We start from the raw sequence: 72,089 nt of genomic DNA on the forward strand, positions 1-72,089 counted from the left end.
CTAAGGGGCCATTTTATGCTTAGGTGATGGACAACGGCATTCCAGATTGGAGGGGAGTGGTATGGTTACTACTGAGCCACTTAATTTCATGTTTAGTATAAATTGTCAGTCTTCAGGCAGAGCAATGAGGTATAAAATTACCAAAGCTGTGCCACAATTAGCTTTTCCTTGTGCTGGTCTGCTTGATATTTAAGAAAGTGTATTTCCTTTTGCCAGTTTTATTCATACTCACAGATACTTACAACACAACAATTTATCAGACCATCTAGTCCTTCACTCTTCCAAGGTGAAATTGTTTCCTACTTTATATTTACCAATGCACTGTCCCAATAGACATATAGTTTAGTCTCATTTTAAATATCCTGAGGGAATTTATTCCATGGCCTAATAGATCTCACTGTCAAGAAGCTTTTACATGAAATTCAGCTTGAGTTTGCCTTTCTTAATCTCATCCCATTACTCAAGAGTGATGCACCCTAAACTAATGTAAATATTTCTTCTCTTACCCAGCAGTTAAACCCCTCCAGGAGTTGTGGGCTGTCATCATGTTTCTTTATTAGTTATTACTCACACACACTATAGAGGTAGCCTCGAAGTCTGACATTTTATCATAGGAGAAGATATTAAAAGTACTAGCCAAGGTTCCTTTCAAACTGTAGACAGTATCTACTGTTATCCATACTGGTAATAAGTGTTCCAAGTGTATACATCCAGTTTTCATCTCTTACTGTACTTACAGTCCTGCAGAATACATTCCTTCAATTTTCCTTTCATACTTTATTATTGCTACATTTTTTCATTCTTTTTTTTTTTTTACATTATGCACAGTGAAACACAAACTAAAAAGCCAAACTCCCAGCTTCACCTCTTGATACATGAATTACTTCTTAGTACAATAATCTTAAAACAATACTTCTCAATTTCATGAGTGAAGTGGAAATTAAACAGTTGGGCAAGAGGAGTCCTAGGGTAAGTCAGGAAAGAATTGCCATATGCTTAGGAATGGCTGTAGAACTGTGACCATGGCCAGTAATACTTATCTTGGCTTTTGTAGTGTGGACCAGGTGTTAAGACACAACAGCAGATTAATAAGGCAGAGTTGGGAATGGCTTTGGAAGTAAGGAGGAGATTACTGACTTTAAGGTGATAAAAATGTAGAAGAGACTGGAAAGGGTGACAGGCTTAGAAAATGGAGCCTCATTTTTCTTATACATTGAAGGAAAGTTTATAGTTGGTTGTATCAAAGATGGGATATTCACAGTAATCAGATAGGAGGTGATGAGGTCTGGTGTAAAGGGTTTTGGCTGAAATAAAATTCTGTGCAGGATGAACTCCAATTCAGAAAGAGAACAACCCTACTGAAGATGACAAAGCAATGCTTGAGAAAGTGAACCAGGGCCCATGAAGGCAGCTTCCTTAAATGTTAATTGAGAATACACATGACAAATAGAGAAAAATGTTTCTCCTTTCTACTAAACAGAGTGACAACATGGTTTTGCTTAAGTGGTTCAAATCTATGATTACCTTTCTTTCTGCAATAAGCTTTTACAGACTCATATCTAGTTCCAGCACACACCTGTTTTCCAATATTACCGTTATGTGCCTTCAGAATGACTGTTTCCCCTTCCTATGAGCATTTTTAAATTAATTTTGCGAAGTGTCTTAAAAAACCTTTTTTTTCTGAGCTAAACCTCTTTCACTGCACGTTTCTAATCATTCTGTAGCATTAGGTTTTCAATGGATACTAGTAAATCCCTCTAATCTAACATAATTTGTGATTGCCATTAAGACGTTGTTTACTCTCTCGTTGAGATCATAAATCAAAATGTTAAGAGATGACTAAAAGTTACATCATTCCAATAGGCTTCTCTTAAGTTGTGGCTATTTATTAAGTTCTTTTTTTGTTTACAGCTTTTTAGTATGCCTGTAATCTACACCAGCTTCAATTTGGTTCACAATAAATGTATGCACCCATCTGTTACGAGTATGCATGGCTGTGCACTGTTGGGGGTTTTTGTGTGTTTTATGTGTTTTCCTCTGTTCTTGTGGTTTTGGTTTTTAGCTGATGGCTTTTTTGTGTGCAAGAGCCTTCAGTTCCCTTTGCTTATTGTAAAAAAGTTACAAGAGTGTAAAGTAGCATCTCAGATTAAGAGAAATATTTAATTTACTCAGTATGTAACAGATTGTGACCAATGTACTTGTAGCTTCTACTGTAAGAAGAAAACCTGCATTAGAGCAAAAGATGTAGATGGGCTTTTAGACCATATGGTGTTGCTGTGCTCATTCCTTTTCTCATTGACTTCCTGCATGCTTCAATCCTCTTTTAATTTATCAGAAAACAGCACTAAGACCTTTAGCTTAAAATGGAAGGAATATACTTTATGTGAACTCTTTGGCCTAAATCTTAGGAGAAACTCGTTTCTTTTATCTGTCTATTGTTGAGCTTAACTGGTATATACTTCCTACTCAGAATGCTAGTAACACTCTGCAAATCATCATTATCTGTATCAAAACTCAGCAATACTTACCTAATGGAAATGAACTAAAAAGAGATGGAGAAGTCTTCAGCACCTTTTCTCTGGAAAATGCTGCAAAGTTCAAGAGTAAAGCTGAATGAATTCTCATAAAACCGTTCTTCCTTTTCTGCAGTAGCAATCACTACTGCCCACAGCTGGGTTAGGTACGGGAACTTACAGGCTTGTTAGGGTTTATTTATTCACAGCTGTCATTTTGCAGCTATCATTAAAACTACCAGTTCTGATGGGTGAAAGAAAATGAAGGAAAAAGAAAATACTCATGACATATCCAAATCCTCCTTTGTGACTTGATCAGAGGTGTAAAGATTGAACTTACAGTGATCTCAAAAGACCATGAAACCTGCACAGAGACACAATACATCCAGTATTTCTGTGTACCAACTCCTTTCCAACCTCTTAGCTTTTGTTCAAGAATTCTCTTATCTCCCTTTTATTTTCTAATTAAAAAAAAAATAAAAAAATTCAAGGCGAGAAGTGCAAAATATAATACTAAGCTGAGTCATACTGTCCCTATAGTCTCTAGACATTTGAATCCACATCCTGTTAATGCCAGACATTGCTATTCAGAACACACAGTCTCTCACTGCAAAGTAGGTGCAACTTCTTCAGTGAGACAATAGAATATTTCTGTTCTGTCCTTAGTATATATAGTGTTGTGGTCTCTCTCTGTGACTGACCTCCAGTTATAACTTAACCATCAATGAAAAAAGCACTTCTGAAATTAAAGTAAACATCCTTTGTGCTCAAAGCAAAGTATGCTGTAGGACTGCCTAAAGCCTTGCCTGGTCCTAGTACCTTCACAGGCTGCTTCACTGTTCACACATTCCATCTCCAGTCTAAACTACAAAACCCAGTAAAGCATTTTTTTTGCAAATATTTTCATGACTTATTTAGTCTAACAAATACAAAGAAAAATTTAAATCATCTATACATGAGATCTGAAGTAGATTGTTATTTATTGTGTAAAAGAACTGGATTTTCAAGAGTTAGTGAGATTGTTGTTAACAAGGGTAACCTCTGAAAAAACCATGCAACATGAACCAACTAAATTGATGTGACATATATAGTATGGGTAAAGTATGATTATTTGCACAGAGTTTGCCTTTTGGGCATCTGAAGAACAGTGAAAATAAAGGATTTTTATCATGGAACTGCCAGTTAAACTAGAAAATTTCACTCCTTCAGTGGGATAACCAGAATTACACAGTTAACACATAGGACCCCTTGCAATCATCTATCATGTCACTCAATAATAGGTCACTTCAGAAAGTAGCGTGTTAACTGATAGACTGTAACAGCGTTAAATGAGTCCTTATCAACTGTATTTTAAATCTTCCTTAGTTCAGAGTTTATAGGCTTGGCAGATCACCATTACTATTTATTTTCTAACCTTCAACATCAGAGTTCAGAGGTTATTGCCTAAAGAAATAATCATAACTTTTTCATTCTAACCTAGGAGTCTATCTGCCACCTAATAAGCAGCCAATCAATCTATGCTAAATCAGAAACTAAAGAAAATGTCTATACATGTGTAATAATGGCATAGTAACAGTAATAGAATATAAAAATTCTTTCACTAAGACAGCAATAACATAATGTCTTAGAGTGAGCGCCCACAAAGAGTTCAGTGGGTCATTACAATAAATAATGTCTGAAAAACAATTATTAATAACAAGTGAATACTACAGAAAATACAGAATTAAATTCCTACCACATGTTAATTTTTTCAAACCACTCTCTGATTTTTCCCATAGCTGTACTTTTTACATTCTCCGCTTGTACATTTTACATTCTGCAGTCTAGCTTTTGCTCCTTCCTTTTAACATGAGCTAAACCCACTGATCCTCCAACACCAAAACAGCTGTCCTCTGTCCTGTTTTCATCCATTGGGCTTTCTTTTCATGGAGGATCTCTGCCATTTCCATCTTCTTTCTATCCTAAAGAGAGATACTGTCCTGTAGCTATGTCCCATACACTGGCCCTAACTATGGACTCCCCAGCTACTGACATAGTTATCCTTTCCTTTGTCCTTTTTCTTCTGTTACCATTTCTGCATGAACAGAGATAGTCATATTTATACTTTTTGTTTGCTGTCACAATACTTAGAACAATGGACAAAGCAGCCACTGTAATGTGACCACTCCTTATCAACCTGATTACAATGATCTCATTGTTACCTTGTGGTCTCCCTTTCTGCTCTGGTTCACTCATCTAAGTCACTGGTCTTGAACTTTTCATTCCAAGCTCTAGGCTTCGTAATTGTCAATGGACAATAAGGCTTTTCCAATTCACTTCCTCATAAAATAGGAAACTTAGGGTAGGTGAAACTTAGGTAGGTTACCTTTTAGAATTATGTCATTCCTCTTACTATAAAAAAGCTTGGATGACTAGCTGGCCAAACAATGATAACATGTAGGCAGCTAAACTACGTGCAGTAAATTCCCTCTTGATCAAAACAGTGATGCATCTTTAAAAAAACCTCTCAAATTGTAGTAGAATCATAGAGTGGTTTGGTTTGGAAGGGACCTTTAAAGATCATCACCTTTAAAGACCAAATCCCCTGTCATGGGAAAGGACATCTTTCATTAAATCAGGTTTCACTGATAGAATTGCCCTTGTGAAAATTTAATATTCCCTGACAGTATACTGCATTTAATATTTTTATAGCCTAGCTTTTTGACTGAATGCAGAAGTTTTAACTTTGTTGTGTCTAACCTATTGTTGATGCTTAGAAGCTGGCAATGAAAATTGATTACTGTCCAAGAAATACTGAGTCACCCTATTGTATAGCATGTGTATGGAGTTTTAGGTAATAAGGTGGAAAGCAATAATTTCCATCATGCTGTTCTAGGATGCATTCTTGCCCTCTCCAAGAAGTTGCTGAAATGGAAAATACCACCATGCATAATGATTTCCACATTTCAAAGTATCATGCTAGTTAGCCCACACTACAATTACAGTCATACAGATTTAAACTATAATTATAAATCTAGAAATTGAGAAAGGACATTTCTTTAAAAAACTTAATTTTTGTTTGATCAGCTATATTATATCAATTAGCCAAAGACATTTTGTACATAAGCACTAAAACCTTCAAAAATACATAGGCAGAACTTCAGCCAGAGTAATATGTACCCTTAAGTTCACTTTGCAACCTACATTATTAGGTATTGAGGTGAAGATTACTTTTGTATAAGAGAACTTATTGTATTCTGGAACATGGACTTAGGTGGACATGAAGTCACATTGCCAGGAACCACAATTAACTTCTCAGCACTCTCATCTGATTCTTACCGCCCTACCAAGAACACAAAACCAAGGAGATTTTGCTTCAGTCTGTGCCAGCCACTGATGTCATGGAGACATGTGAGATACTGTGCAATTTCTATTCTCTCTGGCAGTGAGAGCACAAATATGACTGTAATTTGTCAGACGAGACCAGGAACCTGACTAACTTTCCTCTCAAGAGAATGCCTGAGGAAAGGTAAAAAACAGGACAAGCAGCTGCATTACTTTCCACTGGTACTCCTGAGCCAAGTGTAGCTTTTATCTGTATGGCAACACTGAGTTGGTATGTCTTCCATGAATCTCTCTAGTCTCCCCTTAAATTCATTTAAACTTTTAGCATCCACAGCCTTTGGTAGGGAGCTCCACAGTTGCAGCATGAGACAGTACCTTCTAGCATTTATGTGTGTTGTTTGATACCATTTAATTCTTCTACTGCAAGAGACGGTGTGTGCCTCCTAATCTGAAGCTCATGCTGGTCTACAGCTGGAATATGGATTATTAGTAAGGGAATATGGTCATGTTTGAGTTTAAAACACATTTTGTGTTGTCAGTCATACCACAATACTGGAAAAAAGATGCATGTTACATCTTAGAAAAATCTCACAAAAATGAAATGACCCAATCATATATTGAAACACCATGTTTTAAATGCTTTATTTTTGAAAACCATTTCATTTTGCTTTGTTTCAGGGCAAAACTAAAGTGCAAAATTCATATTCCCATGTGTCAGAAACTATTCAATACACAAGGCAGCTTAAGGGAAACTATCTCATGAGAGAGATATTAATCAAATGGAAGTACTGCTGCATTAAGACAGTATGCTATTCAAATCAAAGAAATAGGCAAGCATGCAAGAAAGGAAATATTTTAGAATTTTGCCATTAATTTCAATGAGAGCACAAGAGAATACTAAAAATCCCATCGGATGTAATTATTAGTCTTGATCTCTAAAACTGTGTTTAGAAAGTATAGGCATCTGACTGTATGACTAAAAATGTCACTCTGGGATATACTCCATGTTCTCTGGTGCTACCAGTGGCTAGAGGGCAGCACATAGAGTATTTTAATTCCAGACCATCTCTCTTGTGAATATTAACAAGAAAATGAAATTCTACAGCTATATGAATCTTTGACATGTCTCAGTAAACTGCTTCAGTATAATTCACCCAGTCAGTAGACCACAGTTGTTTCTGTTTTTCTTCAAAGGCTTTACTGTTTACACCAGTTCTGTGATTCCAAATAAGTGGTCAGTTTGGATCCAGGGTTTTTTTTACTGAAATAAGTAAATCTGCTTCTGAAAATAACGGAACCCAAGTAAAATATGCCTGTTTATGAAGCCTACCTTGTTACCTTGATCTGGTTGTGCAGTCCAGGGCAGACTCTTCAGTACTTAAAAAAATAAACTGGAATAGCATTATGTAGAGAGCTATGGTATGTATGCATAATAGCATTATATACATATCTATATTCTGAAAAGATAAGCTTAATAGTTTAAATATTCTTATATTTATTCTTTTAAAGAATGAATAATGTGTACATATAGAACAACCCAAAATATAATTCAGCAGTTTGTTTTGGATGGTAGACTGACAAAATTATATGCAATATATTGTCCAAGAACTGAATGTGATTAATAACATCAAACACAAAATAGATTTCATCAGTTTTCATGCTTGGAACAGATTTCTTTCTACTTTCATACAAAAAATTGAGACAATGAAATCTTACCCCTAGTCATATATGTCTACACTGTATACTGAATTGTACTGACTGAAAGTTCTTGTCCTTATCTTCTTCCATTAATTTCACACATTCCCACTATTCACTCCTGAATTACAATGATAATGAGGAATGCAAAATTCTGTTGTTTCAGGCTGAGTTAGTTGGTTATTTCAATTACTTCTAATGTGAAATGTGCATGTGTATACTAAAACACTATGATGTACATCATATTAAGAATCTACAAATGTTTATATTGTAAACATGAAAAAAATAATTGACATAAAAAACCAATGTTCTCTGATTTAAAGCTACTTGGAGCATTTTAAGACTTTAAGACTTAAGAGGTAGGGAGAAACTTTTTTCTGAAATTAAGGTGTGATTTTTCTCTTACAACACAATAAATCAAGAAAATATCTGCTGATTGTGTCACCAAGGTTATAAGCAGTGTGAAATAAGATCAACATTGCAGTCTAGCCAAAAGAGGGCTTTGGCACACAGTCAGAGAATAGGTTGTGCAAAGCCAGGGGTGTCTTTTTCCCCTATCCTTAAATTGGCCTTTAAGCAAACAGTAGTGCCAGTCCTAAACTTTTGCCCTAACCAGTTCACTTAAAAATATTGGGTTTTTGTTTTAGAAATTTACATGGGAAAGGGTGGAGCAGTTATTAAATGCAGTTCTTAACTGGAAAATGTTAGGGGGTGCAATTTCAGAACAGCGGTTTTAAGCCCAGACATATGCTTCCACCACAGGAGCCATCCCAGTGTTTGTAACATATGAAGAAAATTCACTGCTTAGCATCCTAAATGTTTCACTGTTCATCTCCAATAAAAACTACACCATGAAGCCCAAGGCTTGCTAAGTGTCCCTTTTCTGTGCAATGCTACTGGGGTGTGTGTGTGGGTGTGTGTGTGCCTCTATCTTTCCAAGATGCTCAGTTGACATACATATATATTTTGAATTAAATTATTTACACTTTTCAAGGCAGCAGAAGTACCAGCCTTTCATATTTGGGATGTAGCTGTTTGTGGTTCACCTTTGTCACTATACAATGACACTGACATGGCTGTTTTAATTAACCTGCTTGGATTTGTTTCCATTTGTTTCAGTCACCTTTTTCCCACGCCTGCTTTTCCAATATTTTTCTTGGTCTTTCTTATTTTTTTCTTAGTTGATTTTTTGTCCCTCCCAAGAGCTTTATTTCTGTTTTTATAATCTTTAGTTCTTCATTCTCATAAATGTGTCATTTCTTATACTGTCCTTTTTTTGGTTTTCTGTGTAATAAACCCTGCTTTTCATCTTTTATCCCTCATTTATGCCATCTTTTTGGCAGATTTCATCCCCTTCTCCTCCATTTGTTTGCTAGTTCCTCCCACTGATAATTAATCTTTTGCTCACATTCCCATGCTTTCTACATTCTTAGTTGTCCTACATGGAGAATTTCAGCCAGAAAAAAAGTCTTTTAGTATAGAGTCTGGCAGCAAAAGAAATTTTGTTGAAGAGCAATATTTTGTCTAGCTGTGCCCTCTCTTCTTCTTGTATCCCTGGGGAATCTGGGAGGGACAAGAAGCGTGCCATGAAGTTGCTATTCCTCATTTTCCCTGTAATTCTGGGCTGATGTTAAAACTGTATTCCTTGTTGGAGTACAATTGGTTAAACCCTGCTCAGAAACCAGCACATCTGTTTGGGAGGGGGTCAGCTCTTATTTCATTCTATGCTTAATGCAGTTCTGACAGCCATGCTCTCTTCTTCATCCAAAGATTTGCACAAGGAAAATCAACCAGAAGGGAATAAGTAAGAGGCGTCCTCAGGCCTGGCAGTATGTTCCTTTTTGTGAAATTCTTTTCTTCACCCTCATGAATATTGATACTGTGTAATTATTCTTTCTGTTGAAATGAAGCATAGCAATGCTGTGCTACATCTTCTATTTGCATTAACACACATTTCTTCAGAAGTTGTTTTTATTATAATTTGATAAAAAGACATACAATTTACCATATCACTGGAGAAAAGAAAGAAATGTCTTGTTTTGGAAATGTTTCTAAACAGAACAAAACACATACAGATCTTTTGATCCATGTGTTGACATTGTAAGGAGGAAAATGCAGACTGTGAGAGAACCTGTAATTAGTAGAAATTATGAAGCTATAAAATAAAACAAACAACAAAAAATGTGTTAAACCTAACAAACTCATGGACTGAAACATCTTCATTTCTGTAAGGTAATCTCTCATTCCTTAAATCTTCCATAATTCTGAATACGTACAGCTCATTCTTCCTACTATCATTATACTCGTTTCTCATCTTTAAAACTTGCAAGAATTTTAAAGTAATCCAAGAGATTTTTCTAAAGTCAGTTAAAAAAGTCCTGGTGTGTTATGAAACATTTCAATTTCACTTACCCAAGCATGTTCAGCTCGCTTCTCTAGCACACCTTAAATCTGTCACCATTTGCTGCTATCACCATAATAGATCCTGTGTCTTCTAAAACATTATAATTACCTATCAAAGCTGGCATGAAATAGCTTGCAATGTTTTTATGTTGATTTTAAAGAATGAGAAGCTTTGGACATAGTATTTATTCACAGTATGTTAAATCCAGTCAATTAAGACAGACTGAACCACTGTGATTATTGGTAATGGCAAGTCTAATTCAATAAAAGTATATTTACCAGCTTCTCATTTCTTTGAAATACAAAATCTGTGACTTACTTGGAATTTTGTTTTGCCAGTGACCAATCTGAATGTGTGTCTTCTCTGTCATTGAATATGGGGAGGAAAGATCAAAATTTTGCATTGCCTAAGGTGCCAGGAGCAAACTTCTTCAATGGGTACATTATTATAATGTACTGCAATTTCACTACACTTGCATTGCATTGCAGTTTCTCAGTATTTGACCACTGCAGAGCATAATGAGACAATAATTCATTATAGAGACTGAGGAAGACATGACCACATTACAGAAAATTATCTTCACTGCAGATGCATCACACACTTGTCACTTTGAGTAGGCCAGTAGAAAAGATGAGGTTTGGATAAGTACAGAACTGAATTGTTTTCATATGAAGTGGTTAATCCTCCAGGCCAATTTTACAGTTTTGTTTCTTCTCAATTTACATCTCATGCTGAAGTTGCTAGTATCATTTTCAAAGCTAGAACCAAGGGAAGATGGTGAAGAAAAATAGCTACATTCTACTTTTTACAAGCTATCTGTGTAAGGAATCTTATGATGTTACTGTCTGATAAATAGTTAGCAGTCCAAAAGACACATGAATTCCCCAAAAAACACTCAAGTTAAAAAATATTCAAGATAATTAGCAATGTAAAAAGATTCACACCAAACACGGCTACTTGGTACTTTCTACTGTTTCTCGTAAAATTTCTTCTTTAGCCACAATTTTCTTTTGTTGCTCCTGGCTTCCACAAGTCAGACAAACACACTTTCTCTTTATGGTGCCAATAGTTTCACTTGCCTCAGCAAAAAACTGCAGAGCGGAGGATTACTAGAAGTTGCTCCCAGTTCTATTCCACTGTAGTGCATCAATGTGATCAGGAACCATCAATTCTGTTGATTTTATTGGGTAATTCATGGTGTTCTTGTAGTAAATTTTTATTTGCTTCCAACTAGTTGAAGAAAGACCTCACAGCTGATTCTTACTGTGGTAGAGAAAAGTAACTTTGTGTTCACAGGACAGGTAGGGGAATTACCTTCTGCCTCTGTTGATGTTCTTCAAACGCAAGAGAAAGTGCAGTGCTAACAACAAGGTGCCACTATTGCTGATCCATTTGCTGCCACAGTTGCTCTGACCCCTACTACTCCTTCATGTACATCTATTGCCTGAACTGAAAACTTGTTAAAATCAATGAAGACTTGGTACATCAGCTACCAAAGGCTTTGAAGTATATACTGTTTCTGCAGTAACAGCAGCAACATATCTGTATTTTTCCCCTCTGGTTTACAGTACTTACTTGACAGAATATTGTGAGTTACTTTCTTTCTTGCTAAATATACCTTTTTTTTCTTTTTTTTTTTTTCCCCCCAACCTTATTCTGTTTCACTGCAAATGTTTCTTTTATACCCCTGAATTTCTTGTTTCAGGGAAATTAATACCCTTCCTCATGATTCCAGCTCCAAACAAAATTATATCAGTTCTCATAATAGTGCTTATATATTCCTTGAAAGACCAAAAGCAAGGAAGAAAATGAACAGTCATGACAAATATTGTTAATTAATAATGGTCTTCTGCAGTGTTTTTCCAACACAGTATTTTTCCAGAGACCTTTGTTTATTTGTATCAGACTAATGGTAATTATTCAGATGCATTTCTGCCAAAGCCATGTTACATCTGCTAGCCTTCTTCCACTGTCTTATTGCATCCAAAACCTACCTACATGATTCAAAAAATGGTTATTTGAAACACTGACAGATCACCTGGTAACTGCAGAAAAGTAGCTCACAGGCTAGCTCATATCCTGCCCGCAAGGATATGATCCTGCCCATAACAGCAAGCGGCTGACAAGGCTTGGGCAGGGCCAGGAGTAATGGCAGCAGACTTAAACAGGGTGTAACTGCCATCAGCAGTCACTTGCCAAGGCAATCAGCTCTGATGCAGGTGTGTTCCCCAGTGGAGCAGGGGATCGGGGCACCCAAGAGAGGTTTCCTGAGCCGGGGAAACCCCAGGGGAGCGCGGAGACCCGCCAGGAGCCGCCTGCTCTTGCGAAGGAGGCTGACGCAGCGTGGGCCTTGCCAGGGGCAACCGCGGGAGACCTAAATGGCCCTGAGGAGCGCGGGCGACCAGGGCGGGCAAACAGGGTGTGATGCGGCAGTTTGCAGAGCTAGGATGCAGCCCCCACCTCTTCCCAGTGCGAGAAGGCTACTCAAGCGGTGGGCGTCGGCCCGGAGGGAGACCCAGGTATGGTCACCGCTCGGGTGAAAACCGCTGTTAGGAAAAGCGTGGCGACGCAGGCAGAGCTCCTGTGTAAACGTGCAGCTGTCCGGGTGTCTGGCTGCAGGGAGCGCTTGAGTCTGTCACTGATGCCGGAGGGCAGCGGGGACACCTCTTGTGTGAGGTGTGACCAGGTGGATGGTCCGCTCGGCCGGGTGGCAGAGCTGAAGGAGGCAGTGGAAAGGTTGAGGAGTATCAGGGAGTGTGAGAGGGAGAGAGATTGGTGGGCCCACACCTACCATCGCCAAGGCAGAGGCAGCAGATGGAGGCTCTGCAAGAGGCGGAGGTTCCCCTGCTCTCCTGCCAGCAGGCAGGAGGGGACCTCAGAGATGGAGGGGAATGGATGCAGGTCCCTGCTCGGGGAGGCAGGTGAATCCCCTCTCAGCCTCCCTCTCCTTCCCATTTGCCCCTACACAACACGTATGGGCCTCTGGAACTTGAGGACCGCCCGTGAAGATCAGGGTGTAGATGAAGTCCTATCTAGGGAGGTGCCTAGGCTCAGTCGGCCAGCCCCACGCATTCTCACAGCCTCTGGAAAAAGAAAAAGGAGGGTAATTGTCGTAGGCGACTCCCTTCTGAGCAGGACAGAGGGCCCAATATGCAGACCTGACCCATCCCACAGGGAAGTCTGCTGCCTACCTGGGGCCCGGGCAAAAGACATTACCAGGGAACTCCCTGGTCTGGTTCGGACCTCTGATTATTACCCATTGCTGGTTGTGCAGGTTGGCAGCGATGAGATTGCAGGGAGAAATCCAAAGGCAATCAAAAGGGACTTCAGGGCACTGGGACGATTAGTGGAAGCATCGGGAGCACAGGTAGTGTTTTCCTCAATCCCTTCAGTGGCAGGGAAATACACTGAAAGGAACAGGAAAACACACCTGGTTAATAGGTGGCTCAGAGGCTGGTGCCATCAGTGGAATTTTGTTTTTTTCGTCATGGGGAGGTTTACACGGCACCAGGCTTGCTTGGTTTCCAGCTATCTCAAAAGGGGAAGAGAATCCTCGCTTATGAGATGGCAGGGCTCATAGAAAGGGCTTTAAACTAGGTTTGAAGGGGGTAAGGGATAAAACTAGGTGCACCAGAGATGAGCCTGGGGGCAGCGTGCCACTGTTAGGGGTGGATTCGATAACCCAGCTCAAATGCATCTATGCCAACACACACAGCATGGACAATAAACAGGAGGAGCTGGAAGCCATCGGGCAGCAGGATAGATATGACTTAGTTGCCATCACGCAAACATAGTGGGACGACTGCCATGACTGGAATGCTGCAATGGATAGCTATAAGCTCTTCAGAAGGGATAGGCAAGGTAGAAGAGGTGGTGGGATGGCTCTCTATGTTAGAGAATGTTTTGACTGTATAGAGCTACAAGATTCTGATGACAAGGTGGAGTGCTTATGGGTAAGGATGAGAAGGAAAGCCAATAAGGCATTTATTGTGCTGGGAGTCTGTTATAGACCACCCAACCAGGTTGAAGAGGTAGATGAAACATTCTACAAGCAGCTGGCAGTAGTCTCAGTATCGTGTGCCTGTGTTCTCATGGGGGCCTTCAGCTTTCCAGATGTCTGCTGGAAATACAACATGGCAGAGAGCAAGCAGTCCAGGAGGTTCCTGGAGTGTGTGGAAGATAATTTCCTGACACAGCTGGTAGGTGAGCCAACCAGGGGAGGAGCCTTGCTAGATCTATTGTTTAGAAACAGGGAAGGACTGGTGGGAGGTGTGATGGTTGGAGGTCATCTTAGGCTTAGCGACCATGAAATGATAGAATTCTCGATTCTTGGTGAGGCAAGGAAGGTGGTCAGCAAAACCACCACTATGGACTTCCAGAGGGCAAACTTTGGCATCTTCAAGGCACTGGTTGAGAGAGGCCCTTGAGAGACGGTTCTGAACGGCAAAGGGGTCCAGGAGGAACGGACATCCTTTAAGAAGGAAATCTTAATGGCTCAGGACCAGGCTATTCCCATGTGCTGCAAGTCAAACCACTGAGGGAAATGACCGTCCTGGCTGAACATGACCAGCATGACTGAACAGGGACCTTTTGCTAGGAGTCAAGGAAAAAAGGAGAGTTTGCCATCTCTGGAAGAAAAGGCGGGCAACTTGGGAGGAGTAAAGGGATCGTGTTAGATCATACAGAGAGAAAATTAGAAAGGCAAAAGCTCAGCCAGAACTAAATCTGGCCACTATTGTAAGGGACAACAAAAAATGTTTTTACAAATATGTTAACAGTAAAAAGAATCCCAAGGAGAATATCTATCCTTTAATGGATACAGAAGGGAATGTAATCACCAGAGGTGAGGAAAAGGCTGAGGTACTGTGATGGGTTGACCCTGGCTGGACACCAGGTGCCCACCAAAGCCGTTCTATCACTCCCCCATCCTCAGCTGGACAGGGGAGAGAAAAATATAACAAAAACTTGCGGGTCGAGATAAGGACAGGAGAGATCATTCACTAATTACTGTCACGGGCAAAACAGACTCAGCTTAGGGAAAATTAGCTCAATTTATTACAAATCAGCCAGAGTAAGGTAATGAGAAATAAAACGAAATCTCAGAACACCTTCTCACCACCCCTCCCTTCTTCCCGGGCACAACTTCACTCCGGATTTCTCCACCAAGCCCCCCCAGCGGCACAAGGGGGACAGGGATGGGGTTTACGGTCATCACACGTTATTTTCTGCTGCTTCACCTCCTCAGGGTGAGGGCTCATCATACTCTTTTCCCCACTCCAGTGTGGGGTCCCACCCACGGGGTCAGTCCTCCACGAAATTCTCCAACGTGGACCATTCCCACGGGCTGCAGCTCTTCACGAACTGCTCCAGCATGGGTCCTTTCCACGGTGTGCAGTCCTTCAGGAGCAGACTGCTCCAGCGTGGGTCCCCCACAGGGTCACAAGTCCTGCCAGAAAACCTGCTCCACGGGCTCCTCTCTCTGCAGATCCGCAGGTCCTGCCAGGAACCTGCTCCAGCGCGGGGTTCCCACGGGGTCACAGCCTCCTTCGGGAACCCATCTGCTCCGGCGTGGGGTCCTTCACGGGCTGCAGGTGGAGATCTGCTCCACCGTGGACCTCCCTGGACTGCAGAGGGACAGCCTGCCTCACCATGGTCTTCACCACGGGCTGCAGGGGAATCTCTGCTCCGGGGCCTGGAGCATCTCCTCCCCCTCCTTCTTCACTGACCTTGGTGTCCGCAGGCTTGTTTCTCTTACATGTTCTCACTCCTCTCTCCGGCGGCTGTTTCTCACTGTCCCAACTTTTTTCCTTCTTAAAAATGTTATCACAGAGGCGTTACCACTATCACTGATTGGCTCGGCCTTGGCCGGCGGCGGGTCCGTCTTAGAGCCGGCTGGTATGGGCTCGTTCTCTCTCGAACACAGGGGAAGCTTCCAGCAGCTTCTTACAGAAGCCACCCCTGTAACCCCTCCCGCTACCAAAACCTTGCCACATAAAACCAATACAGGTACTTAATGCCTTCTTTGCCTCAGTCTTTAATAGGGAGACCAGCTATCCTCAGGGTACTCTACCCCCTGAGCTGGAAGGCAAGGATGAAGAGCAGAATATACCTCCCATAATCCACGAGGAAATAGTTAGTGACCTACTATGCCATCTGGACACTCACAAATCTATGAGACCCGATGGGATCCATCCAAGAGTACTGAGGGAACTGGCAGAGGTCCTTGCCAAGCCACTCTCCATCATCTATCAGCAACCCCGGTCAACAGGGGAGGTCCCAGAGGACTGGAGGCTTGCCAGTGTGACTCTCATTTAAAAGAAGGGTTGGAGGGAGGATCTGGAGAACTACAGGTCTGCCATCCTGACCTCAGTAGTGGGAAGGTTATGGAATGGTTTGTCTTGAGAGAACTCACATGGCAAGTCCAGGACAAGCAGGGGATCAGGCCCCATCAGCATGGCTTCCTGAAAGGCAGGTCCTGCCTGACCAACCTGATCTCCTTCTATGACCAGCTGACCCACCTAGTGGATGAGGGAAAGGCTCTGGATGTTGTCTACCTGGACTTCAGCAAGGCCTTTGACACTGTCTCACATGGCATACTCCTTGAGAAGCTGGCGTCTCATGGCTTAGACAAGTGTACTCTTTGCTGAGTGAAAAACTGGCTGGCTGGATGAGCCCAGAGGCTTGTGGTGAATGGGGTGAAATCCAGGTGGTGGTGGGTCACGAGTGGTGTTCCCCAGGGCTTCGTATTGGGGCCAGTTCTCTTTAATATCTTTATCAATGATTTGGATGAGGGGATTGAGTGCACCCTCAGCAAGTTTGCAGATGACACCAAGTTGGGAGGGAGGGTTGATCTGCTTGAGGGTAGGGAGGCTCTACAGAGAGACCTGGACAGGCTGGATCGATGGGCTGAGGTCAATTGTATGAAGTTCAACAAAGCCAAATGCCGGGTCCTGCACTTTGGTCACAGCAACCCCACGCAGCGCTACAGGCTTGGGGAAGAGTGGCTGGAAAGCTGCCTGGCAGAGAAAGACCTATGTGTGTTGGTTGACATCTGGCTGAATATGAGCCAGCAGTGTGGCCAGGTGGCCAAGAAGGCCAACAGCATCCTGGCTTGTATCAGATATAGTGTGGCCAGCAGGAACAGGGAGGTGATTGTTCCCCTGTACTCGGTACTGATAAGGCTGCACCTCGAGTACTGTGTTCAGTTTTGGGCCCCTCACTACAGGAAAGACATTGAGGTGCTGGAGCTTGTCCAGAGAAGGGCAACCGAAGTTGGTGAGGGGCCTGGAGCACAAGTCTTATGAGGAGCGGCTGAGGGAGCTGGGGTTGTTTAGTCTGGAGAAGAGGAGGCTGAGGGGAGACCTTATAGCTCTCTACAACTCCCTGAAGGGGGGTTGTAGTAAGGTGGGTGCTGGTCTCTTCTGTCAGGTGGCTGGAGATAGGATGAGAGGACATGGCCTCAAGTTGAGGCAAAGGAGATTTAGGTTAGATATTAGGAAAAACTTTTTTACTGAGAGGGTTGTCAGACATTGGAATAGGCTGCCCAGGGAAGTGGTTGAGTCACCATCCCTGGAGGTCTTAAAAAAGCGTGTAGACAAGGCACTTCAGGACATGGTTTAGTGGGTATGGATGATGGTTGGACTCGATGACCTTGAAGGTCTTTTCCAACCTAAATGATTCTATGGTTCTATAAAGGATCTTGACTTTTCTAATAACATTTGCTGCATAGATAATGTCAGTGGTGAGCTATAGTGGGAAAGCCAGAAGAGTGCAACAAAACCCTTTTAATATTTTCCTATAATTTTACTTAGAAGATGTAATTAAAAAAATCAGTATTAAGTGATTTGATTTACAATCAGCTTGGGTAAGCTGTAAGACAAAGTCTCTCTTTCAGCTTAAATACAAGCAATTGTCCTAAATTGAGACCTAGTCATTTCATTGATTTGGCTTATGTGAGATTTCACAAGATGAGTTTGCTTCTCTCAATGACAGAAGAACAGCCTTGCTTGTAATTTTATAGATATATATATATATATTACTGGGGGAGGGAGGAATATTGGAACTTACAAAACCCAAGCTTCTAGCAACAAGTTTGGTTTCAAAACCAAAACAGAATGTCACAGAATAAGTACTTAATAGATCAAAGCTAGATTTATGCTGAGGTATAGAGCACGTTGCTCTATGGTTGAAGGATCAGAGAAATTGTCCGGCTGACCAGTAACACAGCAGAGAAATCTGTGTATGTTAGCTATCTAAAAACAGCCAGACCATTCAGAAAAAATAAAACTGGAAACTATTATAATTATGGTAAGGATTTAAATTTAAACATGTAATGAACATAAAAAAATATTGAAGAAGGATACTTAGAAAGTACAAAATTGTCTGGGGAACAAAAATCTAAAATGTTAATGTACACCAATCTAATATCTTGAGGAAACTTTTTCTTTTAATAAAAACTTAAATATTTTCTTGAACAAGGCAATAACATTCATGTTCATTTTACTGTAGCCTTTCTGCCTAAAATGTGTTCATACTCAATCACAGGAAAGGAAATCAACTGTTGTTCTCCAAAGTAGGGAATTTTATTTATAAATTCTTTTTTATTTGAAATGATCGCAAATCCATCTGCAATGACACTGATAGGGAGTATGGCCCACAGAAGATACAGAAGATTCTGCAATCCCAGAATGAATTGTGCTCCTACGTGGAGATAGAAAACTGTTTGTTGAAGTAACTTAAAGCAATCATCTAGATGGTTTAGAAGTCTGACAGATGATATGGAGATTCATCTTTGTGAAAGAAATGGCTTAATGGGGGACAGTGCAATGCTGTTTCTCAGAAAAGACAGGAAGCAATGGCTGACACTTTTCACCTCTTCACCAAGAAAAATGTCAGCAGCGTCGTTCATCAGAAACTAGCTTATCAGATAGCTTATTGGAAGCAAGTAGGAGGGATTTTTGTATTGCAAAAGATCTTAACAGGGTATAGCAGTTACTGAGATATGCTCTTAACCAGCTTGGTTGTCCCATTTCTTTCAGTGTGATTTCCCACTGTTGACTCCTGATCTTCCTTCTGAAGAATTTGGAGTGGGGGGAGTGGGAAAGGTAGGGAACTCCATTTCATCTAAATGCAGCTTGCAGCACAATTACATTCCTATGAATACTCCTTACCTGGCAGGTTACTTCTGCTAGAGGGCAAATTGGTCATATGACATATGGGGCAGCCCTGGGATAAAAACCCAGTGGAGCATCTGTAGAGAGTGGAAATTTTGCCACATCTTTCCTGGAGAAAACAACAGCTTCAACTTCCTTTCTGAAGCTGTCATGGCATTTGTCTCAATACCTATATTCCAAATTATCATCAGGACCAGGCAGAGTAATGGAGACAGGGTAGACCCTTCATAGTTAAAGGTACGTTTGGCAGCTCACCATGGTGGATTTCAGAGCACCACCTACATTGTTGAATGCACAACTACAATTTAAGCAGGTCTTCCCCACTCCCGCTGCAATAAATCACATGAAGGTTTCTTCATGGCTTGCTTTTAGCAGACCCAAATCAACAGAGCCCTAAAACAGTTGTGTTAGCAACTAAAGAAGTGGCAGCTTTGAAACAGCTCACAATGAAGGGATCATGCATAAAGCTACTCCCTTTACTTAACTTTGTATAAAGGCACAAGTTCCTACCTCCAGACAGCTATCCAGAGTACTGTAGTTGAAATTTGAATGAATGAATACTCCTTCTTCTGTCTAATAAATAATAATTGTGCTTTAATCAAGACATCTGTTTTTTTCAAACTGACATATCACTGCTCCCTAACACCTTTGCAGCGATCTTAGTTTTCTAAGATATCACGGTATCTCTTGTCCCTGTTTGTTAGTCATTGTCTTTGTGATAAATGGCTTAACAGCCCTATTTCACTATTACATTTTAAAGCTTTGGAATGTTGCTGGTACTCTACCAAGGAAGTTTCCTCTTACTTTGTAGAGAACAGAGAAGTGAGAGTGAATAAAGAGCATTATCCACAAGCCTTTTAAAGTTGTAAGTAGAAAAAAAAATTTTTTTCTTTTTCAAGTAATTCTTATTTCTGATCTGTCATTGCTTTAGCAGTTAGGGAGAAATTAGTTATTGTAAAGTTAAAAATCTTCATCTATTAATATAGAAAAGAACTATGAGACCACTAATTTCAGGAACTTGAAGCTAGTAATAAAAAAAAAGAAAGTTATTAGAAACCCAGGAAATTAAATCAATTTCATTTTAATATTCCTACAAATTCACTTATGTGTTTTAGGCAGAAGGATTAACAAAGTATATGATTGTGAATAGATTTTGCAAAGTAAAGAAACTCTGTGGTTAATCCAGAAAATGTATTTCACTCTGTGGCTTTTTCATCTACCTTATTTTCTTCTGTTTATCCTACTGTTGGCCTTCACCTCCAGTCAGAACTACATACAAGTAAATAACTATGTCTTGATTTGATTACAGTGGCCTTCTCCACGAATTAAGAACTGTGATGTTAACTATGTTGCCTGTAATCATTTTTCTGAAACTTATTCAGCTTCCTTCTGCTTTGGAGTTAGGTCTTAAATTTGTTTTGAAATGCATTTCTGTGATGGTGAGGACACATTTCATTGCAGCACCTGACCTCCATCAGTCATGATTAGAAACATAAAGCAGTTAAGTTTTCATTCCTGACATTTCCTACTCCCCTTGTAATTGTCACAGGAATAGACTCAAGCTGTGCTCTTCCCAGTTCTCATTACAGGCTTTGTCATGAGAAGATAAGACATCAGAATATTTAGTTCCTTATTTACAGCTCAGCCTAGTTTTTAAATAATACAGTGATCTGAATAGATATACAATGACAGTCTAAAGAGCTACATAGCCGTGTGCATTACTAACTTCTGAGACTAAGGCACCTGACTCCTCTAGTGACTAACTACAAATAAATAATATTGTAAGTAATATCATACAGATTCTGTAAACTAGTTCCTACGTAAAAGGTAGTTATGTGTTTGTATGTATAAATGAACAGTGGATTAGCTAGAAAGGAAAATAGAAGGAATTACCAGCTAAAACTCACACAGGTAATATAGAGATTAACAGGCTTTATTTCTAGAAACTCTCATCTGCAGGTACTTTGGGGCATGAGTGCATTGCAGGTAAACCCAGAAAGTTAAGTGGAAACTAAATCTAAATTAAATCCTGAATTTATGTTATGTTTAAAGTTCATGTTACAGAAAACCTTCAGAACAAAGCAAATATTTTCATGTCAAGGGAAAAAACATGCTGATTTGGATAATTGTTCTGTACAAGATAGAGGGACCTTTTGTCTTTTGATCACTTTCTTGTGTGAAGTTATGTCTAGACTGCACAACCATGGTGAGAACCACAGTCTTTGTCCACTAATGGGTCATATCAGGGATCTGTTTAAAATATCTATTCTCTGGGTCTACTGTAAACATTCTTTTCTCTTGTAAATCAAGGAGGAGAGAGGAAGGAATTGTGCACAGTAGGGCTGTGGCTGTAGCTTACAACCTGATCCAAGGAAAACATTTTCAGGTCTTTCAAGAGTCTTCTATATTCTGCACATACAAGACCCTTTTCTTACTCACTTCCAATTGGAATCACAACTTTCTTTCAATGTCAGCTGCTTCCAAGCATAATAACTCATCAAACCTCACTGCCTACTGTCAGGTGTCCTGTCATGAACTGTGACTTGTGGTGAGGGAGATCAGACAGTCTCCTTAAACTAGATGTTTTTATTACTAAAAGGATCAACAAAGCTTCAGAAACCAATGAACACCAGTTTATCTACAGTATAATTTATTCAAAACTTAACTATTTCTCCTTATTAATAATTCATGAAAACTACTGAGTCCTGTTTTTTCTGTAGTATCACTTCCTAACTGTTAGAATTCTTTCACTATTTGAGCTTTCAGCCTTGGCAAAACAGCTGGGTAACTTTATCCAAAGCCTGAAATTAGCTTTGCCACAGCTATTAGCTTGGGTGTTGTCCCACTTTACCAGATGCTTCATCTGGATCTATTGTATAGATTCACTTGTTAATTTTCTAACAAACCTGACAGTAAGCTAAATAAATCATGCAAGAGTAAATGTTCGAATACTCCAATATAACTTTACAGTAACCCAATAACTAGTGTATATATATATAGATTAATGAATTCTCATTTATGTGCATCACGTTCCTCAATTCACCCCAATAGGATTCATTGTACATAGTTGACATCCTCAGCATTTTCATTAGCAAGAAAGATGTCTCACTGGATTTGGATTATTTGACATTAAGCATCATGAGATTTCAACTGCCCAACCGTGTCTACTCTTTATAAATTGATATTCTCTCTTTTATCTGAAGAAAATTTTAGTTTCAAAACCCTATTAGCACACTTAAAGCATGCCAGGTTTTTTTTAGCCAGCAATACATGGCATACCTATGCAGTTAGTACCATATACAGATGCCTTGCAGTTCTTAGTCCAGATGAACATGCTTTCAGCAGGGCAGACAGCGACCAGCTTTCAGCATTCCTGCAAAAAAAGCTCAGACTCACTACCTCCAGATTAGCAGCAGAGAATCTTTGCCCTTTTGTCACCATGGACAATATTTCTGGGATCTACAATTAAAAACAAAATGAAGCAGCTATAGAATATATTTCATCATATGAATAAATGGAGCTTCTTTACATATAAACATGTCAATAGTATTTTAGAACGTCACATTGCATTCATATGTTTATTTTTACAGTGAGGTGATTTGAGTATTTGCCAAGGAATCCTTTATCTAATCTAGAAGCATCATCATTCCAGAACCTAATTTCTTCAGTTTCTTCATGTTAATTTATTCAAAACTTACTTAGTTCCACTGTAGATCTAGTATCTTGCTCTTGATGGGCCAGATTTGCCATTCATAAACAGCAAAATGTGGCATTTCTACAGCAGCATTTACTGGTGTTGTTCAGAATATAATCTTCACAAAAATAGAACAGATAGAAGAATCATAATAACCATTCTTGACCTTGGTGTTTTACAGATAAAACTTAATTCTTAAGTTCTGCTATGTACTTCAAACTAATGTAAAGAAGTTAGTAATAATTCATCAGAACTCTTCATCATGGACCTGTCAAAGGTCTTTTTGCAGGCGTAACATTGCCCCCCCCCCCCAACATTTTAGCTATCTTGGCATTTAATTCAAGCATGTTTTGAACTCATTAACTGCAGATCTCATATAGAAGATTTAATTATCTGCATGCAAAACACTAGTTGTCCAAACAAGTAGAGAGATGATCATTTGTTAAACCGTAATAGGCCCAAAATATAAACTCTTCATCTTGAATACCTATTGTGTCAGCTATATCTATCACACTTTTAAATTAATATAGTAACCCTAAGACACATGACCAAAATTCTGCCATTGGAACCTAAGTAAGAAGCATTATTGTTTGAGTCTTCCCTAATATCCCTTAGCAAAAAAATTTTCAATACATAGGGGTTAAAAAAAAGAAAGAGGAAAAAAAAAAAATGTTTCCACAGCTGGCCATAAAAGAAATCATATTAGATTTGTTCCAATTTCTGACAAATTTCTACTCATGACAGGAACATATTTGCATCAGCATCCCTAACTAGTTGTTATAAAATGATGTGCAAAATGTTAGGGTGTTCTTTAGTCTCTAAAGGCTGTTTATCCACACTGATGTTATAAGATGATCCCCTTGGAGCTTCTAAAATTATATTGTTTCTCAGCATGATGCAGTACCTTTGGATAGGCCTCCTCATGTCCCACATGGCAGGTGTGAAAACATAAATCACCTCCTGCAAATACCAAATAGATTCTCTGTATTCCTTCTCAGTTGCAGAGTCCCATTTAATCACCTCAACTAGTTACTCTGCCTTCATCAGCTGTGTTATCTGAGCTCTGAAAGGTTGCTTTAAGCCTTCCATCTTCCTCCTTGAAATAACCCTTTTTTTCTCTAGGTTTCTTTACATTATAAGAGAAAGAAAGTTTCCCATATGGTGTTTTCTAGTGGTTGACTCAAAAGTTTCTCAGATTCATTCTGGCCTTTGGGATTTTCAAATAACAACAAGCTTATCTCAAATGCTCACACACAGAGTGTGCAAACATCCCTGGGCATAATCAATGTCATTTATTAAAAACGATCCCAATCATTTCCAATTATATGTCTCAGGCATCTATCTGACTAGACGATTAGAATTCTTCATTCGCATTTGTTTCTCATCTGTGAGCAGTTTGAAATACCGGATTTTCTATTGAAAACCCAGCAGCGACCAGTGGAAACATCTGTGAGTACTTTAACAAAATCTAATTCTCTTAGGTTGTTTTACTAATACCCAGTCAATTAGGAACTGGTGGATTCTTTAAATTCAACAGAATCATTTACAAGCTGTTATAGTCCCAAATTTTGTTCTTAAAACTAAGTCCAAAGAATATAATTAATATCAGCTCCCTAAAATAATTAATTCAACCTTAAAATAAGTGGCTGAAATCGATCAAACCTCCTCAGCTCTTGGAATTCAATGTTAATTTGGTAAAGGATATTTAGCATGAATTTGTTAGAGAGGGGTCATGTCAACATTTCCTTGCATTGTGAGTGTGTTGCTTTGAAATGGTATTCAAAGGAGAAGCACTAATTCTACATTGCAAAGAAAATGAACTGTTTACTTCCCATCAATTCCTATTGAATTTATTATCCTATTTTAGCAATAAATAACAGTAATTAATATCTTATGTTTACTAGTTATAGAATTCCTTAGAACATTACAAATCTTGGAGCTTCTTAGACTTTTAAAGTCAGAGCTGCACTGGAGGAGGAATTAAATTTCAGTCCATGCAAGAAGAAATAGCAGGAAGTATTACAGCAATGAGACCACATGTTAATCCGTGTTCTTTTAGCAGAAACCACTGTTATGAAGCCATGTTCCTCATGATCAAATCTTTGACTATAAACTTATTCACTAGAGGAGACTGTAAGACCATATATATTGATCCATACAGATGTCCCAAGGACCTCTATCAACCTTTCAAGGTCTATTAGGTTCCTATATGCTTTAAGGAAATACCTGGAGTAAGGTACAGTTGTCTGAAAGACAGCTGGGAAAGCCATGTAGGCGGGGAGGTGAGGAATTTTTTCTTCCTAACAAAAAATCTTTTGTGAGGAGAAGTAGAATAGTGTTGTTCTGAAAAAAATATAATTTAAAACAAACAAACAAAAAAAGACAAAAGCCCAAAATAAACCAACCAAAAGAAAAAAAAAAACCAACAAACCAAAACAAATCCACCAAATGCCCCCAAACAATGTATCTTCCAGAAACATGAAAATTTTGATTCAGGGCAGAATCTCAGAAGATTTTTTGTATGAAGTTTGTATGAAATGTCCAAAATTAAAATTCTCATCTGAGAATTATTCACATTACATTTATCAAGAAATGTGACAATAAGAGAAACAAGTATTACATTTCTTAAACTATCTAAATTGTCAAGAGTATGGTAAGTTTTAAACACATCAGTATTTAAAAAGTAAGTTTTTTGCCTTTGGAATGAGAGAAAACAATGAGAATAACTATTAGGCTGTTAGGGAAGTCAGGGATAAAGTTCATCACCATCAGCTTTAAAATGTATTAGAATGAAAATATGGCTGTGCCAATCAAAAAAAAAAAAAGAAAAAAAGAAAAGACATTCAAAATGCTTTCATGTTTTGAAAGGAAAAATCATAGGTGAAGAATTAAATGGATCTACTGAATTAGTCACTTCTGTAGAAAAAAATAGTGGCAAAGCTTTAAACCTCTAAGTACTACTTCTGTGTTAAATGAACAGTTTTCAAACACAGGATTCCTGTGGGGTTTTTTTCTCCAGCACATCAGAAAAAAAAACCCTGAAACTGATGGACAGGAAACATTAAGGTGGTTATAAAACAAAGACTGTCATCATCTGCACACTGTCTGATATAATTTTTTTTCTAGAGCCATATGAGTTATTGTGAAGCTGTGGCATACAGCTGCATGCATGGTACCTTGCTATGCAGCATGAGAGGCAAATCCTCACTGTAGCAAGAGCTCCCTTTTTATACACATGGCCCAGAAGGAGGGTTAGGGTAAAAGGACCATGACAATGAGACTGAAATCATAAATAACTTTTATTCAAACTGTATGTTGAAGAGTGTCCAGATTGTTCTAGGCACCCAAAGAAATTATTAAGCCAAGTATAATTCTGGATGATGAATAAGGATCTGTAAAGGAAAGATTGTTAACAGTAAGCTCTTTTGGACAGAAAACACTGAAAGCGAGAAGGCTTGAATTGAAGATAAGGTGAAAACAAAGAAGAGAATGACCTAAGTGATTAAGAGGTTGTTACTAAGCAGTAAATTGAAATCCAAATAATCACATGGACAGTATGTGATGTAAAGGGTGCACTCGTTTTGAGACATAGTGATGAACTATTAAAGAGGGTATCAGTGTCCCTAAAGAGGTGTGTATAACTGCTGATTTAATTGATGTGCATCACTGGGCAACTCCAACTTGGGACAAAAACATGTTCCTATCCATCTCCAATCTTTCTTTAAATATAAAACTATGCTTTGATTCTGCCCACCCCCCTTTGGCATTACCTCCTTTACTTATTTATTTTATAACTTACATGTTTAATGTTCTTGTGGTACTGCAAAAGACCTTTGGAAACTATTAGAGAGACAAATATGCATAATAAGGCTTAAGCTTCATTAATTTTCCTTCTCTTGCCTCAGTCCTTGCAGAGATTGATATGACTGACTAAACAAATTGCTCTGGTAGTTTCATAAATTCTACAATCAAATTACCTCAATTACTACTTTAAAAAATTCCTCTGTTCACTGGGATTGTTTAATCTAAAGCCCAAAGAAATAAAAGAGGTACATAGGAGTGCTGCTCACAAGTGCATCTGCAACTTTTATTTTCATCTGAATCAGACCCAGGCTTGCTCTGTGCATCAGGTGTCTACATCAGCAGCCCAAATAAAAAGGTGTCCCTGGACTGAGTTTTAGCCACCAGCAAAGATGGAGCTAGGTTGTGGTGCTGGGAACATAGGAGAGGTGGGGGGTCCACTGGGGCAGGGCAGGGCAGGACCTCCCAAGCCAGGCAGCAGGGCAGGCTGTGGCCACATGGTGTTTCTCATGGTTGTATTAATGTCACATTCCTGTCTGAGGGTGGTTTGACGATTCACATCTCACAAAACTGCTCAGAAAAAATGTGATATTTACAGCAGTCGGTCAACACATTTTTAAAAGTTTGCCCTAAAAGTCTGGTACTTAGAAGTAGGGTGGAAACATTTACAAAATGTAAGATGAGAGGAATCTAACCTTTGCTTCCAAGTCAACCAACATTTATTTTACAGCTATAACCAAAACACCATGCATTTACTTTCAGCTATCTAATGCATTCCAAAATTTTAAACTCATTTTCTTCTGAGTGGCTACAGGGAAGGGCTAAGAACTGTTATTCCTAAAGCTAAAAATTTCATCACAGACTGGAAAATCCATTTAAGCTATCCTTTCAATTTAGCAGTAATATCTGAATATGAACTTTCACAAACTATTGCATTAAGTTAGAGGACACTCACATTTTTAATTTTCATTTAAAGACAGAGTGAATTAATCAACATATAAAGCTTTCTCTGCTTTATTACAGCAAGCTCAATCAGTTATGTATAGATGCATATTGTAATGTAAGCATATTCCTAGCTAGGAGTAAACCATGACTTTTGATCCCAGATGGGTTTTCAAAATCTTTCTCATCTTTTGCCTTTGAAAATCTTGCCTCATATACCCCTTGGAAGCATTCTTTCAGATTTGACTCTAAGCACAAAGAGAGGCTCTTCATTTTCACTTTGTGAAGAAAACAAACCTACCTGCCAAGATACAGACAAGGAAATTAAAAAAATACCTGTATTTTTTATCCCCATACTACTAAACAGTAGTTATTTTTTGTTTGTCATGTTTGAAGACAAACTTCAGGCTGCAAGACCTACTGGCAAATCTAGTGGTGTTAATTATGTATGATTTAATATGGTATTGTAAAATCACAGATTGTTTTCAAATAGTGAATATGGAAGGTGCTTGGACCGTGTTAAAAGTGGCAAAGAGAAGTATAATAGATCATAATTTTGCAGGAAAAAAGAAATCCTGCACATAGGTAACAAAGGCGTTACCTATTTGACTTTACTGTAAAAAGCCTGTATCATTTTATCGGTATTAATTTTTCTTCTCATCCCTTAAACTAATAGGTATAAAACAGAACTAAGAAAAATCATCAGAAATACTAGAGATGGATATGTAAAAAATCCCAGCTACCTAATGCTGTTTAGAAAGAAATAGGTGTTCTTCCCCCTAGAAAATAATTTTTAAATGGTAAAAAAGCAAACATAAACCTGACTTCTTTTAAAGATTATTTTTTTGGGGAAAAAAAAAATCAAATACTTGTTGCAGAAATTCTTGTTGACTGTTTCTAAAAAGCAGTTCAATGGATCCTTGTAGCTGTCACCTGTACAATATTTACACTACTAACAAATTGTTTGATTTATTTACTTTTTTTTTCCCCAGTGGTGAGAAAAATCCCAGGAGGACGTAATGCCAAATTGGAAAACTGCATTCAATTTTCTCCATAATAAAGTTCAAATTTGGATCTGAACACAAACTCCAGTATTCTCTTTGCAAGAAATGATGCAGTCCTGATTATCAGACTCCTTCATTTACATTATGCCCTGAGATTTGACCTTTTGAATTAAAACTGGTGAATTTTTCTGGCTGTTCTTTACTTCATAAGCACATAAAAATAAATAATTCTGTAATAATGTTTCCAAAAATGCACAGTACATTTGCTGATTAGCAAGTGAACCAGTATTCAGAAACTGAGCCAGTTTCAATTTTTGATTCAATCTTTTAACACCCTTCCTCCCAAGCTGTAACTCTATAAACCCCTAAATTCTAGGTAATAGGATGATCTGTCACCTGCTGTTGAAGGGGGATAAAAGGCTGGTTGCACATTTGTGTCACCTCTAACCAGCAACTCTGTGAAAGCTATAAACCAGAGGCAGAGAATCACCTGCCAGCATCTGCTGCTTCTTTTTCCTAAAAACAGACATCACCTCAGCAATAGGCAGGTAATGGATGACAGTTGAGAGATTGTGAGGTTAGACAATAAACTGCAAAGCTGTTTAGCCAAAATGGTAGGGACAAGAACTGGACAGTAGGATATAGTCTACATATTTTAATACAGACCTGTTATCATGAGCAGTTGTATTTCAACAGTTCTTATCACCACTATTTTGTCAAAAGTTGCCTTGAAATAACCTTGGTGTTGCCTCCATTTCTCCTGTGAAAGACTGAATTTTTAATTAATTTGATATCTGGTCTTCAGTGTCCATTTTTTTTTAACTTAAGAAGCCCTTCTTTCTTTCTTTCTTTTTTTTTTTTTTTTTTTTAATCTTTCTGAATAAGAAAAGGAAAAAATTCCTGTCTTTCTGGCAGAAGTTGCATATAGTATTCTAAATAAGATATATCAGTAGGCAAAATTCCTGATTTGACTTCTGTTTTCTGGACTTTTTATGTTTTCATTATGCTCCATCTACATTTATTGTTGTAGTGGTCACCATTATCAATACAGCTTTGTTTTGAAGTTTCTGTTGTACAGCAGGGTGGGAGTACAATTTTCAGTCCTTAAGATATGTTTTTCATAATATCCCTATCTTCTTCATCATGGAACTGTCAAAATACAGTTGTTCAGTTGTTTTTTGTTTTGTTTTGCTTTTCCAAACTTATTTTAAACGAGTAAGTCACTGAAACTCTATGTCTCTTACCAGGTGCTGTTTTGATTCTCTTTTTAAAGTATGCTGTCTACCTTTTGATTGTTCTATTTATTTTTTTAAAAAAGGTTATTCTCCTCTTTTGTCATCTGTTAAATGTTTTTTGATCACTGCTTTGTATTAATTTGCAATTCCAGGATTAATATATTCCCCAAAGACAATGTGCTTTCCAGTTCTCTGTGATATTCTCTTGGTATGTGAGAGATTTTCATTGCAGGTTTTAGCAGTTTGAAGACTTGACATCATGGATTCTCTTCTTTTTTTTTTTTTTTTCTCTCCCCCTCATGCCCCCTGTCTCACCCCACCTTGTGTCGTCCCCCCCTGCCCTTCCCTTCTAACAATGAATAAACTGCTTTGTTACTTTTCCTTTCTTTAATCCCAATATGTTTCATTACCTGGTGTCATGTCCCAATTTTTCAGGATGATGACTCAGGTTTGCTGATTCCCAGGTCAGGACTAAAGTGAAATGACACCAGGGATCCTTTAACTCACAAAACTCAACTTTTATTCACTCACAACAAGAATTGGCATGCTCAGAACAAAAATTGGCATGAAACTATGACAGTAAACTGTGTAACGTGTGCTAACCATACATCACCAAACATATACTACAGGCCTTGCTTATTTGGGGATCAGTTCAGGGAAGAAAATAAGGAAAGCTCTCCTGTTGAGTCACGAGGTTCAGAGTGGACGCTGTTGTTTTCTAGACTCCCTCTCAGAGAGGAGCCCAGGGGTGGCTGAATCCACTCCTAGTCCCAGACTTGGTCAAGGGTTCATGTCTAGAGGGATGAGGTGTAGCGATTACGGAAAAGGAAAGAGAAAAACAGCAGAGGGGAGAGAGAAAGGGGAGAGGGGAGAGAGAAACGGGAGAGGGGAGATTTCACCAGTCCTGGGTCCAGCATTGGTCCAGTAAACTGAGGGGCCCAGTTCCAGTGGGCATGTGGGGCTTCAGTTTGTGTCCTTTTATCATCCTTGCCTCTGCTTTGGGTGGGCACTTGAACTCATTAGGCTAACTAGGTGTCACCTTCAGGAAATGGGTTGGTGAGTTTGGGGTCATTTGGGGAGTAACTTCAGACACCATCTTGGGCCATGCATGGTGAGCTGTCTTGCTCAGCACATCAGAACAGCATTATCAGAGCAGGGAGCTATGAACCTTCTGGCATGCCTTCCCCATCCTGCTGCTGATGGGTGCTGACTGGCTTCTTCTCACCTGTGGTTCCTTGCTGGGCAGGGTTCCTTGTTATGCAGAGTTAGTTGTTAAGCAGAACTTGCCCCACCAAAATGTTTGAGACATTAACTCTTCCAGTATTTCACACCTGGTAAAACATTTGTGATTTATGTATATATTTATATATAAAGCCAGAACTTGGATTCTATTTTAACTATGCAATAAATAGTCAACACTTCAGGAACAGTGAAAACTCAAGTTTTTATCTGGGATCTAAATTTTAAGTACTCTGGTTTTAGTATCAGTTTCTTCCATCTATTTTTTTAAATCTTCCTCAGGTACAATAGTCACCTACTTTTTTATCAATAACAAGTTACTTTTTCAAGAAAGAAGCAGTCTGTGTTTGATTAAGAGCATGTAGTAACTACATCCAGATGACAGCAAGTGCTAAGATTTCATTTTTTTATCCTTTGAGAAATTTAACTGATTTCTCAGGTTGCTTTTGTTTTGTGGGGAGAAATGCATTTAGATATTGTATTAGCAATTGATTATGTAAATTCATGTTATTAAGAATATCTATTTTCTCTCTTTTTTCTAACCTTGGTTAGTAATTTTTATGTGATCTGCTGAGATTTGGTTGAGAGATTCTGTTTTATTTCATCAAAATTAGTTGGTACAAGTTCAGGTGTTAAAATTTGCTGTTTAAAACTAAGTGAAAACAGGAATCCTGTCTTATCGAATTCCACATTGACTCACACTAGTATATATTCTTGACTTTAACAGAAAGCTCTGGCAATGTCAAGTAACTGCACTGAAGTCAAGTGAAAGTCTTTCATGAAATATTATAATGATGTTGCCCATGGATACACATCAGAACAGTGTTTTATGAAACTATCATTCTGTGCTATTTAGAAATTTAGATGAGAAATTCAGGAGAGAGTACAATTGCAGTTTTCTCAGGTTTTGGGACTACTTTTAGGTATTGGGGTTTCTTCACCTGTTGAATTTGGTAAGTTCTTTGTCAGAGCATCCCATTTTCTACATGTATTCCTTCAGGAAGATGTATGAAACAAAAGTGTTCTCAGAACTTTGTAGTTGAATGATTAGCTTAATCCTTAAGGAGCAGATTATCTAAGAATTTTATTTTGATGGAGACTTTTTTCACATAATTCTAATTTTGTGCCCACTTTTCCTGTTTTTCATAAAATAAATAAAACTGCATGAATTATTCCTTTCAAAGCTGTGACTTCTGGGGTTTAGTTTATTGGGGTTTTTTTGGAAAGGTTTTTGTTTTGGTTTGATTTGGGTTTTTTTGTTTGTTTGTTTTTTTTTTGTTTTGTTTTAATATTACTGTTGTTCCAGAAATGAAACAAACAAACCAAAAAAAATCAAATGGAAGATAAGGCTAAACTTAGTTATTTGTTTTTTTTGCTTAGGATACACATTATGTGCCTAATGTAGTTAATCAAAGCTCTCAATGGTATTTTTTCATTCATAATAACATGAGCAATGTTCAATACTTTAAATGCGATTTCACTAGATTTCAAAATTAACTACTACTAATTCAGCTTTATTCTTATGACTTGAAATATTGCTTCCTTCGTTTCTGCGTAATACTATGCATACTTTACAGATTTGCTAAATAATCTTCAGTAGTTTAAAGAGCCATTACCAATTGCCTTTCTCTATTTTTCTATTTTAAATTGCTCTGCATGTCAAACTACCAGCTTTTCTTAATACCAAATTAATTCTCACAATTGTTTTAAATTTCATATAATCTTGAAGTGAGAGATACATGACAGAAAAGTGTCTTGCCAGTACTTTAGTCCACATCACATTCCACTTGTTAACAAAGCAATCATTTAATTCAAAATTAATTTAAGTTGATCACTGATAATATTCTTAATCCCAGTCTTTTGCCTTTTGGTGGTCATTGTGTCATGTGGTAATCTGCAAACTGCTAAAATCGGAGAATTATGATAAGCATCTGAATCTTGGGCTACCTGTATTAAATAATACACTTTTAAATGTTTCAGGCCTTTCTCATGGTCATTCATACCACTGACAAAAGTCTCATAAATGCCTCGATCCATTTCTTAAATGGAGACGCTCTCATGATACACCTCACAGCATTCATACCCTGTGGATACATTTCACTGCCTCTGTTTAAAACAACTCCAGCATGCTCTTTTATTTCTTCTCACTATTTCCTTTAGGATCTGGGAATGTAATTAATCTGGGCATGGTACTTCATCAACTTTTCATAGTTCTCATTTCCTGATTATCTGCTCTTGTGCAATTATGGGGCCTCCATACTGTGTTGACAGGAGCATCTATAACTAATATACCTCTTGAATATCAAGAAGTTTTGTATGTGAGGCATGTGATACCGTGAATGAAGAAAACAAGACAGAAGTCAATAGTGGTTCCCACATTTCATTGCAAAATATAGTTTAGAAGGTAGAAACCCAGTAGGAATAGACCAGTCATGGTTAGTATCATAAAGATTTCATTGAAATCCATTTTCTAAGATCTTTCATTTATTTTTTATTTTTAAGAACTTGAGAACTTTTTGAGAACTTCTCAGCATCCGTCCCCAAGTCATTTGTATACAGTTTCATCTTACCCATAATGACTAGGTGAAACCAGAGCCAAAAATACACACTTGAAATTTCATGTTCTAATAAAGTGACACTAGCAGCTGATATTTGTCTTAATTGAAGAGATACTGAATATTCTTTTTCATATCAAACTGCCCTCAAATGTCACTAAGGATATGGCTACTTTAGTTCTGATGTATCAATATGACGTTAGAATCAGCCAGGTAGGTTGGATTTCAAAAATCTACACTGCGAAATGTCTAATGAGTCAGACCTTACTACACTTTTAAACTCAGTTTCCATCTGACCTGTGCATTTCATTATACATAAGATAAAAAATAAGGGTTATACTACAGAGCTGTAGTCTGTGCCATTTTATTTACCAATTCAATATAAATGTTATTCCCTGAAAAAAAGCAAAGAAGCAGAAGGGCTGCCTATGGTGCTGAAATATTCTCATTTTCATTTCCCATCATCACTGATCAATATGTGGTATTATTATATGAAAACATGAAAAGAAATTTAAATTTTGGCAAGAAAATAAAACTATATACCCTAGAGGTAAAAGAACATGTAGGAAATCCTGGAATTTTCAGAATAAAACAAAGTGTACAAGGTATAATGTAGTTGATGAAAATCATACAATAGAAAAGAAAGATACAAAAAAAATTTAACATCCTGTTCCATGAGTGCAAATCTAAAAAGTTAAAAATAAAGGCTTTCACTGAAGGCAGAATTAGACCTTTCCTTTATTCATTGTGTGAGCCAATTTCTACCTAACTAGATGGCTTGTTTCTGTGGCTTGTCTGAGTGTTACTGTCTTTACATTTAATTGTATATTAGAAAAAAGCCTCTCCTCTCTCCGGTCACGATTTAGCTTGACATACACAATACAGTAAATTTCTGGGTACTTATAGCTGCCCCTCAAGTATTTATGAGTTAAACATTTACTAAATATGGAACAGAATTGTTAGCACCCTTTGCCTTAATTTATTTTTTCAATGTCACACAGCTTGTAATTGTGAATAACTGCTTTTATGTGCTGTGAAGAACAGTAACCATTGAGTATTGTGGTTTTGTTCAAAACCTATTTGTTGTTATGGAAACAGCATCCCTATTAAGCTTCCTGCTGTAGATCTGCTCTATAAGACATTTAATATGTTTAGCAGCAAAGGTAGAAGGATAACATAAATTCAAAAAATACTCCGTTAGTCTATTACCACTTTATACTCTTAAGATGGTTTAAGTAGAGAATACACATAACAGTTACCAGACATACCTTCAGTCTTTTAAAATTGAGTTCTTTTGTAACATTTGACCAGTAATGGATTTTCTTTTTTTTTAATTGGAGTCAAGTTTTTAAAAAATGCTGTCTATAGTTCCACATGATTTCATGTGGTCCAGATTGTTTCAAACTGTATAAAGGAACAGTACCAGTGGGATGCATGACTGTGTAAAGATGCCAGTTAAAGTAGGAAGACTTCTTCTTAGATACTGTTGACACTACTATTTCTTTGTGGAAATTACTAATTTTCCATATGTATTTAGTATATTTAGGATAGAAGTGAAATAATCAAGTACTCTTCTTTTTATTTTTTAATTTAAAAAGTAAAATCTGACAGCTGCTGTCTGGGTACTGTATGAGCACATATCAGTATCTAGGTCCCCATCTGGAAGAGTTTGCACTCTGAGCATACAAGAGAAACATGAATGAGGGGATAATTACAGTGCACAAGTGATAGCAGTGAACAATGGTTTGAAAGATTTTCTGTGTGTGTGTCCGGGGTGAGAATCAGTTTGGAATGAGAACCTAAATGCAACCAGTGAGGAAGGAATACATTAAATAAAAGAAATTAGAATGGAAACAAGGGAAGGAAGTGTAGCAGGCCAGGGAGTAAATCAGAATGGAAACTGTTTAGAAATAATGAGTTTGGCCCACAACTGGTTACCTGTAAACCCAGAGCAGCACTTCAGAGAGGATCTGAGGGCAGGGGTCTTAAAAGGTAACAGAGAAAGGCTTGAGCAAATAGTAAATAAGTACAGGAAAATTTTTAAAAAAATGCTAAAGTTTATGGATCGCTACAGTCCAATTTTTTGCTGCTCAGGAACGGGTTGAACAAACTGCAATAAGTGCATGATGGAAAAAAAGCCTTCACTAAATGCTAGGGGTTTTCTGAATATCCAAGCTCCATACTTTTTGTCCTCTGCTCTTGCCAGATGATTTCTGTGCCTAGCTGTTTTCTGCAGTCTTCCTTTTGTCTGCGTCCCTCATGCATATACTGTTCTGAGTTCAGAATTTATTAACTGTGGGCCAAGTACTGACTTCCATTGCATGCAGTCATTTATTATGTGGATTCATTTACTGAAATCCTAATTTAGATTTTTTTTATCAGCCTTGCAAATGAACATCAAGAGACGACACAGGAGTAAAGTGAACCCCATCAGGAGGAGGTAAATCATTTTAATATTCCCTTTAATATCATGGCAGAATTTTAGCCAGAGGCTCCCATGAACCTTGAATAGTCTTATCTTCTGTATCAACACATCATACATTTTGTGCCTGTCTGCAAAAGAATTGAACAGAGAAATGTATACTATGAATTTCAATATTAAAATATGTTTCTCTTGCTTACTAAATAAAATAATGCAGCCTGAAAGAAAAAATAATTAATTACTTGTAAGGTACAATTTTGGGTCAGAGACTATACGAGCATGTGCGTTTTTTCTATATACACTAAAATGTATGTATTTATTATTGCTTCATTTTACCACATTGAAAAATATGACTATACAAAACAGTGTCAAATAACAAACACAGCACGTTCTTTTCAGGTTTGAGCCAAAGGACGCTGAATCAAGCAGAATTACTCACTTAGTAAAGAATAATTTAAATTAGGTGCTAAACAGAGTTATATTTCATGATTAATTTTATTGTGTTCACTCTTTCATTTGGCATAAAAAAGTCTGGATGAAATTTTACAAGATTACATTCTGGCTTTTGAACATTTAAAAAACTTCATTAAAATAAAATAATAATTACACAGACAACATATTAGAAAAGGAAAATTAACAGAAATAACTAGTTAAGCTAATTTCAATATTAATGATCTTGTATACTTTCATGTCCAAAAGTTGCTAACAGGAGACAAATATCTTGTTGAAATATAAGGAAGGCATGTAGTATAATTTGGCATAGTGCCACTGAAGTCCCACAGGAATGATTATACGAAACTTGGTTTCTTCTTGTAGGTTATGTTTCCCAGATAGTTACGCTGAGATTGTGAGCAGATTACTTAGGGGCAACGACTAATTGTAGTATCCTGCTTCTTTGGGGTCTAAACTAAATTGCAGTTTCATACTCATTCCACAGGCTGGATATGAACGATTCATTTAAGAATAAACACAGTATCAAAACAAGAAAAAAATAGTATCAAGGAGAAAGAGTACTCTATGTATGTTTTTATGGCCTTCAGTTCTGACCCATAACACAATTCGGAGATTAGCAAGGCTCTTACAAATTTAAAAGAACAAAATGCTGAAAGTAAATCCATTTATAGTATGTGTTTACTGAAAAGGTATGTGCTTTTCCCAGGCTTAAAACCACAGTTAAGTTCACTTTCATTCTTGTTACTGAATTAAGTAACAAAGTAATATTATAATAGAGGTAAAGCTTTTGTGTAAGTAATGAATGTAAATTAGGATTGAGTGGGGTGAGCTTGATTGAGCTTCATTGATAGACCACTAATCTAGCTCTATTTACATTTTAGATTAAGATGGGTAGTTCCAGGTTGAAAATTATACAGGTTTTTTGAAATGAAGACACATCAAATACTATTTTGTAGTACACAGTTTAAAACTAAATACAATGACCGGATTTTCTCATAATTGAGCTCTTCTAAAAAAGACTATTTTCCTTTGTGAGATTTAAAGAGAAGCTCAGTACGGATTGCGGTATTGTAATTCAGTACTGTGCAGTTCAACCTCTCATACTACATTGTTTTGACACTGACAGTGTTATTCTTGTCAATTGCTTTTGAGGTTTACGCTACATCAGATGTTCCAAACTCTTCAACAGAGAAATGTGATTCAGAAAAAAAATCATGTGCAATGAAGGGAAAATGGGCTACAATATGTATTCTAGCTATTTATTAATGTTGACTCTTAAAGTCTACACAACTGATTTTAAAAGAGTAGCTAAAGGAAACAGCTGCCTGTTCTGTCTTTATTCTGATGGACCTAGGTGTTTTCTTTGGAGATGCCAAGATACTGACTTCGTAAGATTTGTATGGAATACTCTAACAATGGTAATTTGATATTTAAATCATGTCACATTCATCTACTGAGCAAAATGTGATGGCTGACAGTCTGAAAAGTAAGTCTCTAAACAGAAAAGGTATATTTGTCCTCTGGTATTGTGGCAGGTACCCCGCCCCGATAAAGACCGAAACTTCTCGACTGCTGGGAGGAAAGAGTTAAACCAGAAACCGCCGTTTGGGGCTCCAGCCACCCAGCCCGAGGGGTGACTGTGCAGGGTGCCCACCTCAGGTCTCCCAGTGACCGCAGCCCACCAGAAACACCTCAGCCAAGGAAACACCTCGCTTCAGAGAAGTTTCTAGATGCCCGACTATATATAAGCCCCGATGCAACCTGGGGTATAAATGGAGCCGCTGGCAGACCCCTTTGAGCCAGTCCTCCTCAGAGTCCTCCTCAGAGCAGTGGGTCTGCGGTAAGAGGCCAGCCCCTTCAATTGGGAAGCACGCCTGAGAATCTCCCCGGGGCGGAGTGCCTCGCTTTATCGGTGAGTAGTGTGCTCATTCTGAGTCCTCATTCTACACTTAGATTTCGTTACAGTTCCTGTAGCCATAGTTCCCAGCTGACATCCTGAACCTGTAAATAAATTGTGTTGGTGGCAGTGTTTACAACCTAATATTCCTGTTCAATCTGGCTGTTATATCTCAATAGCACATAACATTCCTGTTCAATTTCACCATTGCATTTTGATATCATTAAAGAAAATTGGGATTTGAAACTTATCACTGCTGGCCTAGTCTTTCTGTCACAAGTATATATGCAGACATCATGACCTTCAGGGAAGTCCTACACACAGCCACATCAAGATGTACACATCAAGCTGCAGTTTGGCCCATTGTGTTAAACGTTATCCTAGAAAGCAAAAATAAAACATCATGGGGAAATCATTGGTGTAATAAATAATGCACAAAATATCTCAAGTCCCAGAGTCCATGCTGAGTTTTAGTATAAGTTAAACTAGATTTTATATCCCTGCATTAAAGCCATATAGTATTCTGTTTCACACTACGTTTCTTTGATATTTGTAAGGAAATGAAGGCATTCTTTCTCTTTCTATTTCAGTAGAACTAATTGGATTAAATCAAGCTAATGAGCTTAATACAGACTAATTAGTGTAGACAAAGCACTAAAGAAAGCAGGAATCTTTTCATTTAAATGATCACAGTGGCCACAGAACTACTCCTTCAAAGGATCCTTTTCTTTTCGATGTTGGATTCTAGCCAGAGATACAATATAAGTTAATACCAAGAGAGATCGTTTAAGTGCTGTTATTAAGGAGACTATGATTGATGGAGTTTGTAGCTGTTAATGTGCTTCCCCTTTGGCTGCTCTGTGAACATCAGCAACAGTTCAATATTGCATCTGCATGAGATTACAGGCACTCCTGACAATAGCTATGTGGAAAAAAAAAATACACTTACCTGTAAATTAATGTGGTTGCTCAGTTACTGTTGTTTACTGAATTCCCTGATCCTCCCCTCTCTCTGCACCCCCCCCCCCCAAAGTGACCATATTTCCTGTAAAACAGTGAGCTGGTGTGTCACTTTCTCTCCTGTGGCTTCAGTCCAGTTGGAGTTTGCCTGCTCTTGTCACTTCTTACATTGCAGAGGGAAGACTTTTGATTTCACTGCAGCAAAGGTAACATTGTGATTGTGCTGGAAAAATTCAAAAAGCATGACCTCTTAAAATTGCTTTCAGTACATATACTTTTCTGGTTTAGCCTGCGGTAACAGTCAGTTAGATGCGTTGAAGACGTGTCAGATTATGAAAACATAGTACTGTTGCTGCTGGTCTGAATTGGTGAATCCAAATACAATGAACCAGAGAACATCTTCTTGTTTTCCATTCTCTGTGAAGGCTTGATGTATACTGTTTTGCATAGGAAGTATTTCAGCAACTCAGTTTGCAAAGACACATTGAAATCATCAAGCATGTGTACATAGGTACACCACTTTATTCAGCTGGGTAAACAGCACATATATTTTCCTTTTGAGGATAAGATTAAGTATGCTCCAGATCTGCCTGTTTGAACAGTATTGCATGAAGAGATATGAAGACATGAATAAGCACCATGAAAAAGGATTTCTTTTTCATGTGTTGTGTCTCAAAAGGATATAGCATCACTTCCTAATGTGATAAATTACTCTTCTTCATGTGGCAACATGGCTGGTTTAGGACCCACCCTTTAGCATTATACTCCCTTAAACTGGCTCAAACTTTTGCTCTGTTACTTTGATCTCTGTGGGATATTTATTTTGGTCTGGTAAGCTCCTCAATTCCTAGCAAAACAATTAGAATTAAAAAGAAGGGATTATGAAGGTATAAAGCTTAGCAGGAATCAGATTCTAAATATGATCTGGAAGGACATTTCTGGTGTAAGGTTTACTTATTAAATTTGAATAATTTTAAAACTGAGCTTCTTAACATAATAAGCTCATAAGTAAAATTCTTATTCAAATAGTCAGATTTTGTACATTCTTTGAAAGTTTATTAAAAATGCATCTGAGTTCATTTATAAGGATTTAGTGACCCAGTGCTAAATGGGGTCTCATAAAATGTGCTGTACCCTCTGGAAATGTTAGCCCCAGACTGTGATTTGCAAATTGTGATTTGGGAGAACTTGCTAAAGTGTCTGTCCCTGAATTTTAAAAATCTCTGTGCAATGCTACTTTTATGAAGATCCATCAATTGGCTAAAGCTGTTTATTGTGTCTCTCCTGGCTAGAATGTTACAGGAAAAAATACATTTTCAGCATTAAATATTTTGCATTTAGAAAGTATCTGACACATGTCATGTCTTACTAAACTTCATTAAGTTAGCCTCATTTTTAAGTTCATTTTTAAAAGAAAACACATGGAAAAATACTCCTTTAAAAGGTTTGTTTTCACCTACCAATGTATTACAGAAATGAGCACATTTTGTTCATCAAATCAGAAGACATTTATAGTTATTTAAAACTTCGGTAAGAAAGGAAGGCAGCTATGTATGTGATTCTGTACAGAACATTCATGAACTGCTTTTATTTCCTGAATATTTTACTTTGTAGGTTCACTAGCTATACATCTATTAGCGGGTTGTTGCACTCTGGTGGAAATGGCACTTTTATTCCTATCCCTACTAAATATTTAAGGTTTCTTATGTGGAAGGATATCTCAGGTAGCAGGTATTTATTCACTAAATTTTGGCCAGAAATCAGAGATTTCACTTCTAGCCTTTTAAAAGTTACCTTAGAAATGTGCTTTTGTTCTTTCTGGAAAGCCTTTCATGTAACAGAGTGATTCATGTTGCATTATGCAAGTGACTAGATGTTCCATTTGAGTAGGAAATTTGTATTGCACAAATACTTCTTTATTTTTGTTGCAGTTTTAAACCAATCTATTTTCTTCTATTCTAATGGTGCTATACACATTATCAAAAATTGACTTATATTAATAGTACTTTGTATTTCTCAAGTACTTTGAACTATTTGGACAAAATGGACTCTTTAATCCTCACAATAGTTTCAGAGGTAGGTAAACCAGCATAGTCAATGTTTAAATGAAGAAATGAAATACAAAACATTTAATGGTATTCTTTTCAGAGGTTACAGACTAACCTGTTGAGACAGGATTTTTTTTTTTTCAAAGTTGGGGTGAGCAGCCCAGTGTAATTAAAGTTCAATTTCTTTTCCCTCCTTTCTTCCTAAGGATTTTTGAACTTTCGTAAGTGGTTTTTAGTACTTGGACATTATTCTATTCCACAATATTACTGTTTCTGTAGTACCACATGTAGGCTGGTTTAGGATGCTAGTACTATGCTGGAAATCATGATACACTACAGATGCAAGCAACCTGCAGTGAGAAAAATGCATGGATGGTTAAAATAGGTATCTCATCAAATTTACGAGACTTGCTGTTAGAGAGATATTGCAGTTGAGTGTGTGACTGCAGATTGTATTCACCCACTGTGGTTCAGTCAGTGTCTCTGACTCATACATCCTCCAGAAGACACCTAAGATTATCTGTACTCTCTTTCTTTATAGTGTTAGCTTTAGCATTTTAAATGGTACTTTACAGAGTCTGAGTGCTTTTCTTCCCAAGATCGTAATGGAACAGCACCTCCTGGTGCAAAACAACACCTATGCTAGAACCTTTGATGTGTCCATGGATCCATCATTCTTGTGCTAACCTGTGCATGTGCCAGCATCCTGAAAAATCTGCAGAGGCTGAACCATCCAGTCTACCTGGAATTTTCAGCAATAGAATAAAAAAAACGACACTGACATTTCCTCTAGGCAGCCTCACTCTGCCACTGGCTTTATTTCCATAAGCAATGCATTAATTAGCATGATGATTAGCAGAGCTGGTCAGGATTCAATTTGTGGTTTTATTAGAAGAATTCATCTTGTTGAAAGGAAACTTTACATGGCAACTTCTCACCTGAATAAATTTTTTAATAAAGGAAATTGAAAGCTTTTAAATATTTTCAGAATGAAATGGCTCATTTAAAAATAAACAAACAGGTAAAACCCATATCAGATTTTCATCTTCATTATTGCTAATAATAAAGTGTATTCAAAATGGAAGTAAAACATTTTAAATACATAATTAAGATTAATGACTGGAATTATTCTTTTCAGCATGAAAAAGATTCCCAACCTCAAAATGAAAAATAGGGGGAATAAACCTCACAATTTTTTGCATGTCAATGGCCCTGACATTTACTTTATTCATAAACATATCAGTTTATTCCTTTAGGTCTTCACAAATTCAGACAGAACCAAAAGGGAAAAAAACATTTTTTTCAAGCATGGGGTCACCTAATGACCTGTTTAGTATTTATCTACCTTATTCATATACAAATGTTGATTCTGTTTTCCAAAGTATATAAAAGCATTTCTCATGCTGGTGGTCATCATAAACAGTGAGACGTAATTCTATAGAAAATTTCTGTTCTCTGTTAACTTATATTTGGGGTAAAATGGCAAACAGAATATGTCTTAATCCTTCACAAGTCTTGTATTGCTTTTGTCACATTATAGCATCAGCAAACAAAGGTATTACTAATTGTACTCTAAGAAACCTCACAATGCCTTTTCAGTGTTGTTTCAACTCACACATTTTGTTGCTTTATTTTTGTGGCTGCTTACCTTGCATCTTCCTCTTAGTTCTTTTGATAAACGGGGCTATGCAGTTTGGTGATATGACCTTCTAAAGTTTAGGGAGTAACTCAGGAACTGTGCACACTGAGTTAAGAGCAATGCAACTGTAGCCAAGGTTCTGACTTTGAAAATGGGAGCCCAACTAATGACTAGATTTACAATAACATGACATTGTGGTTGCTGAATTTTCAGCAACCTGTATATTATGCAAACAGCCTTCTGTCAGCTCAGGAAACAAGAGGTCTCAGCAAGCAAGAATATGTTGATGCAACCAAAGCTAGAATTAACATTTCAAGGTCTTCCAGAGACAGTATTAGCCTCAGCAGCACAGAATCTGAGAAATAACAAATGAAACTTTCAGAATATTGCAAAAGTGGCTCTCAGAGGACAGCTCAAGTCAAATACAAAAAAGAAGATTCCTAGCAAACAGGGAAAGGATGAATGTGTTGCCTTCAATCAAGACAGATAACAAGGGTACAGCTGGTGGTTTGCTTACTACAGTAGAAACTCTTGCCTCCTTTCTAGAAAGTTAAGAGATTTAGGGAAAAAACAACCTGTAAATGAGAGAGAATATTAAAAATGCTACTTATTACTCAGTTTTTATTACAATTCCTAAGCACAATGGAAATGTTCCAAAAAATATCTGAGACACATGTGTGTGTTGTGACAAGGACACCAACTCTTTCACAGGAGAGGAGGACAGTTATTAATTTAATGACTTAAAAGAAAAAATGTCACACAGGTCTGTCCTCCATGCTCCTTGGACCAACCACATTTTTTACTTCAGTAAGCAGTGCTAAAGGCACACATACACAGAGCAGACCAGAATACTCAAAACATTCAGAATTTCTGTCAAGGCTTTTTGCACTTTTGTCCCAGGAATTACCAATGTTCAACCAATCTGTAAACATTAGTAGGGAAAGCATACCTGATGATCTTGTTACAACATTATCAACTTCTGCAACAAGCCTCTGGCAATATTTAGAAATTCATACTATCCATCACTGCTGTCACTGTGAGTAATCTGAAAGTTAGTGGTAATACAATATGGGTAATACAAATTATTAATATTTTTGTGTATGTTTTAGACATATGACTGTTAATTTACCTGACTGACATAATGGTTTAGGTAATGAAGCATTTCTGAATTTCCAAAAACCTAACTATTCCTTATACTTTGATAATTTATGCTATTGGAAACCAAAAGATTAAGACTGATTTTTTTCAATTGGTGGTGTTGTTTGGGTTGCTATCTCAACCATGGTGTCCTCAGACGCAGTTTGGGTACCTATCTCTACTATCATGTTCTCAGATGTAGTTTGCAGCCCAGTCTCAGTCAAAGTATTCTCAGAGGTGGTTTAGGTCCCTGCCTTAACAACACTCCTCCGATAGTATTGAACTGTAGCTTGGTAAGCACAGGCGAAGCCTTAATACAATGTGAGAAGCTGCTGGTTTTCATTGGGGCAGGCAAGGCACCCTTCTATTAGGTGGTGTGTCAGTTTGCCATGACTACTTGCCTGTTCAGGTGCAAAGTCCCATGCTATGGGAGGTGGTAACAGCCCTAAGCACCTGCCCAAATCCTTCCACACATGCTGCCACCCAGGGACCAGCTGCTACAGGGCACATTTCAGTATTGCCTCATCCAAAAGTTGTCTTCACCCAGAAGTTGAGGACACCAGATTCCACAAAACACATAATATGCTAACAGTATTAATTAGTAGTATTAAACAGCTCTTGTAAGAGTGAACAAGGACCTTGGGAACCTGCATAATAAAACCACCCACACCACTCCCAAGTAAGAAAAAGGAGATATATTCCCTCACCCTCTCCACAAGATGGCCCCCCCAGCACAGCAAGGCCTTCAATGCCGGGGCAAAGCACAGTCATTGTTTGTACTAGCATGTTCCCAAGCTCAGCAAAATAAAGAGATAAACAGTGCAGCCAACAAACTCTGTGACCCACAGAGAAGTTTGCCACTTAATAACTACTATAGCTATAACACACTTAATACAAAACTGCTGTTGTCTTGTGCACCATGTTGAGTACCAAAAAGGACAGTAGTGGTTTGACCTTGGCTGGTTGCCAGGTGCCCACCAAGCTGTTCTATCACTTCCCTCCTCAGCAGGACAGGAAGGGTGAGAAAATAAGATGGAAAAACTCATGTGTCAAGATAAAGGCAGTTCAATAAAGCAAAAGCAAAGGGTACACACAGAAGCAAAGGAAAACAAAAGTTTTATTCTCTAATTCCCACCAGCAGGTGATGTCCAGCAACTTCCCAGAAAGTAGGGCTGCAGTACACATAGCAGTAGCTCTGCAAGACACAATAATAACTGTAATAACAAATTCCCTCCTCTCCTCCTCCTTTCTCTTGGCTTTTATTGCTGAGCAGACATGGTATAGAATGGTATATATGGTATATGGAATGTCCTGGCTATGTCGCCTCCAAAGGCCTTGCCCACCCCAAGCCTACTGGCCTTTGAGGGTAAGGGGAGGAATGTTGGAGGGATGGCCTTGATGCCGTGTGAGCACAGCAGTAGTAGCCAAAACATTAGTATATTATCAACACCTTTCTAGCTACCACTACAAAGCCTAGCACTATGAGAGCTGCTATGCGGAAAATTAATTTCATTTCAGCCAGACCCAATACAGTTGGTGGGTTTTTTTCTTTGTTTTCCCCCAGATGCAGCCTTAGTATTACTAGCATAGCATTATACTATCAGCTTGCTAGAAATGAGTAGAGAGATGTGGTAACTGAATTTGACAAAGTCATAGACTGAGATAGCAATCAGAGATCAATATTATACATTCCATGATTGGTGAATTAATTTTTGGCATAGAAAATGTATATTAATTTTAACCTTAACATCTCTAATAAGAGTAAAATTCATTCAAAATCCCACAATCTAAAATTTCAGCATCATGTTACAGATGAACGTGTCTTCGGATGTACTATTTTCAGTGGCTAGAATACACTATTATTAAAATATCTGAATAAAATAAAGGAGTAAAACACTTCTAAAAAGATGTTTTCTGAGCTGAGAGAAGTACTTAACGAATAGACTTCAGTCAGCAAAAGGAAGCGTCCATACGACCTTATGGACGTTGCTTTTATTCTAATGGCTACATTCTTCCAGCAACCTTGTGCAAAATAAGTGATTTCTCAGCAGTTATGCAGACAGTCTCAGATGGCACAGTGTGTCATCCAAAGGAAGCACTCATTCCAAAGTATTAATTTATCCATGCTTGAGGCTGCCAGGTCTTGTCTACATACATATGTGAATTCAATGTGACCTGACAATGTAATAGTTAAACCAGTCTTATAACATGATAAAACTACTGATTTTAGGGGAATTACTGTGTATTCACAATGCAAATGAAAAGAGAATTCGAACAAAATTCATAATAAAAATAATAAGCAACCTCTTTTTTTTTCATAAAAGCTTCATTCCATTTGTTCTATAATGCAAATAAACCTTGGGATTAAAAGAAAAAACAACACAACATTTTTGGTTTTGAGTCCAGTTTCCTATGTTTTGTCATCTTAAATGGTGCTTTTAACATGTTTATAAAGCGAGCAACTCTTTTTTCTTTTTCTTTTTTTTTTTTTCCTTTTTTTTTCCCTGTGAGTTCGGGATTATAGGTAATTATTTTAAAAGCGTAGCTAGTATTTTTTTTTTAAAAATCTGCTATAGCAGTAATACACTGAACAAAGTGTTCTTTGCCTCTACACGTAATATAATACTTAATTCACTGATTCACAGTATTCCACTGATCTGATGCAGTTGACTAATACACTTTAAGTCACAAATAACTACATTACTTTTCTTTTAGACATATTCTCTGATAATTGTGGTTTCTTACAAGCATTGATTCTTGAGAGTACATCTTTTTTCTTTTGTTCAACATACCTTGTAGCTTAGCAAAGTTGCAAAATGAGTAGTGAGAACCAAATATCTTAAGTATCCTTTAATCATTGAATGAGACCCATTTGCATTGTCAATAGAATAGTGCAGGATCCATGTAGAGAAGGATATTTAACTACAGTAAGGTTTATAGATTAGACTTGGAATACAGACCTTTTTTTTTTTCATAAGAATTTGTCAAAGCTCACTAAATGGAATTAAGCTCTGTTGGACAGCCACTAAATGCAAATCTATATTCCACCCTCAAGGACAAATTTATCCTGTTGTTGTCCTATTGACTGTGATCCATAGTATCTTACAAAAGAATTACATAGTCATGTAAAGAGGTTTTTTTCCCTCAGAATCAAGCTGAAAGGCCTCTCATGTTTTCAGATACAATTGTTACATTACTCACAATCTCATTTGAATTACATTGGCCTTTAATCCTATGTCAGACTGCAGCTCATGGATTAGAGGGCTACTGCAAGCCATTAACTGCTGTCCTTAAACATCTTTTGAATTATGGATGAGTGACATTTTGAATTCTGCAGTATGAAATTTAAAACACTGATAGCTATTTAAGTATTAATGATGTATTTGGTCTTTACCAGTCATGTAATGACTGACTAGAGGAGTTAAAGACTGTTAAATGTTATAGAGCTTAGTGATTTAATGGCAGTATCTGATGACTAGAAACCCATGAATGACTCCTTCATGTCATTTCAGCTTGAAGAAAGGTTGCTTTCCTCAAAAACATCTTGGCACTCAATACTGAAACTGAAAAAGCACAGGTAAAAATGAAGATGGAAAATTTTTATCTTGTCTTTTTTTTCTTCCAGTAAGACATTGCCTCTACTCTACAGCATATCCTCATGCTGTGCCCACATATTTTGAATTGTCTCCAAAAATAATTCCTTAACCTTTTTCCTTAAGAAACAATTTCACAGGCTAGTGGTTCTCAGTGTTAGATTTTCCTGTTATTTAACTTAAACATTCCTTTCTTAATTCCATCTCATTACTCCTTTACCTACCCTAGGCAATATACTAATTGATTCTTCTCTTTCTTTGGTGTTTGTATCCTTCAAATATTCAAGGAGGAAACATTAATTAAGCTTCCAAATGTTCTTAAGACCATTCCTCTGCTTTAAACAGTACTGTGTACTTATAACAGTGTACTCAGAGTTTAAAGGATAAATATCTAAGAAAGACCAAATAAAATGTAATTCCCCAGAGTGTGCTACAAAAAAAAATGTTAGCTGCTTCTGTGACAGTTAATGTGCAGGTCTTCATGACAGCTCAGTTATTTGGAATATGTCCTACGAAGAAAGAAAATGTTTGCTTAAAACCTGAGATTATACAATGCTCCTCTTTCAAATGTCCCCCTAACTCCTGGAGTCTCAGAATGAATAGCAATTCATGACTGATCAGGAGAATTCATTCATGGTAAAGTAAAAATAATGAGAAAACCAAAACAACAACAAGAATATGTTAGTAATTTTCAAGGTTAATGCAAGAGTTAATAGCAGAAAAAAAGTGTGATCTGTTGACTGGTATTAAAATGTTAAAACTCTAGAAACTGAAGGACTTATTGAAAAATGGCCATGCAGAATAGTGAAACCAGGAACAGTAACAGAAAAGATATGGTGACTTACAAAATAAAACACATATATGGAATATGTTCATCACATATAAAGCACAGCAAATGTGCTTTTTAAGGGGAATTAAACTAGTAAAAGAATACTGCTGAACCAGGTGACTAAAAAGAATAAAAATCAAGGGAAAGGCTTGTGTGGCATGTACAATGTACAGACACAGAATATAATATTTAAAAATATTACTGGATGAAAGAAAGATAAAAGATATATATAGGCCTGATTAGGGAATATAAATTGATGATGCCTGAAACAACCTTAAAAATTAAAAAAAAAAATCACTTAAATTTTAAAATAAGGAAGTCTGTAGGGAACAATGGTTTTTAGCTGTATTTGCTATGGTATTGAGGAAACTAGATACCACTGTTTTTCTCAGTATTCACCAAAAGATAAAACCACAAATATAAGAACAATATTTGTTGTGAAGAACACGTAAAACATAATCATAGCTTTGGGAATATACAATCAACAAACTGATTACTTGAAGGTTGGTGTTAGTCCTGATACATTCTCTACAGATGAGCTTCCCAGTGAACAGGACATATCCCTAGGAGAAAATGAAAGACTGGGTGAAATATACAAATGTGGGGGAGTATACATTTATGATGGCTAAACTTGAAATACTATCTTTCAAGATGACCGAGATGGGTAAGTATAATTAATTTAATGAATGTGGTTTCCTGAAATTTTTGCATCTCTGCTAATAGATACCATAAAGACATGAAAATTAATAATACAGTAGAAAAGAAATCTTTATTAGAAGTTCATTAGATAACTGACAAGTAAAGGCATACAAGTTGTAAAATTTGCTGCCTCCCATTAACTCATTTAAAACCTAGAAACTCTTACTCCTCCAAAATTACTTATGCAATTGATAGGTTGTTATTATTTTCTTTTTTTTTCTTAATGTAAACTACACATACATGCTGAGTAAGAAAAAAGAACACTAGTCATTTCTCATCTTGAGGAAGGCAGAGAAAGTTATGAAGACAAACTTAATGCTTTGTTGAATAAGTATGTGTTTGAGTGTGTTGTGTCTGAGAGTCAGAATTTGAATGTTGGGTTTTTTTGTTTTTTTGGTTTTTTTTGTCTGGTGGACTGGTATTGCTTTAAATATTGTTTGTTAACAGCCTGTGACAGTATCTGTGAACCGCAGAGCTGTCAAATATGATTAAATTACACTAACAAGCAGAAAAGTAAGGATAAATTGAAAAAAATTAAATATATTCCTTATATGCTAAAGAAGAAAATATTATATAATTAGTCAGCTGTTGTATCAAGTAACTAGGCAGGGGTATCTTCCTTCAGATGACTTCTGACCATCAGAAACTGAAAAAGAGTAAACAGAAGGGGTGTTCTTTTCTTCTCTCTTCATAATACAGAAAGAAAAAAAATTAAAAGCCAACAGCTGTACCAGGAGCAGGAGGTTAAAACTGAAGTTTGGCCGGATGAACTAGGAGAGCTAATTGAGCATAAGCATATGGAACCCTTAGTAGAAGATGTGGTTATTACCATAGTCCTCTAATTTTAACAATTTTTATTTTTTTTTGATCCTAGGTTTTTTTTCCAGACTAGTAGCCTATGGCATTAGGTTAAGGAACTGACACTCACATTCACTGAGATATAGAAAAAGAAAATGTGTGACAAATTGAAAAGAGACAATTGTGTTGGTAGCCTGTCATGTAGTAAAACGGAATCCGTTTCTACTTATGCCCAGACAGTATAGGTCTGAACTTCAAGGTGTCAATATTGCTAACCCAACTTCTGACGACCCTGCAAAGTGCAAAACCATGCTACTATATTCTAAGAGGGCTTGAAGAATATTTGTTGGAAAATATTTAGACTAAAGCTTAGAAGTCCTAAACAGCAGCTGATATATTTTAAGTGCACTGTAGATTATTTTTTTTATTGTTAAAGGAAAATAAAAACCACTTACAAAATCTTATACTGCACTAATGTTTCTGTTGTTAGATAATATAGCACTTGATGACTGTGAATAAACCATGTGACAAATGGGAAAGACAAATTTTTGCTAATATATTTGAAAGCAGAGAATTACTATTTAGTACATTTAGACTATTTGGCAGTACCAGGGGCACATATCTAAGTCTGTACATCTACAATATGTTGGACTTTTATGAAAGAAGTTTCTCAGGACAGATGCTATACATATTTCATGACAAGAGAATTAAAAAAAGATTAGTTAGAGCAGGAGTGGTGCCCTTAACTTCCTTATAAGTGCCTGCTATTTGATCAGTTCCATTATTTAACTATTTGGAAAAAAAAAAGTCACCCTAAACATCCTAACTCCCAACAACTATTTCATGAGAAGGACTACTCAAGCTGACAGCTTTAACTCAAATTGGAGTTTATTGCAGGATGCTGTTCACTTTGAAAAAGATGAACTTAATCCATTTCAAGGAAGAGAGAAAGGTATGCTAAAATAGCATTAATCACATACTGGTGAAACACGGCTCATTGTAGTAATTACAAGCATCTGTCTAATCTGTCTCTCTGTCTGCCTATTTCCTTTCAAGTTTTGCTATAATGATGTCAGACTGTCCTGTAACTAAAAATATGCCTGCTTTGTAAAAATGGAAAAAGAAAAATAATTTTTAATCCTGTTTTCACATCTTTTTGACTGCAGAAATGACAAGCTATGAACAAAAGTGAAGTCTTATATGTAATTCCTTAAGAATGCAATGTGTAAGAGCTGCAGGGGCTGACCACTGGATGGTGTTACCTTGTCGTGTTTTATGCTTGCTTTAGACAATTCTGTTTTCCCTGTTTCTATATTGATCAAATATTATTTCTTCTCTTTTTGTCTCTTCCAGGTTTTATAATCACAGTTTGACTAGAAAACATTGCAATTGTTATAGCCTAATTAATTTTTATAATTGCACAATCACTACACAAACAGGCTTGCAAACAGTAGAAGTTACTTCTCAGGTTTAACAACAAGAGTAGGTACTGAATAAACTAATTTTCTGATAAGCACCATTCTTATTCCACTAGATCTTTGAGCAATTCAGATAGATATACAACATTTCAAAACAAACAAACACAAAACCTTGTCATTCATTGCATGAGATAAAACCCAACATTCTTCCGGGAACTTCACTGTGACTGTTGATGACATGTAGTACACAGTGCTGCAAATGTAGGTGAGCTGGTTAATTCATGTCATCTGTACAACACCTCTGGGACTCTAGAGAGATAAATTTAGGTCCATGTTCACCACACAGAAGATATTGGACACCAAGCCAATTAATGTTGGTTGTACCTCTGATTCCCTGAGCGTGGTGAGTATTTCCCCTAGTGTGATGGTAATGACACCAAACTACTACAGTACTTGACAGGCTGCTGATGATAAGTATGGCAGAACTACATAATTTTAATGCTCTTTTATCTGCCTGCCTTTTGGGTTATTTCTGTGAGCCAACAGGAAACACCACCACAATTTCCCCTTTTTCTGGAACTACTATTTGTCCCTTTTTATTTGCTGGTTTCTTCCATCTGAAAGAAAAGGCACACATACTGAAAGTGTATGATTTGTGCTCTCCATTAGAAAATCCATCACCATAATTTAAGCAGAAGGTATGTATACATACACTTGAGGGCAGATTTCACGACATCTAGTCATATACTAAAGCATCTTTGCAGTTCTGATTCTGATTTTGTTTCATATTCACCTTTTTTGTTTTATGCACCATTTAGTGCATTGGAATCAGTTAATGTTATAGAGGTAGATTTTTAGGGAGAATACATTTTACATTACAGAAGTCAAAATAACCTAACATAAAACAATAACTGTTACCCATGATTTGTTTCCACTCCTAATCCACAGGAGCTACTCTAACAAACGATCAGTTCCTACTGAGCTCTTAATTTAGGGAGAAATCTTCCATTCAATTAAGCCATGTGTTCTGAGGGGATTATTATTCTACATATAAATCCGTTAATTCATGATAACTGCTAGAACAGAGCATTAAATGATATATATCATCTTGTCTTTGTCAAAACAAAGCACAATGGGTTTCCTTCTTTTCCTCTGGAAATAAAAAAGACAAAATAAAATCTTTAAGTTTTACAGCTATTTTTGAGGGAAAGTTAGCCTGAATTACAAGTAACACAAGATCCATATCACTGAATGTTTAATTTTAGAGAGTATCATCAGAAACATCCAAGAAAAAATACAAAAGTACATTTGTGACTTGTTATGATAGCACAGGCCTTTAAGGCAGACATTTAGAGTCTGAGCTACTAGAATTAGCAGAAAACTTCTTTTTCACTGTAGCAGATTTAGAGCCTCCGCTGTTTTCCTCTGTGAGTTCTGGACTTGTGGATGCCACATCTCTGGGAAAGCTTGTTCATTGTCAACAGGTTAAGGCCCTTAAATCTTTTATTCATGGTCTTTTCTGAGAGATTGAAAGGTTTTTTATTGTGTTTTATTCAAACAATTTTTATGAATTTGTTGGTTACTTGAATAATTTTCTTGCATCTTCTCCAGTTCTTAAAAAAAAAAACACCCAAATTTCCAAAGATGTAACCTGCTCAGAGGTTTGAATATTCCTAAATGTGTTTCAGATGTCCATTTAAGTTTGCATTCCTCACTTTGGTGAGGAAAGACTGGTGCCTTTTCAAACCTGTGACAGTTTTGCAATCTAAAATATCCTCCCATAGCTGTGCATGTACAGCCATTGTTTCATACTCATTTTGAATACTATTCTTCTTCCCCTTCATACTTGCTAAAATTTCTGGGTTCAGAAATTCAAAGAACTCTTTTTTCAAAGACTTCTTTGTTCATTGCTTATTTTTTTTCCCTGAATATTTTGGACATCCACTAAATTACAGGACAGTTTTGGGTTTGTGTGGCAGCGTTTTGGTAGTGGGGGAAGGGCTGCAGTGGTGGCTCCTGTGAGAAGCTGCTCCAGCTCCAAGTTGGACCCTCCTCTGGCCAAGGCCAAGCCCATCAGTGACTGTCATAGTGCCTCTGGGAGAACAGATTTAAGAGGAGAAACTTACAGTGGGGGAGGAGATTGGAATGTGAGAGTAACCCCTGTGCAGACACCGTGGTCAGTGAAGAAGGAGGGGGAGGAGGTGTGCCAGAGGAGGGGATGCCGCTACAGCCCGTGGTGAGATGGCAGGCTGTCCCCCTGCAGCCCACGAAGGTGAGCAGGGGAGCAGATGCCCACCTGCAGCCCATGGAGGACCCCACACTGAAGCAGGACGATGCCCCTGAAGATGGCTGTGACTCCATGGGAAAGCCCCCGTTGGAGCAGTCTGTGACTGAAGGACTGCAGCCTGTGGAAGGGACCCACGCTGGAGCAGTTCATGAAGAACTGCAGCCTGTGGGAAAGACCCACGCTGGAGAAGTTCATGGAGGACTGTATCCCATGGGAGGGACCCCACGCTGGAGCAGGGGAAGAGCGAGGAGTCCTCCCCCTAAGGAGGAAGAAGCGGCAGAGACAGTGTGTGATGAACTGACCCCAAACCCCATTCCCCATCCCTCTGCACTGCTGGAGGAGAGGAGGTGAAGAAAATTGGGAGTGGAGTTGAGCTGGGAAGGAGTGAGGGGTGGGGGGAAGGTGTTTTAAGATTTGGTTTTAATTGTCATTATCTTGCTCTTGTAACCTCCTTGGTAACAAATTGACTTTGCTTTTTTCCCCTAGTTCAGTCTGGTTTTTGCCTGTGACGATAACTGGTGAATGATCCCTCCTCCCTCTCCTTGGCTCAACCCATGAGCTCTTTGATATATTTTGTCCTCCCCATCCCACCATCAGGGAGGAGTAAGTGGCCATGTGGTGCTTTGTTGCTGGCTGGGGTTAAACTGCAAGGACCTATGAAAGAACAGAAGTTTACACATTTTCTTGCTGCTTTAGACATCAAAGGCTGCACAGGAAAAGGACAGTGTTTGGCTCCAGGATAAATCAGGGTAAATTGTGAACAAAGTCTTCAAGTATACAGATACTGGGATGCTGCTAATTAGAAAATGTTTTTCTACTGACTTTATAACATATACATAACAGCATTATATCCAGTAAGATAAATAAACCTCTCCACCTCTGAGCATGTTCTCTAAATGCATACATTCCTCATCACCTATGGCCTAATTCACACTCCTTTCTTGTATCTCCAAGGAAGTAATCATACTTTGGATACTCACTTCAAAGTATATTAAAAATGAGATAGTAGATCCTATCCTAAAATAATGTCCCCATTTGTGACATGAATGACTTGACTTAAGAGTAGGAGAACTTCAACTGTACAGTAGAAAACTGTACTAAGAGTTACAGAGAAAGTGAGCTATGTCTACAGCATGTTTTCATAAATTATGGTAATGTACACAGGACTAGCAGAAGCATGGGAAAAGGAGCTTGTTTGCTGTTTATGGTCAAAAAGGAAAAAAGGAACTTTTTTTCCTACAGAGTAATGGGGCACAAAGTCCTGTGCAAGATCTTATGTCCTGATGTAAAATCTTGTGAGAACTATCATCCATATTTATCTGTACAGTCTTGGGCAGTATGACTTGGAAATATTAGTTAGTCATCCTCCCCTGCAGCTCATAAACCTGACAACTTTATGTAATACTATGGCTTTTCATTTACTGATACATCTTGCTCATTTTTTTCATGCATGTAACTGCAAACATCTGATACCTACACAAGCAGGGAAAAAGAAATGAAAAAAGCACTTCTGAAGCATAGATATTCCCCTATATATCAACAGAATCACTTCTGTGTGTTTGAAGATGATATTTTTGCTGTGTTTATTATAAAGTACTATTTTCTTCAACCTTAGGGGTTATTCTCAAATAAATGAGTGAGTTCCATGAGAAAAAAAGGCCCCCTGGGAAGCCCTGAAATAAAGAATAGAAGATTAAGGAAAACTTCTGCTTTTAGAAACATCTCTTGCCAGGGCTAAGCAAACAGAAGGACAGTCCAGTTTCCCCTTTTCAAACTTACCTATGAGTTTTGAAAGGCCTTGTACATTGCATCAGAATTAAAACTTATCTCCAACACAAAAAATCATTTTATCATATGACTGAATCCAAGTGAAAGTTATTTACTTACCTGGAACTAGGTAACTAAGCTACATTGTACTGTATTTTAATTGGGAATACAACACAGAAAACTTTGAAAAGCAAATGTTTATCATTATTATCCATGATTATCCAAGTAATTTATCACACTCAGTGGCTATGAAGGTGATACAAAGCATACAAAGGCTATGTCTGTAGTTGGAAACAAGGAATTTACTGTGGGCTGCCACCTGATGTGGGAAAAGCAGTTTGTTCATATGCAAGCCATTGCATGCCTGGTGGCCTAGTTCCCTGGGGATGATCCCAATCATATTTGATTTACTAGCTGTAAGTCAGCTCAGGGTTAATTAAAGGATCCTGAACTATTCATAGTGAAATAGTTTGCTATGGGATAAGGGCATATTTTCTTACTACATATGAAGGTAGAAAATGGCCACGTAAAGTCAGAGATGAGCTTTGCTTTCCTGCCTCTCTTGTATCATCTGCTGTGACATGGATGCTGTCCCACAGAGAGGAACAGTGATGTGTGCATTTTGGATGGATTTGTCAGATAGATTGGTCTCCTTAATTCATTGTCTAATTTATCACTGAAATAATTTTCTGGCCCATGCATAGGCTTTATAGAAAAGATGGAACTTAAGCTCAGTTGTACTATTTCTTATTGTCAGAGATCATAATTCTTAGAAACAAGAGAAACCTTGCAAACGTTTTATGTATGAGTATTTTGCTCAAATGTCTTATGTTGCTTTTTGAAGCAAGACTTTCAGAGTTAGAGCTATCATATTTCCACTTGTTAAAGGATGATCATGCAAGTAATCTCCAGGATGCATAGGGAATTAAAATGGTATCAGCCTGCTCTCAAATACAGGTAGTAGTTGTTTTCCTAGCATGCTGTTTAATGCCCTTTTAATTACTGGGTCTTAAAGCCCAACGTGCTTTCGAGTGGACATATTCCACAGTTGCTCAAGAAATATATTGCTACCAATTGCTTTTCTTATGATTCATAAGGAAACTGCCTATTAACTTTGCTACATTAGCACATGCCTTAAGCTGGTAAAAGGCTAGAGCTTATGGAATTCCAGACTAGCAAAGAGTTGGCAGAACAGGTTTTCCCAAAGCTCAGTTTTCTTTGTTTCACTGGTTATCTTGCTGGCATAGTTTTTGGAATGGGATAAAATCACCTGAGAAAGCAGTTTTGCTCTAAGCTCTACTTTCCCCTTTTCTCATCTCTTCTGATTATCAAGACTGCTATAGCACTGCTTAAATTATGCAGAAAAGAGAATGCCACATAGCATGGCTACTTTCTCTGTAACTGTATTAAGAGACATATATTACTTAGAAACTTCCTTTACTGTATTTGGGTTTTGAGTAGTTACAGAGCATACACAAATAGCTGAAAGACTTTGTCTGATGCTTTGATGTCTGGTGTATTAAAAGTAAACTTGTACACAATTTTGTCCAATGTAGTATAAATATTTTTGCCTTTGCTGTAGGTCAATATTTGTTTTACAGTATGTCTATTCACATCTGAGCTGTTTGTCAATTAATGTAGGCCCACCAGTCAAACTCTTGATTGGAAATAAGCAGGGACTCTATGAAATCTATGTATTAATGGAAGGAAAAAAAGAGAGAAAAAGAGATAAATCAGCTTGTGATTATGAGATCTAATTGTCTGCATTACACTGAAAAGGGATATTCAGAACTTCAAGCACAGTGTATTTTAGCTTGTAGTTTAAAATGACTAAACTGCTGTCTTTCTTTACTTTTTCTGCCAAATTCTATAAACTGCTAAGTGTTATGAAGTAAGTATGTTTAGAGCTATTGCAACACTTGTGTTTGAAAATGCAATTTTCTCTTAATGTTTAAAGATTACTTTGTGGTTGTTTCTTTTAATTGAGACAATACATTTTAATGTTACAAAGCTGCCACTAGTTTATTAAAAAAGGTAATTTTAGCCTGTAACAGGGAGCAGCTACTTTGTGCGCTATGATTCTTCCTGGAATATACAAAAAGAAATACCCAATAGCAAGAGAAAACAGGAGCTGGAAGTCACATTTTCCTTGTTGTGTTTACAGATTGCATGATTCTGCTTGAAAATGTACAATAGCTGTTAGGTTTTTACAGTCTGCGTTTTCATGAGAGTTAGATCATTACATTTAGCTTAAACCAATTTACGTTTGTATTAGTGAGAATTGGTGATCATCTCTTACCTCTGACCTTTAGGTTAATGAAAAGTTCCTCTGTGTAATTGCTATATCTTAAGATGGCACTGTGCTGTGTAATTTTTATTGCTGTAAAATGACATTTAAAGTTTGTTTTACATGAGCAAGTAGAATAACATTGTTTCTGCAGTGAGCAATAATTATCTGCCTCCTAGCTGAAAATACATGCTGTGGATAAATTGTGTTCATCTGGTAGCCTTTGTTTGTAAGACAAGTTAATTAAAAGAGCAATGTTGAAAAATATGTCTGCCCACTGAGTGCTGATAGAATAATATTATTACTCTGAACAACAACAACAACAAATTGTTTTTGCTCTGAAGATATGGATAAAAATGAAGTAAACATAATGCTTTTACACTGTGATCACAATAAAAAATGCAGCCATGAAAGGAAATACCTATTTGTTCCAATAGAATAAGAAATCCCTAAACCACTGTGTACTCAGCTAGCACCTATATGGGTTAATACAGGCATGAAGTACTGACCCTCACAAATACATTTTTCAGCTTGCAATTTTCTGTATATGATAGTGAATTACACATTAGGTATTATATATGTGTTCTTCCTCTCCTGCTTTAATTAATTCAGCTATAAAAAAGATACTGCAGTCACACCATGAATATTTTACCATTTAGAAAAGTTTTTATTCAATATTTATTTACGAGGACAACATTCACTGTGTGACAATTACTTTACATTTCAAAGACTGCATATATAGCATAGGACCCACTGACCTTGATCTGCTATGAATTGTCTTTTCAATTCTACATAAGGTTGAAAGAAAGATGTTGCATGAGCCAGCAGTCTTGATTTTGTTTTCCTTGTCTTATAGAAACTTTACAGCGTATCTGTTGTCTGTTCTGCCATTAAGAAGAAAAGTTAGATTAAGAATTTTGTTTGGGTAAGTTCTTTTTTATATCTTTCTATTCAGGAAAAGTGCACAATTCCAATAGAGAAGAACTCATTTTTCACTAACATTGCTTTATCAATCTCAACAGTCACAAAGTGAATTTAAAACAGGGTATGGAGCAAGGCCTTTCATTGAACTGATCTAGTGCTTCCTCCAAATTTGCAAACAAACTGACAAGAGCACATTTAAAAAAAAGACTATTTGTCTTACATTTCCCACATACATTTAATTGTGCAATTGTTTAAAAGCATCTCTTTTTAGATTACTTAGTTTATTTTGTTATGATTTTTCCAGTAACTAATAAAAATTACACAGTTTGTCATTGACCTTTTGGGCATAATTTTACTTTTCAAATAAAAAATGCAGCACAGATACATAATCTATATAACTAGCATTTCTTTACATGAGGTGAAATTCACAGTAACAATATAATTGATTGATCTGTAGTAACTTTAGATTTACTTTAAAAAAATTAAAACCTAGTCCTGTTATACCTAAGACATAATTTCTTTATATTTCTGAAAAGAAATAGGTTTGCAATAAACATATTTGGTGATGTAAGGTATTTTTGTAAGTTGTTAACTGCATTCATTTACTCTATAATAAGTCAACCTTTGTATCAATTTCACCCAGTAGGAGGAAGAACGTTACAAACAGATTCTCATGGTAAAAATATCTATAACTGCTTAGAGAATAGATGACAACACTCATGTATGCATGCTTTACGAGGTCAAGTGTATTATGAGTGGTGTGTCAGAAAGAAGGATGCATATAATAGGATTGAATACAGTGTGGATGGGAAGGAAACTGAAAATTACAAATAGTTCACTTACATAGAGAAATAAATCTAGACTGTTATTGTCAATGCAGTTTACAATAGTGGTTTAAGGGTTGTCCTGGTTTCAGCTGGGATAGAGTTAACTGTCTTCCTGGTAGCTGGTACAGTGCTATGTTTTGAGTTCAGTCTGAGAAGAATGTTGATAACACTGATGTTTTCCGTTGTTGCTAAGTAGTGTTTAGACTAAAGTCAAGGATTTTTCAGCTTCTCATGCCCAGCCAGCGAGAAAGCTGGAGGGGCACAAGAAGTTGGCACAGGACACAGCCAGGGCACCTGACCCAAACTGGCCAACGGTGTATTCCATGCCATGTGATGTCCCATCTAGTATAGGAACTGGGGAGTTGTCTGGGGAATTGCTGCTCAGGGACTAGCTGGGTGTTGGTCGGTGTGTGGTGAGCAATTGCACTGCGCATCATATGTACATTCCAATTCTTTTATTATTGCTGTTGTCATTTCATTAGTGTTATCATTATTAGTTTCTTCTTTTCTGTTCTGTTAAACTGTTCTTATCTCAACCCACGAGTTTTACTTCTTTTCCTGATTTTCTCCCCCATCCCACTGGATGAGGGGGAGTGAGTGAGCGGCTGCATGGTGCTTAGCTGCTGGCTGGGGTTAAACCACAACAAGGGTTCAGTATAACACTTTTATTTCAACAAAATGCTTTAGATTTTTTTTCTTCTCTGAAATTCTCAAGACACATATATCAAAGATGGAAATAGTTCCCTAAAGATACTTTCTATATCAATAGTTTTTTCTGGTTCTTTAGCTGTCATCTTACTAGCCTAGGTATAATTAAAATAATCATTCCAATTCACTCTGTTTCAGCCCTAAGTGCAAAAACAAAAACAGAAAAAAAAGCCTGCCCATTTATTAGACTGGGCAGCTTCTTTCTAATTTACTGAATAGCAGATGCACTGCATCACCAAACATTATTAAAGTTGCTGAGCCATTAGGGTATGCATTAAATCCTTGATTGCCTGAGAGGTGCTGCACAGTGCATTTCCTAACCAAGGGCCTCAAAAAAGGAAATTGTCCATCACAGTCCTCAAATTAATATTATGGAGAAAAGCTATGATATATTGTATGCTTGGTAAGTGCAGGAAACTGTAATTCTTAGAACACTTTTAGATTGCCATCTCTCTCATGTATGCACACAAAGTATCCCATGAAATCCTAGGGCTTTCGATTGAAAGATTTGAGTATATTTGCAAAGATACATGGAAAAAAATTATAAACATTATTTACAAATATATTAGCAGATAGGATTTTTATTCAGATTAAAATGCAGTTGTACATTTGAAATAGCAGAAGGCACACTAATAGTTATCCTTGGAAACACCTGTTCAAGTGATAATTGCCTTAATATTACTTGCTATTTACTGAAGTACAACAACAGCATTATCTTTGGGTAATGGAGTTATAAACTAATTTTCAGATCTCAGTTTATGTCCTTTTTTAAAAAATTGCAGGGTTAAGCAGTACATTCAAGATTCACGAGAAGGCAAGAAAGAGGTCTGGTTCAGGATTAAGTTTAGGCAGACATTTGAGATTCAGAGCCAAAAGTCTTAGTTTATGTTAATAATAAAAAAAATAGGAATACATCCATGTTGTAGGTAATGTCCTATAGTACTCCTTTTTAATATTCGAGTAACTGTGGTGTCAGCTACACTGTCAGCCTATAGACTATGATGCCATGAAAGCAACTTCCTCTAACCAATTGAAGTAGCTCATTCACAAAAAAACCCAAAACAAACCAAACCAAAAACCTCTATTATCTGTACCAGCTATATCTGCATATAATTATCTATGAATATGAATGAAAACATAGAATAGTCCTTGAGGTTCGCCCTCAAAAGAGGTAGGAGATTTGGACATTAATTTGGGTGGGAGGATTTAGTGTCCTGGCTGGGAACTATATCTTTGATCTTCTTCCCAGGACCAAATTCCCAACAATCAGTTCCAGCTAGGCTTTAAAGGAAAACACATTCCTCCATTCTTGCTACTACTTGTCTATTATAAAATGTGTAAGCTTCCCCAGAAATGATGGGGTTGTAATGCAAAGCTCTGGATTTTAACATGGGAGGCAGAAATCCACATTTCTTTTCAGCCTGGTTACCTAGTTTTTCCCTCTCAGAGTAAGCATGGAGCCTTATCCGAGAATGGTTTATGGATTCTTTCCTCCTGGATAATATTGGAGGTTCAGGTGAGTCCCTCAAATGATCTCTACTGTGGCAGGGTAACAGCTGTAATGGGATATTCTGCAGAAACACTGTAATCAGAGCACAAACCCTGAGCATGTTGCTAAGCATGTACTATAGGAATAGACAGAACTCTTTATAATAAAGATATATTTTATTAATCACAAAAAGGCTCAAAAAGAGAATATTTTTACTAGCTATGAAAGTATTTTAAGAGCTATAAATGTGGCAAAATCAGCATCCATTAACTCCATTTATTTTACTGATTTTATGGGGCTGTCTGCATAAAAAGCTTTTCTTCATGTTCAGTGACAATATTCTTGCACAAGAAACAGCAGCAGAAATCCCTGGAAACAAAAGAAAAACAGAGAAACAAAAGGAACAAAAATCTCCACTTAGGCTAAGCTATAAGATGAAAATTCAAAGATTGCATGTCATTGCTGATGGGAACAAATAGTTGTTTCACATTGGTAGCCCAACTTAATACATAGATAATAACAATGGTAAGTAAGGTATTGTCTTTTGGTAGGTTCTAGCTGTCAGTGCTTGGTGTACCAAGCTTAGTCTTCTCAGAGGAGAACAAACAAACTCTAGGAATAATTTTTATGGACAGTAGTAGATGATCTGAAAATCAAGCAAATCTTGGCTACACTTTCTAAAGCTTATCTGTGTGCAAGGAAAACATCAACTACAATGACTTTCAATCACAGCTCAATTATGGTAGATACCAGGAAAAGCCAGGTAAGGGCTGAAAAAAAAATACAGCAAGTTCAGGTATAGTTTCAAGGAGTCAATTGATGCCTCTGACAAGCAATTACAACTCCACATAGATATCCAAAATCAAATAAAGCGGAGTCAGTAATAGATAATAAAGGCTTAGCTATCCATGGAGCAGCTAATTTGCCAGATGTATCCCAAAATAAGGTAATCTTCTGCTTGCATCTAAGAAGTAGATAAAACTGTTAAACCATTTGGGTAAGAATAACAAGATAGCAGAAAATTAAATTTGCCAAAACTGTATTGGAATTTCAGTGGCTGATGAGATGTTGAGATACCTAAAGAACTCAGAAGGAAAAAAAAAAAAGGTACATATAGAGATTTAGGTAAAGATTGTCCTTCCAAACAGCTAGAAATTCTCACTTGAAAGAAGTGGGAGACAGGCAGTTCACAGCAAGTAGCACTAAACCATTGTGCCTGCACTACAGTACTTACATACAAGCCATAAATCTAGACTATGGAGGAAAAAAAACAGAACCAAATAAACCCTGCATGTTTTCCTTTCCTCTTTTTCTCAGATCAATGTTTTGCTGATGTAAAGCATTTATAGCACTAGAACCGCAGACTAGCCAGGTACTGTAAAATCCTCAGTCATACAGTGAAGCGCAGCTGGATTATTTTTAATCAGGAACTAAATTAATACTTTTTTTGTTACAAAAGTGTTCTTTTTGAAAGAAATTTAATATAACTTCTGCTAAGCTGAACTGAGTAAGTGAACTATTGCTATACTAGAGGGAAGTTGATAGCAAAAAAAAAAGAAAAAAGCAGTCTTCATTTTCTATGTTTCAGTCATGATTCATTATATTTACTGAATTGATTAATTGATTCTCAGGTTTTATGACTGCTGTATTTTTACCACTTTTTGTGTACATAACCAGATTTTGTGGCCTGTGAGCACTCAACAGATCTAAATTTTCTTCATGTATTTAAAAAATAGCTAATTGGATTACAAGTTGTTTTTCTTATTTTCCCACCAGCATCCTTGGTTCATCCTTTAATTGTTATTTGTATGCAAACTTTTATTCAACTTTCAAAACAAGAGTTTTTAATGGCATGTGTATACAAATAAGATGTGAAGACTATAAAGTTACAGACATACTGAGTAACCCTCTTTCCTCCCTTCTGAACCTCCCCGCATTTTCACTTCTTGCCACTCAGTGAACACACTTTTGTCAAATAGTTATTTCAGTTTTGTTTCACTGTCTTCAGCACCACAGGACCATTTAATGCCCTCTGCTACTCCAGGGTCCTAACTTGCTCTTTTTGCTGTCTACTTTTCCTGTCCACTGGACGAGAAAATGTTGTTTCTACCCATTTAGTTTAGCAGAAGATAGGAGAGTTGAGGGTCTCTGAGTGACTGAGTTCAAGAGCAGCAACAATGGAGAAAAATAAGGGGGGTAACATCAGAAAAAATTGATACAGCAAGAAATGCCCCCTCTCTAATACCACAAGAACCTACAATAGCTTTGTTAATTTCAAAAAGGCAACTGAAGCACGGAGGCAGCTTCTGTTGATACCATTCTACAATGGAAAAGCAACATTGATAGCTATGATACTTGAGCTTTTTTTTCCCCTTTGTTTTTCCCCTTTGTTCAGCTGGCAGCAGTGGGAAGTCAGAATCTGATCTAACCAGCTACTGGGCCGTATTCTCCTCTTAGTTACACAGCTTCAGTTAGCATGGTGGAAGCCAACTGGAGCTAACTCAGGAGCATTGGTGTACCTAAGTGGGGAATTTGGACTACACCATTGGTATGAACTTTGGATTATGGCAGACACAGGAACAGCAAGGTAGAGTAAGGGGTGGGAATGCAGCTGTAGCTGAAAACATGTCCTCTTCCTTTCTCCCTGCTAATCACTGCTTCTCAACAACCATGCATTCAATGGCGTGCCCTGCTTTCTCTCCCAAGACTAATGGTAGTGCTATTAGAGTTGCATTGCAAACATGCACAAATTATCTATTCCATTAAGTGACTTTGGTCACATTTGCTTACTTAAAGGCTGAGCAGTTAATTACTCACATCCCCTAGTTGCTGTTGGTGTGAGCTCTGAGAAAATTCAATGCTAATGCCAAAGGCACTGACTGGGTAAACTTCAGTTCTGAAAGCCAAGGGGTCAAAGCCAAAACAATCAAGCAGCTGTTCCTACTGGAACAACAGAAAGAAAATATGAATCACAATGACTTGAAATGTCTTTCTTCATTAAAATCATGCCTGTGTGGTGTGTTTTCTTTATTGAAGACTCTGAATCATTAAAAGATACACTTACTTTATGTAATAAAGTCTTTTGAGCATTTCAGAGGTTCTCTATCCTCATATCAGTTGATCTCTCTGTTTAGAGTAATGAAGCTAACAGAAAAAAATGTAACTTTCTATCCAGATGAAGGATAGGCAAACTCTTATTGGGGACACTAATGTACTTGTAGTTATAGCCAAAAAAGAATTTATTTAATTTATGTGAGAGCTCACGCTTACTCCTGGTACCTAAATATGATATCAGACTGCATGTGATATCATTGTAAATGTGTACCACAAAGTCAGTCATAAAGTGAAAAAAACTTTCCTGAAGAAAACTGTTCTTTCAGTTCATGGACACATGAATAGTTAGGGGTCTTCTCAGATTTCCTTGAATGAAATGGGGATTTAGAATTTAAGTTGCTTTCAGTATCCTGTAACACCTGAAACTACTACAAAGTATTAGAGAGTGAAGGAAGGGAGGAGCAAGAAGATAGGAAGAAGGAAACCAAATTCTTATACATGCATAATTTTATGAGGCTTATTTCATTCCAGCAGGCTTTGTGAAACAATTCTGTTTTTTCAATAGCTAACCCAGACTAATACATCAGGTTTGTTTCATATTTTTAATCTACAGGTATTAATGTATAATTACAGTGGATTCCAACTTTAAATTATAATTTGATGACTTAGAATCTTCCTTCCTCCTCTCGCTTAATAGCTTTGAGTAAAATTTGCATGTGGTTGGATTACACTTCTCTGAAGAGACCTTTTCAGTTTAGTAACTGAAGTGGCTGCAAAGTAGCATGCCTAGATAAATCTTTGCTGCACTCAGCAGCAAAACTCTTGATGGCTTCAAAAGTGTTGAGGTTCATCCCCTGGTGAGAGGTCAGTGCCTGATAGTTTTTTTGTGATATACTTGAAAATACTTAGGAAGCTACTACTCAGTACATTTGGTTCCTTTCCAGAACTGCTCACAACTTACTTTCCATACCTATCCTGGAGTGCAGCATTGGCAGTGTGAGCACAACTGGTCTGCTTCAGCATGACAGAGGTCAGTTTAAATCACGTGAGAAATAGCACTCACTTCCAGCGGAGGGAAGAGAAACTAACAGCAGTGGAGCAAATCAATTGCAACCATTTGTTTGACTGTAACCAGCTCACACTGTTGATTACAATGCCTCCACTGAGAAGGCAGCAACTCACAGCTCAGGGACAGTAATTTCTTAAAAAAAATCTTAATTTCTTAAAACACTAAGAATGTAAGTAGTCTATGTGATCTTCTAAAAGGCTGCAAATGAGGTTAGGCAGACAGTCAATTCTTATGGTTCAAGTAATGCATTCAAATAGAGCAATACATGAATGTCCTCTATCTCAGCTGGATCCTCAGATGATGAATTTTGGCATATTCACTAGTAATACACAATCCTTCTCCTGAGGATTTTCTTGCTTATTTCCTAATAATAAATAAATAAATAAATGACTAAATAAATAAATAAATAAATAAATAAAGGTGTCTACTTCCTGGTCAGCTTTACATCTTACCATCTCTTCTAAGTTTCTTAAGCAGCTACTTCATTGAGCTGGTTCAGCTAAGTATGATCTGAAGCTATGAACTGGCTCAGGCACAGAGATTCAGCAGAGAAGGGAAACATGCCTGGTAATTTGTTCCAGATGGTTTGCATTTTCTGAAGCAATAATTCACTGAGAGGTGACTTATACTAATAGAGAGGTGTCATGAAATCTTGAGGGCATCATTCTTTCTTAATCAATACTAAAATTTTACCAGGATTATGCTTGGTTTCAAACTCCAATAATTACTTCTTGTTTCCACCACCTTCTTGCTCCAGTCACTCACTGTTTCTCAGCCATTTCCTCAGCTTTGATCCACTCATCTTTGAGCAAATCCTGTTCTCTCTTCACATACAAAATTTGAAAATAAAATGCAGTCCTTAAAATCTGAGGCAACCCTACCGTGAGTCCAGATCTCAAGACAGTTTAAATAATGGTCTTACTCACTGAAGATTTCACAACTTTGCTGGCTTGAGACACCTTTATTCTCACAGGATATAATATTTCAACAGTAAATTTCAGTTTCCCAGATTTTAGAGTTTATGACCATTATGATAATTTTGGTTGTAATACCAATTACTAGCATGCACAAATGACTGCAAGTATGTAAGAAGCATAGTGGTTTTGTCTCAGAAATAGTGGAAGATAGATGCTGATCTGCACTTTAAATATCTCTCTTAATGAGAACTGCCATTGCTTAATACAGATTCAATAGTATTTTATTATATAAACAGTTGCATTAAGAGAACTGATACTGTTCATGTGTAGAGTTATTCATAAGCAACATGGTTGAAGATAGCAGAGTCTGATTCTGATTTATCTTCTTGAACAGTTGCTTGAATTTAGAAAAGCAAATTAAGGCTACTGATTTCTTTTAGAATTAAATCAAAATAACCTACCACTTGGGCAACGTTTCCCATTAAGTTTCCAACAGATTAGGTGCCAAATGTCAATATTTTTTTCTCTTGCTGAATATTATGACCAAAACCTAAACCTAGCATTGATTCATATGATAATGAATTAATTTTAAAGTCCAGTATGTGGTTCATTTGTTTTATGTGGGTGAAATAACCCGTCACATGATTAACATGAAAATTACATTTCTGTTTGTTGGACACATAAGTATGAATCAATAAGTCCTGAATACTGTCAATACTACACAATGCTAAAAAAAAAAAAAAAAAATTAAAAACTAACAGTTCAATCTCTTCTTGTCCTTTATGTGTCCTAATTTCTGAGGTGAACTATTTTTCCATGCTTAAAATGCAAAATCAAACTCTGCCTGATTATTAAAAATTGGTTTTATATAAGGTCAACATTAATTAAGAACGGATTTCTTTTTTTTTAGTTGTTTAAAAATATTTCATCAAATAAATAGGATTCAGGCCCTGGGCATTTTTATACTGTAAACTTTCTTATGTCTACTTTACTACAGTCAGACATCAGTTAGAAGTTATATGAATTCTACTTAAACTTGCTGGTAGTTCAGATCATCCACTTCCTAATTATTTTTTGTGTATTTCTCTGTGAGGTGAGCTATGCCTATGCAGGACAAAAAGCCACTGGCACAGAATATGGATGTGTGAAGTGTGCAGTTGCAAAATGGCATGTAAAAGAGAAAGTGCTGGATTTCCAGCAACTTCAGAGGCACCTGCTTCAGTCTCCTGATTCTCCAGGTGCAAAATTAACCTTGTGATATATAAACCTCTTGCAATTTCTACTAAATGTATAATCTACATTACAACTCTATTATCATTTTTTCAGGGATTGTAAATTGAGATCAATCTTAAGACATTTTAAAAGTTTGCTTAAATTCTAAGCTAGCAAAGCAACAACAAGTCTTTTTTATTAGTCTAACAGGTAGAAGAAAAAAAATCCCAATCTTTCTCATCGTGGAAAACACCGAACATTTGAACCTTAAATATCATTCTTCTAAAACAAATACATCTTTTGCAAGAAGCTATCTCAACAGGACAAAGTACATATTTCCCTTGCTAGGACTAGCGGAGACAAACTCTTACAAATGAATTTATCTGTTACTATTATCTCCTCCTCCTGCTTAACTGCAGAACAAAGCAGTCAAAACAGAGATAAAAGGCAGGCTATTCTTTTTACTTTTTTAACACCAGAGTCAGGCTAAAGATATTTAATCACAACAGCTTCCACTGATCAAGTTTGCAGAAATGAATGCGAAGTCTTGCACTGCCGGACTCTGTCAACAGAGCAGACAATCAGACATAAGTCTTCTCTGGCTCGTCTTTTTCATCTGGGCCCTTTGGGCAACAAAGTACATTCAAGCATGTATGTTTCATTCTTTCCCATATTCATTACTGCTCTGTTCTCTTTTAACTTTGTTATTATATTTTTCTGTTTTTTGGTCTAATAATATCCTCACTTTGTCCTTTGCTGCTTCTATAACTGCACACATTAGATAAAACAAGTCATGAATGCATTTTTTTGCCAGTCTTCATCACAGAGAGATGTTAGAGCTGTCAAATCATTTTCTGTCTTGTGGTCATACCTCTTCCTGAAACACCTTAAGCTATTGTTTCCATATATCTTTTGTAGCTAAGCTAACATATTGACAATGGAGTAAGTCTTTGATCTGAAAGCTTTAGGAGTATCTCAGCCTCTAATTGTGATTGAGAAAGCATTATGTAAGCAAAACAACTGGCATTATTTATTGCTATGTTGAATAATAAATATAGCTTTCCAAGTTTTTTTTTTCATGAGAATGACCAAGATTTGTGCCTGACGTTGTACCAAACTAGACTCGCACTTTATTTTCAGCTTTCTTGTTTAACTTTGGCCTCCATTTCAAAGATTCGGCTTTATTTGCTGGTTTCCACTGCTTCTATTGACCTGGGCTTTTTTTGTGCCAGCACATATTCTGAGGAATTCAGATCTCTTGATCTTGATGCATAACAAAGGTAAACCTAGAAGTTAGACCAGATGAAGGCAATCCAAGGCTCTAGTCACACAACAGCTGTACACACATGCACTACTGTAACTGCAATTTATGATCCATCTCATGATAGTAACAAGTTTTGGTGCTCTCCAACCACAGATGGAGAAGATTTTCCAAGATGAGATGCCATCAAGTCCCTCCTCCCTGTTGAGGAAGTTGAGGTTGTCAAAGAGCCTTCTTATCCCTCTGAATACATATTTCACTAGTAGGAAAGTATTCCCCTGGTTAGATGGGTAAGTTTGCTTTTGCTAAGACACTGTGATATTCACAGGTTTTTGTGAGTTCCTAGGGTACTGATAGGAACACTTTGTTTCAATGTGTTGCTCACACCTACTTTTTGTGTGTCTGTGTAAACTCTGCCAAATACTTCTCTTGTGTTTTATGTCTGTTTTGTTTGCAAGCTTTCTTTTGACATATAAAGTAGAAACTTTGATTCTGATATCTCACTTCATGAGGAATAAAGACCTAGTATAATATGTCTTCACTGGCCTTCCTTAAGCTAGCATTGACAAAAGGTGCCCATACATGCAGCTATTTAGATGGGTCATGTGTTTCAGCTTTTGAGGCTATGTATTTCGTGAAGAAGGCAAATAGTAATCTGGTGTGTAATGGTAGAAATGAAATCTCTGAACTGAATAGGTAAACTATACATGTATAAAGACTTCTGAATCATAGCTGATACCGTCTGAAGAGTAAAATAATGCTGCTGTTCTTATTGCTTGAGCATCATCAGTGTGATTCTCATTGCTCCTCAGAATAAAATAATTGAAGCTATTTATCCTCAAGACATATGCTATATAACTCTATCCATTATTGTTGTACTGAAGTATAGTAAATAAGGCTTTGTGCTAGTTTCAACAGCACAGTCCAGTACGTAGGGGCATACTGAAAAATATGATACTTCTTCTGAGACTCAGGATCCCATTCTGCTCAGAAATGCTTTTTGGCTTATCTGTTTATCCTGTAAACCAAAGTGTTCAACTAAGATCAGGCTGGCTAGACCATATAATGTAAAGCAGATGACTTATGTAAACCATCTTTTCTTTTACTGTATGACTTTATCTTAGTGGAAGGGATTAAATTAACATTTCAGCTATGTAGGGATATTTGGGTATTTGATCCAGAATGTGAATGCATTAACGAGGTTGTTACTTCACTAGTTTATTGCTTTTAAACCACAGCTGGAAGTTGGAACCATACATTATCTTTTACACTCAATAAAATTCAAAAAGGACAGAAAACCAAATTTGTCATTACTGTCATTTTAGTTCTATCTGTCCCTTTTTTAGTTCTATCAGACCTGAATCAATTTGACCAAGATGGTTGTGGGTGAAAAGAACAAAGAAGTTTGTTGACAAAGTGGGGGGAGCTGAATGGATCAGGAGGTGAGATGGGGTGATAGAGCAGCAACTTGAGAAAATGGGAAAAATCATTAGGATGTGGAAACTATATGTGCACTCAGGGATATGAGCGGGATTGATTGGGTGAGAGGAGGAAGGTAGGACAGAAGAAGTAGTCAGGGGGTAATAGAGGGCAATAAATTGTTTCTATTTTAATGGTGTGTGAGTAGAAAGGAGGTTAAAGTGAAATAGCAATCTGGACAATCATGTGCAGCTGTCAATATCATGAGTTTTGTGAATACAAAGTATGTTGCTTGTTATCATGGGTATTGTTGTTTGAAGCCTGTGCACTTTGCACAGATGAATTGTTCCTATGAAAATCACTGGCATGCATAAGGCATTTTGTGAACTATAAATGCAGATGTGATGCTGAAAAAGCACATACTGAAGTTCACATGGGCACATATGGATGTATGGTTGAAAGCACATCCTATACTAACATTAGGAATTTATCATACTCACTTACTCATCCAAAACTGGTTGCAGAACTGAATTTTGACACAGGACATAAAATCTTAATAGACTTCTTGCTGTTACCTTCACTAATGGCAAGGTGGTTGGTGATTGGTGCTAATCTTCGATGTGAACAGCTCAAATACCATCTCCATAAGTATTTATATCCACATATCTGTAGGACCAAAAAGCAGAATCTTAGATAAGAATTTCTCTGCAGAATGAAACAAAAGAAAGGTGTTAGACCTGAAAGTTGAAATCTCCCAACACATCAAGAAATCAGGAAGGTGAAACAGTTGTGTCAGTCTGCAGTAAAACAGGCTAGGTGAGAACACATGGCCTGCAGAAAAATCTGATAAGAAAAACTTTCAGAGACACAGAATACTGAAGTATGGTAACTATTCTGTTTTGTTGCTATTTTAGAGTCATGTAAATGGAAACAATGGAAGCAGAGGAATAGTGCGTTGTTACACTTGAGTCACACTATGAGAAAGAAGACAATTAAAATAAAAATATTTCTATTTACAGGTGATTTGAAAGAGGAACATGGATATAATACAAACCTACCCTTTCAGTAGTTTTGTGGATTTATTTTACTATTAAAGCTACTTATGGTTTGGGGTTTTTTGCAAGTAGTTATTTCACAATCCAGCTTCTCCGCTGCAAAATCATGTTCATGTATTTTTTAATTTATAACCATATTCTTACCAAGAGAAACACAGTATTCTAATTTTATTTATTTATTTACTGCAAGAACAATTGGCTGGAGAAAGCCATCTTCTCTACTTGAAAAACAGATAGTCTGGGTAGTTAACAAACATTGGTCTTGGAAGCCAAACCAAATTTCTGAATTTGAATAACTGAATTACAACTAAAATCTGCATCTACAACTCAGTGAGAAAGTG

This window comes from Buteo buteo, chromosome Z (assembly GCF_964188355.1).
Source record: "Buteo buteo chromosome Z, bButBut1.hap1.1, whole genome shotgun sequence".
Taxonomy (NCBI): Eukaryota; Metazoa; Chordata; class Aves; order Accipitriformes; family Accipitridae; genus Buteo; species Buteo buteo.